Here is a 71,553-nt window from a genome sequence, read left to right as displayed (position 1 = left end):
GGGTGGGGGGAACAACACATTCCCAAAGGGCAGACATGCTCCAGCCTTAGGAGGGCACGGCTGGCCGAGGGATGGTCTGTGATCCACCTCATCCTGCCTTGACTGCAGGTGGAGAATAGGAAAGGGAAAATAATAATTACAATTACAACTAATAGAGTGAATGAAGCCAGTCCTAAAATACCCCATTTGTATGATTCCATTTATGTGATATGTCTAGAATAAGCAAATCTACAGAGACAAAATGTAGATTAGTGGATGCCGGGAGCTGGAGGGAAAGGAAATGGGGAGTTACTGCCAGTGGGTACAGGATTTCTTTTGTGGATGATGAAAACGTTCTGGAGTTAGTGGTGATGATTTCACAACTTGGTGAATATACTAAAAACCACTGAACTGTATACTTTAAAAGAGTAAATGTTATGATATGTGAATTATATCTCAATAAAGCCGTTAAATTTAAAAAAATAATTACAGCTAATAGTTACTGAGTGCTTTAGTATATATCCAGCCCTGTTCTAACCGCTTTATAGACAATAATGTGTTGAATCTGTAAAGAAAAAGACCCTATAAGGAAGATCTTATTATTGTCCTCATTTTAGGCGGGAGGCAACTGAGGCATAGAGAAGTTACACAGCTGGTAGGATAAGAACTGAGGTTTGAACCTAGACAATCTGCCTTCCAATCCCATGCTCCTAACCAGTATGCATACCGCCTGGCTAGTGTGCTTCTGTGTGGATGAGCCCTCTCCCCTGCTCTTTGCCTCCTAAGTTACACCCTCTCCTCTCAGACCGATTGCCTTTGCTTGGGGGCTTCATCTACTTCAGAGAAAATCCTAATGATTTGCCCTTGTAAGGCCCTGGGCCAGTGTGACCTTAGGGCACAGAGCAGGGAGCCCCTCGCAGTAAATCTGAGAAGGGCCAGGAAAGGAAAGGAGGGAGAGTAGCTAAATTCCATGTCTGGAGAAGGAGGCAGCTAGTGAAGTAACTGGAAAGCTGGAAAGCCAGAGAGAATCCCCTCCCCTCCTCCTGTCCCCAAGCAATACAACTGCTCCCCCAGCCCCTCCCCCCCCACACACACACACTCACATGCACAGACATCTGTGCTCAATTATTCCAGCAGAAGGGCAGAGCAGGGCTGCCAGAGAAGAGATTGCTTGTTAGTGAGGGAGCTTGGCAAACGTGCCCTCCAGCTCTGCTTTTGAAAGCAGCCTGAGTGTTGGGGGCTGGGTGACCCGCAGAACTCCTGGGGCTCAGAGAGCATCCCTAGCGAGGGCAGACGCTGAGAAGACACTCAGCTGTTGTGCAGGACTGGTTTATTCAAGACTCTGTGGCTAGCCTCCTGGACTCCAAATCAAGTCCTAAGGCTCCAATCTGGAACCTTCCTAAGGCAGACTCAATAGGGTTATGAAGAGGAAGCCTCGTTCCCTGTTGACTCTGCTTATCCTGCAGGACCCCCTCCGTCTTCTCAACCAGCGGGCTAGCTGAGGACGCGCTCAGGCCCCGTCAGCTCCCGAGACTTCGAGTCCTCTGCGTAAAAGTCCAGTCCTGGTGCCTGGCCCTTCAGTTCCCCGACAATAAGCCTGAAGACATGTAGCAAAGCTTCCCACGATGCTTCTCTCCCAACGGCAAACCACTCTGTGTCGTTAGAAGCCGTCCACTTCACATCATCACACATCTCTGCAGTTGCCACCTACTCTTCCTACTTTTCTACCTTCACAGGCATGTGGTCTCAGATGTACTTACATGACTCAGTTTACTCATCTGTCAAATGAAGGCGATACTGCCCAGCAATCTCCTAGAAGTTTTGAGAATCTGATGAGATACAGTTCCAAGTGCTCTCATAAAGTACACAAAAGGCTGCACGTGCTAGGAGACAACGTTCGTCTCACCCACCAGCCTGTGAGCTTCTCATCTACCTGATTGTTCCCTTCCTAGTGCCCAGCAGAGTATTCTGCACATAGTAAATTACCCAATAAAATGGTGTTTCACGAATTCAAGCTATGACTAGGAGCATAGCATTTTAGGGCTGCACATGACAAGCCTCTGTTCCCATGAGCTGCTTCCCAGACTAAGCCTGGGACCAAGACTTTCCCATATCCCCAACAGCAGCAACAGGTGACACCAAGTGAAGCCAATGTCACTCATTTTTCTTCAGAGGGGTCCAGTGGGAGTAGGGTTGTGCTGTGCTGTAAGGAGATTGGAGCAAGACACAGTCTTTCCGCCATTTCATGGCAAGGAGCAGGGGGAAGGCAACACCTGGGACCAGCGCTGTGGTGATAGACGGTGAAAAGGGGACAGCAGCAGACATGGAGACTGGGCTCTGGCTCTGTTTTCGTTTCAAACCATTTCAGACCCAGTCAATGTGAGCACAGTGAGGGAAGAAGACTGCATGGGACCATTTCACGCTAGCAGCAGGCAGATGGCCTAAGACTTGAGAGAGTAGAAATAATCACAGACCCACAGACCTGGAGGGGTGGGACCTTTGATACCACCTCCTTCATTTTACACTTGAAGCCCAGAAACCTGAAGTCATTCATCCAAGGTCACAGAACCAGAGAAGTTCACAGCCATGAGTGGAACCAGGCAGCTCGACTCACAGACCAGTGTTTGTTCTATTCCCCATCTTCCCACAAAGGGGAATAATAGTTCTTTATTCTTTCATATCCCTCAACCCATTTGATTTTCATGGCAATCCCAGGAGTCAGGCAGGACAAGGGCTGTCATTCCCATTTGGTAGCAGGGGAAACTGAGGCCCAGAGAGGTTTTTGCATTAATAGCCACAAATATTGGTGACATGGCCAGGAGCATAGCCTAGCACTCCTGACAAAGGCAGCTGAGTGATTAAGGGCACCGCAGCTAGAGTCAGACACACCTGGCTTTGAGTCTTAGCTCCACAGATTACTGTCCCTGAAACTTTGGAGTAGTTATCTATCCTTTTGGGGCCTCAGTTTTCTCAACTATAAACTGGGGCATGTTAATAGTACTAACCTCAGAGGCACAGGTAATTAATGCTCTATAACTCTTAGCAATTCTTCTTTTCTCTCTGTGCCATGCCCCCAGCCTCTGTGCCTCTCTCTTCAGAAGGAGTCCAGTGGGAGGAAGAGGAGGGACAGTTGATAACAAAAGCCGAGAAAGTGAGCTTTGGAACACATGACGACAGTGCTTCCCTATCACCTGGCCCCAGCCCCTCCTTCCTCCCTCCTCCCACCAAGGACGCGAGACAGAAGAATACTCTGAGTGCATTGGCACTCCCCATGCCATTTGTGCTCCTGGGCAGGCAGCCTGCAAAATCTTTAAATGCAAATTTAAAAAAATAAATCAGCAAATCCCAATTGCCTGACCTTGGAAGTAAAGAGACAGACAGGTAAACAACAGATGTAGAGGAATGAGCCAGGAGGATGGCGGGTCCCACAGCTTGGGGGTGGGGGAGGAGGTGAAGGCAAAGATAAAATGAAGGCAAGGAGATAAGTGGGCATAAATACAGATGCTCACCGCATGTCTGAGCCTCTTTTCTCCCAGACAGACAGCCAAGCAGCTTTGTGGCCTGGTAGGACCAGGCCTCCATCTCCCTTAGCACCACCAAAACCAAGGTCGTTGCCAAGTCCTGACACTGGCCCAGTGAGAATCCCAGGAAGCAGGACCTTGGTTCAGAAGAGAAGAAATAAACAATTGCTCTTTCCAGAAGCCCTTCCCCTTTATGCCCTCATGTATACTTGTCTGTTCCTTTCCCATCTATACCATTCGCCTGGTTCTTAGAACACTGGCCTGGTTCTGTCCTGGGCCCTCTACCAAGGAAAGTCATCCCTCAGCTACAAAATAAGTCAGAGCCAGACTGGGGACTTCAGGCTTTCCTGTCTGGTTGCTTCCACTGTCACGACTCGAGTTTCACAGATTGCTCTTCCTAAACCATACCCTTGGGAACAAGGGTTTTCCCATTCCTTCTCTTACTTCTCTTCTTTGGCAGCAGGTCCCTGAAGGTTACTATAGCCAGAACTGGCCCTGTTCAAGCTGAGCCAGGCTGGGCTAAACTGATATGCCTCCAGCAGAAATTTAGCCTGAGGCAAGTGAAAAGCAGGCTTTCCAAGTACCTCTCTGCTAGGGACCCTTCAGCTCAGCATGTGAGCTAAGTCTCGACAGTATCACTGCCTTTGGTTTTGTTTCCTGTGTCCCTATACAGGGAAGGCAGTATCCTCAAACCACCTGTCAGGTTGTCTCGGCCCTCAGGTTCCTGAGCTATGGAGCCCATTTCTCAGAGCAGCCAGGGGATCTCTGGACAGGTGTAATGTTGAATCAGTCAGGAGAAGAGCTAAAGCTTCTCCCCACCCTAGAGCAAACAGGGAGGCTAGTCTCAGTGGATCCAAGACTGCCAAGCTGGCAATGCAGTTGATTGGGCTCCTTGGGTCAAGTTCTCAATACAAAGATGGTGGGATTGTGGAAATGAAGAGCAAAGGGAGCTCACATCCCAATGAATAACATTCAGGATGTGGAGGCCTCTTGCTGGTTTCTAACCACATGTCCTCATTTCACTTTTGCTGTCCTCCAGCAGGGGCACCTCCTCCAGGTGGACCAAATGGCATCCATGGACAGATCCAAATGCCCGGGTGTTTGGCTTCTGGGTTCTTAGTACTCCCTACTCACAGCCACTTCTCTCTCAAAGAAGAAAAAAGAATCAGGAGAAAGGAAACTCACATTTACTGAGCAAGTATTGGTTGCCAGACACTGTCTTGGGTACTTTCCTATACCTTCTCCAATTTCTTTCTATTTTCTAATTTTTTTTTTGGTGGGGAGGGGGGTTTGTGCCTCAGATGCAAAGAATGGCATTGCTTGGAATTTTGTTAGAGTCACACTATCAGTTCATGCATGACCCACTTTGTTTTATTTTATTTCTATTTTTTATTCATCTTACTTTTTATTGAAGTATAGTTGATTTACAATGTTGTGTTAGTTTCAGGTGTACAGCAAAGTGATTCAGTATATACATATATATATACATATATATATCAGTATATATGTATATATACATATTCTTTTTCAGATTCTTTTCCATTATAGGTTATTACAAGATATTGAATATAGTTCCCTGTGCTACACAATAGGTCCTTGTTTATTTATTCATCTTATTTTATTTCTTTCCCTCTTTATCGCCTTTCCCAGTGCCATTTCTTTTCCTGATGGACACCTACTTTTTTTTTCTTATGTGTTTGATTTACATAAGTAATATTCTGTACATCTTTTTTCTGCTTCTTTATTTCACACAGTATCACAATTATGTTGATATCTATGGATCTAGTGTGTTCATTTTGACTACTGAATAGTATTCCAAGATTTGCATATTCTGCATTTTATTCATTTGTTCCCCTGTTGATGAACATTTAAGTTGTTTCTAATTCTGCAATATTGCAATGGACATTTTCAAACAAGCCACTTTGTGTACCTGTGAGAGCAGTTCTTGTGGGATATACATCCAGAAGTAGAACTGCTCTGTCATAGGGTATGTACAAATTTTCTAAATACTTGCAAATTCCTCTACAAAATGGCTGTATCCATTTACATAATTCCCTGTTTCCCTACATTGTTATTAACACTTGTTATTAGCTTACTCTTTTTAAATGTTTTGCCAGTCTGATGGGTATAAAAGAATATCTTGTTGCTGTTTTAATTTGCCTTTTCCTAATGATAATGAGGTTGAACATTTCTTCAAATGATTATGATCCACTTATTGGAGCTTCCCTTCTGTAAATTGCCTATTTGTACATTTGTTGTTTTCTCTATCAGATTTCCTATCTCTTTCTTGCCCTACATATTCTGGATATTAATCTGTTTTGCTCATATATATTACAAATATTTTCTCCAAATCTGTTACCTGTCTGTTCAATTTGCTCATTGTGTCCTCTGTAGAAAAGAAATCTTTACTCTTAATGGACTTTAATCAAATCCATCCACTTTTGCCTTTATGGTTTGTGCTCTCTACCCCTTAGGAAAACATTCCCACCCCCATGCTGCAAAGATATTCTCCTACATTTTCTACCAAGAGTTGTATAGTTGCCTTTTTTTTTTTTTTTTTTTTTTTTTTTTTAAATTTATTTATTTCTTTTTGGCTGTGTTGGGTCTTCGTTTCTGTGCGAAGGCTTTCTCTAGTTGCGGCAAGCGGAGGCCACTCCTCATCGCGCTGCGTGGGCCTCTCACTATCGCGGCCTCTCTTGTTGCGGAGCACAGGCTCCAGACGCGCAGGCTCAGTGATTGTGGCTCACGGGCCTAGTTGCTCCGCGGCATGTGGGATCTTCCCAGACCAGGGCTCGAACCCGTGTCCCCTGCATTGGCAGGCAGATTCTTAACCACTGCGCCACCAGGGAAGCCCCTGTATAGTTGCCTTTTATGTTTAAGTCTTCAATATCTCTAAGAGCTTATTTTGTATATGGCATGAGAAAAACATTTAATCTTATTTTTCTGTATAATAAGCCAATTTTCCCACTATTGCTACATTATGTCAGTTCTACATAGAATAGACCCTTCCTGTGGTCTTCAGTTTTGATCAGTAAGTCAAGATCCATTATCAAGCTCCTACTGTGTTCCAAAGCCCTGAAGAGGAAGTCTAGTGGAGCTTATGACACAGAACTTGCCTTTAGGAAACGTGCTATCTAGCTAGAAGAATAAAACATGGACACAAGGACCTGAGAATATGCACAAAGCAACACCTAGGTAAGGATAAATAAAGACCTTGGAAGCTGAGAATACAAGTTTAGAGGGTTAAAAAGGGAGCAGGTTCCCTATTCCCAGGCTAGGATGGATAAAAGTTTTGGACTAGGGGTACAGGGACAGCATTTGATGTCATCACTCTGAGATACTCATCCATTCAGGCTAGCTTAATGCAGTTGCCACAGGATGAAAGAGATAGGAGCCACTAAGACTTCACCATTTGCCATGATCTGGCCTTGCTGGTACACTCGGGATTTCTTTCCCATGCCCTTTTCCCTTTGTATAGCTCCCAAGCCCCAGGGTACCAATTAAGAAGGAAGCAAAGTCATTTTTGACTGAAGTCCAAGCTCCCAGTCCACAAAATCCCCCTGAATCAGCTTTTCAGAGAAATGGGCTGAATTGAAGGGAAACTATTTATAAAATAATAATAATAATAATACCCTCACAGCCCTTCTGGAACCCACATTTTTTCCACAAATATGTTCTACCTTGGTCACCACTGGGAAGGGAGGCAGCCGACAGAGGGAGATTTTTGTGGACTGAGTGCCTGGACTCCTGTCAAAGGACTTTGGGGTCAGGGAGACACCAGACAGGAGTTCCCAGACTGACAGGACTGAGCTGCCTCCATTTTTCCAGAGGCCTCCCTCTTTCCAGAGGCCTCCCTCCATCCAAACTCCTGGCATCTAAATAGTTTGTCTATGCGTTTCTTATTCTGTGGCCAGAAAACTATGGAGGCTTCAGAGAGAGTCAGCGAACCCTCCTCCCCCAGCAGTCCCCCTCTGCCTCAGGATGCCACATCATGCCACAAAGGTGTAACATCTTGCCTTCCAAACGTGGCCCTCCCAGGAGTCTGTACTGCAAAGCACACGCCAATTATGCTCAGCAGGGCAGCCTGTATTTAGTGTAGCCCGCATCAGGAGCTGATTTTGCTTCCAGTAATCTCCTTCTGCTTTAGTGCTTTGAGACTTTGGTGGGGTGGGCGGGAGGGGAACGGAGGGAAAGAGGGGTAGGGGAAGAAAAGCCAACAGAACTCATCAAAACCAACAAACAATAGAGCGCAAGCTCCTAACTCCTTAATCCTCTCAGGGACTAGTCCTCACCATAGCAACCAGGAAGTCTCCAGACCTCCTCAGTCCTCAGTCCAGTTGTTAGTGAAGAGTGGAGGCTGGCTGCTTCGGCTGGGATGATTTCAATACTGGGCAAATTAAACTGGTCCTGAGGAGAAGTGGAAGTTGAAGGAGGGGGCGGTGGCAGAGAGAGGAGAGGGAACACTGAGGTGAGGAATGGCAGGTCTCCATCAGGCAGCATCTCTCAGGAACTCTCTCGGGAAGGTGGAGAGGACCTCCAGTGCCAACTTGGATTAACCCTCAGAGGTCCTGGGTGAAGGCTGGCTCACCCCACTCTCTTCCCCCTTCCCCTCAGGCAAGCCTCTGCCGTCTGAGGGATCCTTCAGTGTGGGTGGATACCAGTCAGCTCTTTGTAGCCCAAAGTGATAACGCTCCTTCTTTGGCCAAAAGCAGAAAGAGGAGCTAGGAAGTAAAAGTTGTCAGTGTTCCCACTTTTACCTCGCCCAGGAGGTAGCTGGTCATTTGTGAGAGTCTCTCCCCCAGAGGAACAGGAGGCATGCTCCTCAGGAAAGATTCCCGGCAATTCAGCTCCTCTGACCAATAACTCTGCCTCCCCAGGCCTCCCAAGGGCACCATTGCTATAGCCTTCTTTTGGTTCAGTCTGTCCACTAAAGGGCACTGACCCCCATGGATAGACAGCCATCTGCCAAGAAGGGAGTCCTTCAAGTCTTATCAGAGTCTCTATAACTCCCTCTGGCAACTGTCTTGGCAACTACCTTTCCTAAGAAACTGAGGCTGGAGCTGGGTATGGGGCTGGAATAGAGTCACTGACACACATAATGAGCTGGGCCTGGACTCGGAAATCAGACCCAAGGCTAGTCCCCAGGCAGCTCACCCTGGCCCTACCCCACAGCAATATGGATGAATTCTTAGTTCTTTTCCTAAATGCATGCTTTGACAAGGGAAGGGGAGGCAGTAAGTTGGGGAGGAAAGACTCAGGGAAGGCCCTTGGGTGTTTTGCTCATGTCCACAACTAGTGAAGTGTTGCTTCCTCAATTTGTTCCTAGCGGGTTTGATTTCCCCTATGGCAAATGGAACTGGGTACTCTTTCCTCCTTAAAAACACTACTTTGGGGCTTCCCTCATAGCACAGTGGTTAAGAATCCACCTGTCAATGCAGGGGACATGGGTTCGAGCCCTGGTCCGGGAAGATCCCACATGCCGCGGAGCAACTAAGCCCACACACCACAACTACTGAGCCTGCGCTCTAGAGCCCGCGAGCCACAACTACTGAGCCTGCATGCCACAACTACTGAAGCCCGCGTGCCTAGAGCCCGTGCTCTGCAACAAGAAGCCACCGCAGTTAGAAGCCCGTGCACCGCAACGAAGAGTAGCCCCCGCTCGCCGCAACTAGAGAAAAAAAAAAGCCCACGCACAGCAAAGAAGACCCAACGCAGCCAAAAATAAATAAATTAATTAATTAATTTTTTAAAAAACCACTACCTTCCTTCCTCTCTATGTGCCCCTGTGCCTGATACCATCTGCACACTCTTTCCATTCCCTTAGTGAGGGGCTGAGTCCCAGAGTCTGAAAAAATAATCATCTTCCCTTTAGGCTCAACCTCCAAGACCTTAACACCTTAGACTTACTAATTTCTGAGTCAGGGTAGAGACTTGCTTCCACTCACTCGCTCACTCACCATTTACTGAAAGTCACTAGACTAATGTCCATAAGGGCAGAGGCCATGTCTGATTTTGCTCATCAGTGTGTCTCCAGTGGCTGCTTGGCATGCAGTGAAGATTTTTTTGAATGAAACCTACTACGTGTATAATCTCAGAGTTTCTTGATCACTTAAAACAACAGCAGCATCTAAAGCTTCCCTTTATTGAACAACTACTATGAGCCAGGTCCTGTGTTAAGTACTTCAGATGCACACTCTAATTTAAACCTTGTGACAACACTGAGGGGTAGAAACTATTATTTAATTCCATTCCATAGATGAGACTAATGAGGCTCAAGGACATTAATTAATTTTTTCCAACTCACATGGTTAGTAAGTGGCAGAGCCTGGTACCAAACCCAGGTCCCTTGGACTCCAAAGCCTGCCTCCCTATGCTGGTGTTAGGGAAGTGCCACTGAGATTAAAGTAACTATTTGGCTCCCCAAAATATCAGTTAACTTTTCATAGAGACAGTTCCTCAGCCACATACTTTATTCCCAACACTGGCAAATCAGTTTGTCTGAAGGGGCCGAGGTGAGACAGTGTGGGTTGCTAAGTGTGCCTTTCTACTTGTCAATACCCCTTACACAAGTACAAAGTTTTAGAGTTTACAAAGTTTTATCCCTCTTATAGTCCTCACAGCAATCAGAAGAGGGAGTTCAATTACTATTCCTCACTTTACAAATAAGGAACCTGAGGCTCAAAGGAGGTGATACAAATTGCCTAAGATCACAGAGCCAAGAAGTAGTCGAGCTGGGGCTAACATCCACTGTTTTCTGACTCTAAAATCCCTGAGCATAAGCCACTGGGTCTCCTTGGCACTCAAAGCATTGGAAATCTTGCTTTGTGGCATGTGCCAATTCCCACTAAAAGACTGCTGCCTTCTCTTCAGACAAAGATGATCTAGGGCACCAGTGCTGTGTCCCAAATTGCCAGCTGGGAAGAAGCTTGGCATCTCTCACACGCCGTCAGAAGTAGAAATGCCATCACCTGGCAGGAAAACCTTTTGATGCCTTCTCCTCAAAGGTGCTGTCTAAGAATTAGCCTCCCCCCACCCCGCTACCCCCCAAACTAGGCAGGGATATGTGCTCAGATGCAGTGCAAGCTGTCAAGGGCTTCTGCGAGGTTTGTTTGTTTTCCCCTGGCACCGAAATGAGGACCAGGAATGCATGTCACTTCTTCCCTCTATCAGTCCTCTTTCCCCTCTGAGAACTCTTAATCATTTCTAAAGTCCAATGAATAAAGAAAACAGGCCACCACCCCTAGAGATTACAGCACTGCTCTCTGGAAGTAGGCATTGGTCATAAAGAGATTACTGCTGGATGGGGCAAAAACCAACAGATTAGTGGGGATTTGCACTAGCCTAAGTAGGCTTAACTCCTAAGTGGCAAAGTGGCTTGGACAAGGATCCCTCAGAATTCAGTTAGTGACTTCTGTACAGCATTTTTCTCCTCCCCCTCCTCTCCCATAGGGCTGTCACCCCTCCCCCATCCCTCCCAGAATAAGATGCAGTCCTTTCTGTCTCTCCCACTGTCAAGGGACTGAAAGAATAACATTTCCTGAGCTCCCTTCGCTGAATTATTCATCTTTGCTGCCTGAGCATGACAAAACTTCTCATTAAAAGCCCTGGGTGGGGGTGACCCACCGGGTCCCAGGCCACACAGCTAGCCAGAGAGAAAGCCAAGGGGAGGAAGAGACACAGTGGCCGGCGTGGGAGGTTCGCCCAAAGGGCCTGTGAGACGGAGTCCTTGAGACCCGGGGACTCGAGAGGGTGATGGGGCACAGGCAGGCTCTTCACTGTGGGGTGACCAGCGTGGTGGTCTGGGGCGTCAGCCTTCTCAAAAGCTTTGGACAAACACAGAAGGCCTGACCCACCATGTTTCTCAGCCCTAGAACGTCCAAATGCTGAGCAGTCAAAAAATACTGTCACGGAATTGAAGAGAACTCGGTCTCTGCCGTTAGGACTCTGCTTGGCGGGGTAAAGTAGGACAAGTTGTCCATCCCTATTGTACCTAGAGGGACAGAGCCATGTGGGGTAGAGAGCCGGAGTGGGGAGACGAGACCTAATTTCTGGTTCCAGCTCTGCCATTAGCCAGCTGTGTGACCCTGGGCACACCGCTTGGCTTCTCTGTGCCTGAGTTTTCACTTGGACAAGGGAGGCAATACAGACGGTGCGGCGATTCAGGGCATGGGCTCTGGAACCAGGCTGCCCAGGTTCACATCTCAGCTCTGTCTCTTCCGAGGTACGTGACAGTAACATATCTGCTTAGCCCGACAAAGCCTCAGTCTTCTCATCTGTAAAACAGGAACAACAGTAGTGCCCACCTCAAAAGATCGCTGCAAACTGTACAGCAGTCAGCACACAGCCTTGAGAGACACTCAGTAGACGGTAGCTATGTGCATCTCATCAGAGGTCCTCGTTCTCCAGAGTTTGATCTGTTCAAGTCCCTGGGACCTGGCTTTTCATTCCAGAAGGAGCACGACATTCTAGTGATGAGAACATGTGGTTTGCAAGTTGCCTGGGCCAGCCCTTCAGAATACGCAGCATATGTCCCTATGGGTGCACTCCCCGTGTGATGTCCTGCAAACGCTCGTGGGGGCTCCTCACTTTCGAGGCATCCTGGGGAACACTGCCATGGAGACCAGTGCTCCCGGGCTTACAGGACGTTTGCCCACAACTCTGAATAGGACAGAGCAAGGGCTGTGGGGGAGGAAACATGATTTCCCTCTATCTTTCTGGGTTCTTGGCTGAGACCACCCCCACCCTGTAATAAAAGACAGATTAACAGGAGAAAAACAAACAGACGCTTAGAAACCTATATACCTCCTGTATTTATGAGAGAGACCCAGGAAAATTGAGCGACACCCCGAAATGGTCCAAGCCACCAACTTAAATACCATCTCCAGCTAAAAACAAAAGAAGATGATGAGGGGGCGGGGAAGAGCCAGTTATGGGAGATTTTCAGGAAAAGCTCATTGAACAAGGGTAAGAGTGTTATGCATATTTAAGTTGTTGCCTTCTCCATTGATAAGAGTTTCTAGACATTTGGTCATCCTTCTCTCTGTTCCTGGTACAGAAAGAGAGACTCCCTTCCAAATGGAGATTTCCCTTATAAATGTAAGTGTCTCTTACAAAAGAGTAACTTCTACTAGGTTTTCAGAGCTTTTTCTGGTCTGCTGTTTCTCAGATATAATCAGCCTAAGATAATCCTTAGGCCAAAGAGACGTATTTTGGGGTGGTAAATTCTGTCCCGCTCTGTGCCCACCCTGGGGGAGCCACAGCCAGGGAGGCCAGGGCCAGGGCAAGAGGGCAGCAAGTCCCAGGCCTCTCCTCCGCTGGCCTCCGGGTACCCAACCAACCAGCCAGAAATGGGCTGCTTCCCTTGGCCTCTTACCCCAGACCTGGCTGCCTTGGCTTCTGTTTGCTTTCCATTTGGGGAGTGACTGAGGATTCTGCCAAGAGCCAGGAACCTTCAGAGAAGGGCCCTGGGTCCTGTCACCTTCAAGCCCATTAAAGGTGTTGTAGGCAACCTCGCCAACAGAGCAGCCAGGACTGACTCCACGGAAGATTGCCACTCAGCACTGCCGTCCAAGCAGGGGCTGCCAGCAGTGCCTCCCCATCCACCCACCCACCCATCCATCCATCCATCCACTGATGCATGCATTCATCCCCAAATATTTAGCTGCCACGTATCTGTGCCTGGCCCTGCACTAGGTGCTGTGGGAGCTCAGCAATGAGAACAACACAGGCCTGGGCCTCAGGGAGCTTACAGTCTAGTGGTGGGGGGGACTTAGGAGGGGCCACACACATGGATGTGAGATTACAAATTGTGAGAAACACCAAGAAATAAATAGAGAGGTGTTGTGAACACGTGTAAGATGGAGTAGGAAGCCAGGAAAGAAGTCCAAGGAGGTGATGCTTAGGCCTGACCCCGAGGGAGAGAAGGTACCAGCCAGGCAATGAGTGAGGGGAGAGGGTGCAGGAGTGCCAGGTGTGTCCCTGCCCCGGGTCAGGGTGTTTCCTAGCATTCTGCCTTTGTGGGTCAGACTCTGGGGTCTGGATGCCTGTTGGCTTTCACTTGACAAACAGACTCTGACTGCTGCCGCCGAGGCTTTTCAACACCTAGCTCTCAGACCATGGGCATGAGAGTCCGAGAGAAAACTTGATAACAGGTAGATGCCTGGGCTGCACAGCCCCCCAGAGACTTGGATTTAGCAGATCAGGGCGGGCTCAAGAATTTGTATTTTTAACAAGGTCTCCAGGTGGTTCTAACGTTACTGGAACTTGGAGAATCTCTTTACATACAATAGCATGGGGAAAATGGTTTGGTGGCAAAAACCGAGCTATTAAGTTGTCTATGTTTATGAGCCTGGGTTAAATAGTGACTTTCTCTCAAGAGCCTTCTGTGGTCCCTGCATGTGATTGTTTAGTGTCAGGCTCTGAAGAGTGTGGGCTCCCTTCATCTTGGACTTCCTGAGTGGGCTTTTTCTTAGGGTTACCACCTGTCCCAGTTTGTCTGGGACTCTCCTTGTTGTATAATTGAAAGTTCCATGTCCCAGGAAACCCCTCAGTGTTGGCAGACCAAGGCGATTGGTCACCTTATTTCCTTAGAGAAGAGCCCACCTAGATTGACCTGGGAAGGAGTCACTAGGATAAGAGGTCCCTCCACATCTCTCTGACCAAAGTGCTCCCTAACGTGCTAAACTTGCCTTCTCATCTATCTGCAAAGAGCCACACAGAGTGCTTCTCCCTCTATTCCCCAGCATACACCCTCTCTTCTTTTTCTTTCTGGACAAGTATCATTTCAAAAAGAAGGCATGGGGCTTCCCTGGTGGCGCAGCCGTTGAGAATCCGCCTGCCAATGCAGGGGACACGGGTTCCAGCCCTGGTCCGGGAGGATCCCACATGCCGCAGAGCAGCTGGGCCCGTGTGCCACAACTACTGAGCCTGCACTCTAGAGCCCGTGAGCCACAACTGCTGAGCCCGCGTGCCACAACTGCTGAAGCCCACATGCCTAGAGCCTGTGCTCCGCAACAAGAGAAGCCACCGCAATGAGAAGAAGCCTGCACACCACAGCGAGGTGTGACTCCCGCTCACTGCAACTAGAGGAAGCCCGCATGCAGCAATGAAGACCCAATGCAGCCAAAAAATAAATAAATAAGTTAAAAAAAAAAAAAAAGAAGGCATGACAACAAGCCAGTAGGTCCCACAGCATATCCAGAGTGCTGGAGATGGAAACCAAAGATGCACTGAGGGCTAAGCCCTGTACTTAGAAACTAGAGCAGAAAGAAGCTACCAGCTGCCAGATTCACAGGGTAATAGAAAAAAAGACATATAACATCACCATGGCAGCCAGCCTCCAAAGTCCCCCAGCACCTGCTCCTTTCTACACAAGATTTCCCCAAACAGGAATATTTCTTACTTCCTTGTTTTTCTTTTCAATAAAGATGTTAATTTTATTTCCCCTCATTTGTGCTTAATGTTCTAGTAGAAAGTTAGCTTCTCCTCAGCTCTCCAGCCCCTCCCTGTCTCTCCCAAACTTTTTCTTCCCCCATCTCCCCAGCCTCCCTTTCCCTTCTGTCTATCTCCTCTGGTTTATTCTGTCTGTACTCACAACTTCCTGTCCCCCCACCCCCTAAGGAATATTTCTAACCATCTCTTCTCCCAGAGCTAAGCCCTCATCCAGGATATTTTCCAGCTGCAATTCTAACTGGCCTAGCAAGCACTGATCCTTGCTCTGGGTGAGGGATATATGGTACTCCCTCCAAAGCCCACATCCTCTGCTCTGGCACCCCCGACTGAGGGGCCACAATGCAGCAAAACCACTTCAGCCCACAGAGCAGATGAAGGGAAAGAAGTACTCCAGGGTCGAGAAGAATAATAATAGCTTATCAAGTGCTGACTGTGTGCCTGGCCCTAGGCTAGAGTCTATTATCACATTTAATCTTCATGACAACCCTGATGGCACAGGTCTAATTTATTATCTCATTTAGCAGATGCGGAAACAGAGGCTTAGACTGGTTAAGTCACTTGTAGAGGGTCACACAGCTAGCAAGTGACAGAGCAAGGATTTAAACCTAGGCAGCGGAAACAGAGGCTTAGACTGGTTAAGTCACTTGTAGAGGGTCACACAGCTAGCAAGTGACAGAGCAAGGATTTAAACCTAGGCAGTCTAACGCCAAAACCTGTCCCTTCCACGACGACCTTCGGAAGAGGTTTGGGGGAGGAAGATTCTGTCCTGACTCACTCAGTAGGAATGGTCCCAGGTATACCCTTTAATCAGCATTGTTTGGAAGGGTCCAGTCAGTGAAAAAGTCCTGGATAACAAACATATGTCTTTCTGCTTAGATCCAAGGGACTAGTGTGGCAGAAAGGAAAGCAAGGGAGTTGAGGAGTCCTTTTTTCATTTGTCCAATACACATTTAGCAAATATTTCCCGTGAGCCAGGCTCTATTCAGCCTATCCATAGGCATCTGTGTTGTTGTGGAAAGACTGTTGGGTGCTAGGAGCTCTGTTTATGAGGCCTGGCTCTCCACTTGTCATCTCTGAGCCTGTTTCTGGGAATAATGATACTTGTGAGTTAACGAAAATCATGGCTCTGGAAGTGCCTGACACGAGAGCGGTCAACTTTGTAGAGGCAGAATCACTTCTACATGGGAAAGTTCCACTGAAACAAAGGTGGGTGGTGCTGAATTCTCCCACAGACAGGATGGGTCTGGGGGCGCTGGGACCCTCACTAACTCTCTTAGGAATGGGCGCTCTCAAAGCAAGGGTACCCAAGGCTGTCCACGGCACCACCTGCTTGCCCCTTGGAGCACACAGCTTCCTCTTTCCAGATCGCTTACTTCTTGTGGTCAAAGAAGAGACCCAGTCCTCTGTGGAACACAGCATTTGGATCTGACACCAAACTTCTATGCTGACGAGGACTCCGGCTAAAGACGCTGCTGAGCAACATTATTTTTATCATTATCGTTATTAGAGTGGGACCTTGTGTGCCCAGGCTTGCAAGGGAAGTTGGCCCTGCAGAACAAGGACTAAAGAAACATTTTAGGTAAGGGGGAGAGCGGGATGCCAAGAAATTCTAAGGAAATCCACTCATTTCACTTCTCTCTCTTGCACTCTTTTCTTCTCTCATTTCTCATCTCAGCTTTGTTTTTGTTTTGTTTTGTTTTCTTTTTTGGAGGAGAATGAGTTACTGAGTAAACGGTGGAGGAAGCAGCTTACATGTGCATAATTTAGCGGACTTGTGGCTTAATTAAAGGGACTCCCTTGGCCCTGCTGCTGACTCTTTACAGCAAAATAGCAACTCGGGAAGACATTTGCCTGGGCCTGGGCCCAGCCAGGAAGAGCTCACGGCTACCAGGTGCAGGGCAAAGTGTAGGTGTGCACACGTGTGCCTTGTGGAGAGGGCCAGGGGAAATGTCACAGAGCGCAAAGTAGAGGACTGGTTTCGGCTTCCAGTGGAAGGCAGGAATGTGATGGGGAGCAGGTTGTTTGGGAGCCAAAGTTTCTGAGATCTACTCCAAGCTCCACACCAAATAGCTGGATCACCTTCAGCCCGTCATTTCACCCTTTCGGTACTTTCTTGGGCCTTCAAAAAAGGAGATTGGATTTGATCTATAATATCCTCTCCATTTCTAACATTCTATGACTTGGTGGCTTTGCATGAGATTTTGAGGGGAATTCTAGCGCTTCTTCATTTGCCCCATGCAAGACTCTGCTGTTGAATTTTAGTCGTTCCCCTCATTCCTCACCAAATAATATGTTTCAGGGGCCAAATGGAAGCCACAAGTCACTTCTAAACCACCTCTGAGGGCAAGTCAAGGCTGCCACCATCTCTGCTCATGACAGACTGAGCCAAGCTTCTGCACAAAGACATCAGAGGGAACCTGAGAGTCAACTGCACTTTCCTTCTTCTCAGCTCAAGTACAGAGAAGGGTTGAAGAGGATTGATGACAGGGGGCAGGAAGCGGCGGAGCAGAGCAGAGAAGAATCAAGCCCTTTAGGAAAAAAAAATGTCTGCTGCGTTAATTTCAGCCATGATTCATCTGGTAGCTGAAAAGATCCCCTTACCAGGGTGGAGATAACTTCACCACTAACCACAGCAAAGTTTGATTTGGAAGGAAGTATTAATTATGGACTACCTACTGTCCCTTAATGTTCTAAGGATCTAGTTTGTTCTGACTTGACTAGAGCAGCCAGTTGGGGAATAAGCCTGCCTGGCTTTGACTCCTGGCTTCATGGCCAATTTTATTGACCTCTGGGGGGAGAAAAAGCCTATTCCATGGCCAGGTTCTGTGGAATGTAGGCTGGAGAAAATGCAGTTTCTTCCTACAAAAGCCTCTAGAGCGGCCTTTGATTCGTAGGAAAGCAGGATGCTGTCCTTTCTCCAATCTGCACTCACCTCCTGAGACCAGGGAGATCTGCATGGCAGAACCAAGACCCATGATGAATCAATCATTCTTTACTTCTTATTCTCCTTTTCTTCAAATGAAGAGGCCTACCCTGATCCTACTGGGCATTGGTAGACTTCAGTTAATCTCTGAAAAATGACACACTGAACTCACAGGTAAGTAGAGGTCTGAGTAGATGCAGAGCAGTGGAGAGGCCAGAGTCTGAATATAGACTTGGACATGAGACAGACATCTAAACATTTCCTGGACACTAACTGCAAAAAGAAGCCTAGTTTCATCTCTGCTTTAGTCTATCTTATTGGTTGGCTTGAGTTTCACCAACTTGTAAACATAATATCTTTATGCTTGGGAAATTGGAGGTTGAATGAGAGTAGAGGTACAGAGAAGGCAGAGATGTGAGGCAGAGAAGACAGAAATAAACTGTGTTGTGGGTTTCATTTTCCCATCTGTAACATGGATCTAGGAAGAACCAATCATAGCAGATCAGATTGAAACAAAGAGTTAAAATACAGTGAAATGTATCTAATAATAATTATGAATCCCACCAACTTGGAACAAAGAATCTTCTCTGCCTCTGACAAGTTGGAAGCACTTGAATGCCAGAAATTTCTCTACCACAATAACTAGAACTCCTTTCTAGCCTCCATGGAGATCAGAGAATCCTCTCAGAGTAAGGGGATGAGGCTGGCCCTTTGGTATCATTAGAGTCTATGGTGGACTCAGTTCTACCCCAGGATTCAATCAATGCAATTAACATGAGCTAAGACTCCCCAGGCACTGGCCTTCTTAGCACTGATTAACAGCTTCTCCAGGACTTGGTCTGTGGTATGAGTATCTCTTCAGTTTCACTTTATGTGTTAATCTTCTGACTTCTGCTGGTGGCTGCTTGATCTTGAATGGAATCTGAGTCATTGAAAAAGAGCCACTTCAAATTCTCTCCCTCCAGTAGCTCAGGATGAGCTGAGCTCCCCTGTCCATGTTTCCAGTTTTCTCCTGGATGCTTCTCTGAAGAGTGAAAATATTCGTCCTTACTCAGTGAACCTTCTAAATGGTCCTCTTCTACTCCATTCTACCATATCATAGACCCGGTTCTGTACATGGAAAATAAGTTAGTCTCCTAAGTGTTTTTGCTTAAGGTGATGCAACTGAGTAGACTTCCCTGGCTCCATGCCACTGCTTGCCTGAAAATGTCAAGACCTCAGCATCCTATTTGTCTATCCTGAAACTGCACCGTAATTGAGGCTGGTTGTACTGGGCTTGCAGTTGTGAAACAGCACCTGCCTTTGACTCAGCAGTGGGCACACCGCTGTGGAAAGTGAGGGGATTATAGAACACGTGGGATGTAATGCACGGTAGAAAGGCAATGTGAAGGTTACAGAAAGAAACTGACAATGGGCAGGAAAGAGAAGTCAGAGTTCTCAAAGCAGCATTCTCTCGGTGTTGGACGATGATGTTGCTGACCGTGCAGGAGCGGGTGGCAGCAAAAGCTACTGTGTGTGACCTGCTGAGGTTTGTTGTCTGATCAGCAGCTCAGGAGTGCCTGTCATTGATTAGAATCTGTCGCTTTGGGCCATATGCCCCATAACTTTCACAAAATGAGTTAACCCACCCTATACACAGAGAAGTGGTTCAATTTGGCACCTTACCAAGGGATTCCAATTTTTCCCGTGTAAGTGACTGTGTCGAAAAGGGCTTCATTAGTGCAATATATGTAGAAACCACAGCCACAAATCAAAGAACAAGATCCACCTGCACTCAGGAAGAAAAGGACTACTCATCACACCCCAACTTCATCACACCCCACAGTCACACTCTGAGATGATAATTGCTAGTGGCAGGGGCATCATCTTCACACTATCAAGAGGTGTTCTGTGTGTGTGTCTGCATGCACACACCGTGTGTATATTCAGATGATGAACACTACAGAGGTGCAAGATTAAACTAACACATCTTTTCTAATGTTAAATTCTAGTTCCTGCCATATAAAAATTGCTAATCCAACTATAACTATATGATTGGTATCATTAGTGCAAATTCAGCTTTCTGCATATTTCTATGTACAGTCACCAACTAAATTCTTCCTTACTTCGGTGTCCAATATCCTATTGCAACAGACATTGAATTTATTCATGGGAAAAAAAAAAGACTTGAGGACAGACAGAAAGACAGACTGAAAGAAAGACAGAAAGGAAAAACAAAGACAAAAGAGAGAGAGGAAGAGAGGCAGAGAGAGAGAGAGAATGAATCCTAAATAATTGGAGACCACTTAGAGAAGCACCACAGCAAGAGTGCTAAGAGTGCCGTTAATCCCCCTAACTATCCTACTGAGGAAGGTGCTTATTATCAGTCACAGACAAATGTGTATGCACCACCAGAGATACTCAAGGGACTCGGACATGTATATTCTGTTTAGGGTTGGATTATTGGAGGATAAGCTTCTTGGGGGGTTGTCTAGCAGGTGATGACCTCTTGTGATGTGACTAGCAGACAGATTCTGGGATACATGGAAATGAAGTTCATTCCTGTCTGCTGAAAAGTCATCTCTCTTTTTTTTTTTAATTGAAGTATAGCTGATTTACAATATCGTGTTAGTTTCAGGTATGCAGCACAGTGATTCAGATATATGTATAGATATATATAGATATATATTCTTTTTCAGATTCTTTTCCCTTATAGGTTATTACAAAATATTGAGTATAGTTCCCTGCGCTATACAGTAGGTCCTTGTTGATTATCTATTTTATATATTGTAGCGTGCATATGCTAATTCCAACCTCCTAATTTATCTGTCCCCCAACCCCATTTCCCCTGCGGTAACCATAAATTTGTTCTCTGTGTCTGTTTCTGTTTTGTAAATAAGTTCATTTGCGTCTTTTTCATCTCTATTTTTTCTAGGCCATGTAATAAATGTCCAGATCAAATGCTTCAATAGGTACTCAGGCCCTGGGGCACTGCTGATGACCCATGCAGAACCTTCTTTGGGAGGCAATTACATCATTACCCCACTAGAAGGTAAGCTACATAAGGGCGTGGACTTCGTCTGCTTTGTTCACTGTTGTATCTACAGCACCTAAAACATCTGGCATATGATGTGCACTCAATAAATATTTGTTAAGTGCATGCATGAATCAGTGGGAACACAGTCCATTCCACACGGTAAATATTTATTCATCTTTCCAAGTCCTGTTACTTTTATGTTATGCAAGGGCTTCACAGCTCACACATCATGGATGATCACAGTCCCCAGGTGAGCGAAATAAGATATTCATGAGCATGATCACCAGCGAAAACCAATTTACTTTTGAGGAGAAGCGTGACATGGTCCTGTCATCCCCGAAAAAGAAGGTTTCAGAGTTATGAGAGCCAAGAGACAAGGAGAGTCAATGCAAACTCTGTGGAAACCTTAATGAAACTCTCCTGCATGCCTAGTGAATCACTCTCAAGTGGCTGCTGGGATGAGTAATGATGCTGAGGGTCCAGCAGGAGAGAAATGGTGCCTATCTGGGTGCTAGTCAATACACACACTCCCTGCCTGGAGCCCCACTTCTCTGTTGACCCCTAGACACTGAACAGAGAGCCAGCAACAGAGGGAGGACCATTGTTCACTGTGCTATCCTGGTGCTGATAGCTGGGTCATCTTTGAGGTCTGAGAGAAGCTCGGTCAACCTCTCCACGGGCTCCCCCAAATTCAGATACCCAAGGCTTGGTCTGCAAAACCCATGCCGGAAATATTCCATAAAAGAAGGAAAGGTAATCTTGGAAACATGGGACTTAAATCAATCACTCTCCAAAAGTCTTAGGAGAGCACTGAACATATCTAACGCATCTGCCATTTTGTTCTTTCTTCTTCCTTCCTCCAGCTGAATCGAGGACTGTGAAACTCCCACCACCACTATTACCTCACACACACTGTGCATACCTCCTTGAGTCTGAAGGGCATGAGGGCTTCCCGCCTCTGCCGGCAGCGCTCCCTCAGCACCAGAAGTTGAGCCCCCACTTTCAAGTAAACTGTCACATCCTTGGAGGTTGAAAATGACCCTGAAAAGAAAAACTCACACCCAGCAACAAGATGCAGGCTTGCTCCTTGGAGATCCAACCGAAACGCCCCTGTCCTTGTCAGCAGACATTTTAAAAGATGCCTGTCTTTTATTTCACACATGCCCCCCAACTTCTTACCCCAATTCTTCTGAAAAGTAGCTAATGCTTTGAGAGTTTCCTCAGCTTGGGAGCACAGTCGACTTTTGAGGTACCCCACAGACCACTTTATACTTAAATAAGTGGGATAAGTAGTATGGGGGAGTTGAGTCCAGGACGGGATGCCAAATGACTCTCCAACTCTGCCCCCCAAATTAAGCCCTAGAAGTCACTGAATTCACCAGATAATACTCGACCCTGCACAGACATGCTTCTCCTCAGACTGAGGTTGCAGAAGCCTGCTTGTCAGGAGGGCACAATTGTAATTTTCCTTGCATTGGGCTGAAATGTGACAGACTCTTTCCTGGAATGAAACATTTATGAAAATGATGTGCTTAATCCATTTTTAGCAGCTCAGTAGTTTTCTCATGATGAAATAATCTTTCATCCAGTAAAACATTTTGCTTATTGTAGCTTCTACGTGACCTCCTGCTGCAATCCAGCCACTTCTCATGGCCAAAGGGAAAGCCAATTTCAAAATAGGAAAAGGGTGCAATACATTTTGGATCATGGAGATTCACATACACCATAGTTTGATAATAAGAAGAGAAAAAGTTTGTGGGGCGAGGCTGGACACAAATTTGTGCCCCTCCCACACCAGAAAATGCTGAGGTCATCTTCAGAAAGCGTGGCTTCCTATTAGTAGAGGGAACTCTTGGATGGGCATCTCCCCTGCTTCTTGTCGCCTCCTAGGAGCAGCTTATCCAGTTGTTTGCCTCCCTGGCCTCCCTCCTTCTCCCAAAGCCTTTCAGCACCCTTGGGAAGCCGTATCCCTTCAACATGCCAGCCAGACCCTTGGTCATGGCTGCAGCATTTCATAAGAAGGGATCTTTCCTCCCAGGAAACTGATCCCGCTGTGTTCTCAGCACTCAGGGACCCCACGGGACACACAGGGGGCGAGACCTGAGACAATGGATCAGTCCCCAGGGGCCTGTGCCTTCCATTAGCCTAGAATCCCAGATGACTGAAGGTGACGCCTCAGGACTAAGGGGCAAGAGAATGAAAACTGTTTTCTCATTTCCCTTTATTACCATTCCTTCATGCCGGCTCTCTCTCTCTGTGTCAGACTCATCATTCTCATTTGACAGAGAAAGATGCAGAGGCACTGGCTTGGGGAAGTATCTCTGGGTGTCCAGAATGCATCTTAACAGATGTTCACTAGTTGCCTGGAATGTGCCAAGCTCTGGGCTGGGCCCTGGGGTTTGGGTGGTCACGTGTCTCTGCCCTCAGGAAGCTTGAGAGGTCTGTAGCCGGGAGAGAGTCAAGTAAGCGGGCGGTTTTAACGGAGTGTGATGGTGCTGTGAAGGGGAAGGCGAAGGTCCTGTAGGAACACATTGGAGGGTCTCCTAACCCAGATCTGAGGGGTGACAGGGGCAGTTCAAGAAGTCTTCCTTGAGAGGGGGACAACAAAACTTAGTCCAGAAGGATAAGAGTGGAGGGAAGAGTACTCTGGCAGAGGGAACAACTTGTGAAACAACGTGGAAGCTGGAGAGACAGGGATCTCAAGATGCATCAGCTGAGGAGCAGAGTGACCAGGTCATGCAGCGCCTTGAACTTCAGCTTGAAAGCAATAGGGAAGAGTTGAGGAAGGGGAAGTGACAAGATCAAGCTTGTCAGAGGGAGTGAGTTAAACAGGATCAAGTGCTTCTGCTGCCCGCCCCCCTTAGTGCCCTAGCCTGCAGCTCTGCCCTGAGAGGTGCTGTAAGGCTTGGTTCCTGCCCACGGAGTGGGGATTGTGATGCTTACAGAAAACACGGAGGGAGGGTAAGCAGGTGAAAGAGCTGCTAAAGATATTTTCAGGAAAATTAGTACTTTGTATTTTGTACTTACTGACCATATAAGCATGATTTCAGGCTTATAATGTTTCCAGTCCCAATTCCAAAAGCCCAGCTCCGCCATCAACATTTCAGTGCGTAATCTTTAAAATTATCTTCTTTCCCCTTCATTGGTGGTTTAAAAATTCCTCTTCTTTAATAATAACACAACCACAAGGGAGATGCAGCACAAGTTCTACCCATCATTGCCTCTAAGTGGGTCCCTTTGAAGAGCTGGCAATCCCCACACACCCTTCTCTGGTGGGGCTGAGGGGCCGCAGTCAGCGCTGGAATTGACTCCTATAAAGTGGCACCGACCCCTCCCCTGAGTACACACTCAAGAACTCAGACGAGCTGTTGTGAGAATTTCCACTGCAGAATAAATGAAAACATTTTGCTTCTCACGTCGTAATTTAAAAAGAGAGAGTGAGAAAATGGAGATGATGGGAAGTTGAGAGAGAAAACAGCAATGGAGAGAAAGTGAGGGTGAAAGAAGAGGGGGAGACAGACACAGAAGGTGAGATCCGGAAAAGAAACAGGAAGGGAGATTAGAGAAGAAGAGAGTAAAGATGAAGGAAAGCTTCAGGGAGAGAGGGAGGAAGAAAGTAGGGAAAAAGAGGGAGGGAGGGAGGGAGGCACTCGTGGAAGTCCCTGAGGGGTTCAGGTGGTGCTTGAGCAAGTTTGGGGAAAGGTCGACAGGAAAAGAGCTGCTCAAGCACCTGGATGCTATAAGCAAATGGACAGAAGCAAGGGGATGGGGACAGGCCCACCCTCCCTGCCTCTCTACTCCATCCTGGGCTTTGGGGTTGCTGGGTCATTGCTCTTGGCCCCCTTGACTCCTCTGAAGCTTGCAAAGCCTGCTGTGTGCCAGGCCTGCCCTGCCCCTGCCAGGGACACCTATTCCTCCTCACAGCCTAGCCAGGCTGGGGAAAGGGGGTTTCAGAGAGCCCCCCAAGCTCAGCAGAGATGAGCTAAGGGAGGTAAGCAGGCAGGAAAGAGGATGCACAACTACAAGGATGAAGATGGGTCATGCAGACAGACAGATGGACAGACTGATAGGCAGGCAGACATAGGAGAACTCTGAAGTTCCTCTGCCTTATCCATCCCTTGTGTCTCCACCCAGAGGGTTGAGGAAAAGCCACCCCTTCCCTCTGCCTCCTCCTCATCTCCTCTCAGCCCTGAAGCTGTCAGCTGGAGGAAACCCAGTGGCTCCGCCTAAACCCTCTCAGGTTTTTTTCCCCCTTACAAAAATCATTAAGCCTTTAGAGTTCGGCCACAGCTTGGCTCCAGGCTAAAAGGGGAACTGCTGGGGAGGTTGGGGAATCAGGGCAGCCTGCATGCACTCCTCCAGCTGGACAGTTAGAAGCTAGACAGAACACCTCCGGCCCTCTCCAGGCTGCAGCGGCAGCCCAAGCTCCTCCCCAGCACACAGGCTCGCTCGGAACCCCACTCCAGCTGCTGGCGATTGTGCCTTTAAATTGCTGCTTTCAGAGGGTGCATCTCAGGGGGAGGTGGGAGGGAGGGAAACATCTTCCTACAGTCTCCCTCTTCCCTCCCCTCCAAGACTCTCCAGGGTTTAGAGAGTGATTGCTGCCTAAAAAGAATCTCCTTCAGCACCCCAGCAGGCAGGGCTGAGGCCCTCCGGAGACCCAGGCGAGCCAGAGCAGGAGCAGGTTATCTGTGTCAGGATCACTTCCAGGGGAATAGTTCTGGCCCCTGACTGGTAAGGACGGGGCAGAGAAGAGAGAAGAGGAGAGAGCGTGCAACTCCTAGCCCGGCCCTCCTTGGGTTCCTTGCAAGTGGCCCAAGTAGGAAGAAGGCTCTGTACTTTCGGCATTCCCGCCCGGATACCCCCTCTCACCTCGGCAGCCAGGCTGAGAAAGGACTCCAGGGTCCCCGCAGAATGACAACTCTTGTTCCAGCAACCCTCTCCTTCCTTCTCCTCTGGACCCTGCCAGGGCAGGTCCTCCTCAGGTGAGCTGAGTGGGGGTGAGAAGGAGATGCATGCAAATACCGGCCGGGGGTAGCAGGGGCTCTGGCACAGTTTCCTTGAAGTTTACAAAAAGCCCACAGTCTGGAAGGCTGCAGGGCAGGACACACCCTCCCCCAATCAGATCCCAGGAGACTTTCATAAAGGCTGTCAAAGCTCCAGAGCAGGTGGGAAGGCTTCTGCATGGGTGAGACTTTCCTGGGCCAGGGTAGGGGCTAGGGAGTGAGCCCCGGGACAGAAGCCATCTGTCCTGCCATGCAACCCTATATCTCCCTACCAGCTTGGCCACACATTCCTCAGATCCTTAAAAATGACACCAACATCTGCCAGCTGCTCACCCAAGAGATTTCAAGGAGCAAGGATTTTCCCAAAACCATATCAGAATGATTTTGGCTGACCAAACCTGGCCCTCTGCAGTCACCTTACCCTGCCCGGGGGGAACCTGGCAGCTCACTGTCCCTGGAGGGGCACTAAGTGGCCATCATTTCCTGGGCTTGGGGGAAAGACATGCTTTGGGCTCCTTGTAAATGGCCTCCCACCCATTCTCACTTTCTCATTAGGCCAGGAGCCATTCTAGGTGGATAGGGTGAGCTGAGGAGGAAAGATGGCTGTGCCTTGGGCTGAAATGGTCAGAAGAATGCCTCCCAAGGTGGAGGCAGGTGAGTGCCACCGCAGTATCATCCTCCTCCTCTTCATTCAAGGAGCATGCCAAGATCTGCTTGCCTCTCAGGAGCCTCCTGCCTCACTGCTGGCGGACACATTAGGGGGCAATCAGGCAGGGATGCAGTGGCTGGGGGGGGGGCAGTGATAAACTTCTTCAGAGTGAAAAGCAGCCCGAAGTGCAATGGCAGCTCAGCTGGAGTTGATAGGAGGATGCAGGCAGAAGGGGGCACCCAGCTGATGCTTGCTGGCCCTGCTGGAGGGGAAGTTGCCTCAAGGCCCAAGCTTTGGTGGCAGCATTCCCACTTGAGTGATTAGAGCAAGGCAGGCCCTTAGGAAATCTTAAACACTTTTTTAAAAATTGTTTTATTTATTTATTTATGGCTGTGTTGGGTCTTCGTTTCTGTGCTAGGGCTTTCTCTAGTTGCAGCAAGTGGGGGCCACTCTTCATCGCGGTGCGCGGGCCTCTCACTATCGCGGCCTCTCTTGTTGAGGAGCACAGGCTCCAGACGCGCAGGCTCAGCAGTTGTGACTCACGGGCCCAGCCGCTCCGCGGTATGCGGGATCCTCCCAGACCAGGGCTCGAACCCGTGTCCCCTGCATTGGCAGGCAGATTCTCAACCACTGCGCCACCAGGGAAGCCCAGGAAACCTTGAGACCAAATCCTTCATTGTATTTACGGAAACTGAGGTCTAGAGAGGGCAAGTGACCTGGCCAAGGTCACTTAAGTACCCAGTAGCAGAATCAGCGTTCTCCCCTTACCCCACCCCAGGGCCTTCCATGAGAAAGATTTTCAGCTCTGGGACCTCCCTAGTCCTGCCAGTGTTTGGAACTTTCCAGGAATGAAAGGGAGCAAGGAGAGGCCGCACACGGTGACTCTGCTTTCAGGTCCGCAGACAAGGTAACCCTGGAAAAGCGGGGCTGTCACTGCAGTTGGGGCCCAAGACAGCTGAGCCCACAGCCAGTCCCAGGGTCCTGGGGCTGGAGTTAGAGGGAGAGGTGACATGAGAGTGAGGCTGAGGACGGTGGCAAGGGTCTGGCTGCTCCACCTGCAGGGCCACGTGGCCTTCCAGCAGGCAGGTGACAAGCGGCCAACAGCAGCACCTGGCCAGTGTGGACGCCCCGTGGTGAAGCCACGGACTTCTGCTTGCACCAGCACCAGCACCCGCCTCCTTGGGTTTTCAGAGCCTGCTTAGGCCACCTGCTCTGGCCACCCCCGCTCGGGGCCAAGGTGGCCTCTGTTCCCAGGGTAAGAACTTCCTCCTGCTCATGGGATTCAAGGAAGCAAGACTCTAAGGGTCAGGGTGCGGCTGCCACTGACCTTCCCCCACTCTGGTTCCTTGGCAGACCGCCCTGGGCTGCTTGCATCATGGTATTGCGGTAGATGGACTTAGTTTTGAAGTCAGTAGCTCTGGGTTGGAATCTCGGCTTTACCATTTAGGAACTGTATGATCATGAACAAGTCACTCCATTTTGCACTCCTCAACTATAGCTGGAGGATAATAAGAGTGATTATTGAGAGGACTGATGTGAGAACTATACTAGATAAAGCGTTTAGCATGGTGCCTCAGCTATTTGTATTATTCTATCAGTCACTGGCAGGTCCATAGATTTACTGGGAAAGAGGAGCTCGCTGGTTCAAAGGAGACTCAGACCCAGAAGGACAGCAGTCACCCCACCTCCCAGCCCCAGCATTGCAGCAGCAGTAGTGGCAGCAGGGGAGCTGGCCCTGGTGATGACGGCAGGATGGAGCAGGAGCCACAGGACCCAGCCAGGAGTCCAGCCTGAGCTCAGTGTGAGCCCCACGCCTGCCCTCAAGCCCTTGCTGAGCTCCTGGTCCCTGGTCTAGCTATTGGCTGGTAAGCGGACAAGCAGGCATATGGAAGGAACTTTGCTGCTCTTAGAGGGAAACTTGTCAGGGGAGAAGGGGGCTGGCCTCTAGGCTAGGCCAAAGCACACTGGCCCCCTCCTCAAAATGAAGCTCTTAGGAAGAAAGGATGGGAGTTGACCTTCACAGCATGGCCACTTTACTGGGAGGCTTTCCCATGCTCCTAGAGCCCTGCTTTCCTGCCTATTTTATTGCCAAGGTGAGATTACCTGCCTGCAGCTGCCACAACCCTGAACTGAGGTTCAGCTCAGAATATAGCTTCCTGCTGGGGCAAACACCAGAAGCCAAGCCGCCCTCTCCAGAAGCTGGGTCCTAGCCCCTGAGGAATCAGCATGAAGGCCAAGCAACTAAAACCAGCTCTCAGGGGTGTAAATTGCCCTTGAGCCCTTCCCACCCTTGGCTAGGCCAGATGTGCAAAGCAGTGCCACAGCCACATTATTTCTGTCACTCTTGTTTGAGTATGTTCAAGGCACCTTCAGAAAGAGAATACTGGATGAGGCCTCAGCCTTGGGTTCAAGTCCTTGTCCTGGGCCCTGTGTCACTCACCAGCTGTGAGACTTTGGGCAAGTCACTTTTCTTTTGGACGGTTGATCTATCTATCTATCTATCTATCTATCTATCCGTTTAATAGATTCCACATATGAGATCATATGGTATTTGTCTTTCTCTGTCTGATTTATTTCATTTAGCATAATACCCTCCAAGTCCATCCATGTTGCTGCAAATGGCATTATTTCATTCTTTTCTATAGCTGAGTAGTATTCCATTGTATATATACACCACATCTTCTTTATCTATTCATCCATTGATGGACACTTGGGTGATTTCCGTGTCTTGGCCATTGCAAATAATGCTGCTATGAACATGGGGGTGGGGTGCAGATATTTCTTCAACATAGTGATCTCGTTTCCTTTGGATAAATACCCAGAAGTAGAATTGCTAGATCATAAGGTAGTTCAACTTTTAATATTTTGAGGGAACTCCACATTGTTTTCCACAGTGGCTGCACCAATTTACAGTCTCACAGATTACTCCTTTGGAAGCCTCAGTTTTCTCACCTATAAGATGGAAATAACAGTTTTCACCCCCATCACGCTGAGAATTTTGAGGGCAAAAAGATCTAATGTATGTGAAAGCAATCTTCTAGGACTAACTATTGAGCTGCTGTGTTGGCTTATGGGTTTCTGTACTTCTCATTTTGCAAGTGGGCACCTAGAAACCCATCTCCTAATCCTCCTGCCTGATGGAGAGACCAGCCAAAGTGGGGAGGGAACAAGGAAGGAGAGGGTCTGTGATAAAGGCAGAATACAACTGATCTCAGTTATTAATTCTTTATCTCTCCTGTCCAGGGTGGCCTTGGCAAAAGAAGAAGTCAAATCTGGGACCAAGGTGTCCCAGCCCATGTCCCCCTCTGATTTCCTGGACAAGCTTATGGGGCGAACATCTGGATATGATGCCAGGATTCGGCCCAATTTTAAAGGTAAGAAGCATTCATCCTACAAAAAACCCCTCCCTCCCCACTTCTTTTGGGGACATACTGCAGAGCTAGCCCCCATTGCCTACCTCAGGGCCAGGAGGCTGGAGGTACAGGGCTGGCTCTCACAGCTCAGAAGGAGCGTCCCCTCCCCATCATCCATGGGCCTGTGTGCCAGGCACTGCCTTCTCCCAGCAGTACCCTGGCCTCAAGCTCAGGGAGGGAGTCTTGGAAACTTCTCCCAGATTCCGGGAATGCCCTGCCAATATGGCTGTGCTTTGCTACCCTTAGGCCCACCTGTGAACGTGACCTGCAACATCTTCATCAACAGTTTCAGCTCCATCACCGAGACTACCATGGTAAAGCATCGCCCTGCTCCCACTTCCACTCTAGTGTGAATGGGTGAAGCCCACCAGATAGCAAGACTTTCCTCCCTCTGCCATCCTCTCCCTGTTTCAGGGTCATGGCTAAAGCCATGGGATGTCCAAAGTCGGTCACTGGGAGTTCATCTTTCCCCAGCCCAGGGTTTTAGTGGCTAAAGGCAGACTAGCCTAAGCAGCAGACGGTCCAGTTTGGAAGGTAGCTTGATGCATAGCACAGGCTTGGAAATCAGATAAACCTGCGTTCAAACCCTGACTCTACCATCTCTTAAGCAGGTTACTCAAATCTCTCTTTGTCTCAGTTTCCTCATCTGTAAAATGGGGATCATAACAGTACCCTCCTCTCAGGGTTGACATGAGATTTAAGTGAGATGATGCATATGAAGAAAGCACTTAGCAGAGAGCCTGGCACATAGTAAGTACTTAATAAATGTCTTTTCCCTTCCCTTCTTTGCCATATCAGCCCAAAGCAGGTTCCTTCTCCAGTGGAAAATGCCCACTGCCCCTGAGATGTGCTCCCAGCATTTCCTCCTCATGGCCCTCCTGCCCAGGTAGGCTTGCCAGGCCCCTGCAATAGCACTGCCTCTGATGGGCCCATCTCTGTTCAGGACTACCGGGTGAACGTCTTCTTGCGGCAGCAGTGGAACGACCCACGCCTGGCCTACCGAGAATATCCTGATGACTCGCTGGACCTCGATCCCTCCATGCTGGACTTGATTTGGAAGCCAGACCTGTTCTTTGCCAATGAGAAAGGGGCCAATTTCCACGAGGTGACCACAGACAACAAGTTGCTGCGCATCTTCAAGAATGGAAACGTGCTCTACAGCATCAGGTGCAGCTGGCGTACAGCCAGGAGAGCTTGGGGCAAGGGGTAGAGGCTGAGGGGTGGGCGGAGGGTTCCCTGTGCTGTACTGAGCCCCAGTAAGCCGGCCTAACTTCTTTCTTACTGTCCCTGCCAGGCTGACTCTCATTTTATCCTGCCCAATGGACCTGAAGAACTTCCCCATGGATATCCAGACCTGCACGATGCAGTTGGAGAGCTGTAAGTGTCCCTAGAGAGTCACAGAGTGAGGCCTGAGATACCAGCTAGTTAACCCCATGCCATGATATTCCAGACAGGAGAAGGGCAGCCCAGAGTGGGGATGGACTTCCCCAAGCACACACAGTGAGCTCTTGGCACAGGTGAGATTAGAAGCCAGGGCTTGCTAACACTCAGCCCAGTGTGCTTTTCCATCCCCTCGCTATTGGCAGGTCTGGCTGCCCCACAGGGCCGGGGAATGGGAAGGCTCCAGCCTTACATACAAATGTGCTTATGCTGGATGTGGAGGGTCATTTGAGGGGTACCTCCTCTGTCCAGATATAATTTCCCTCTCACAGTGCCTGAAGTAATTCTACCTTTACTTCCCCTGAGTTAAGACATTCAAGATGCCTATAAAAATCCAGAGTTGGCAGGGAAGGGGGGAGTCTTTGAACCCTGATTCCTTGTGAACACATAATTTTTTTTAACTGAAGTATAGTTACAATGTTGTGTTAATTTCAGGTGTACAGCCAAATAATTTGGATATATATATATATATATATATATATATATATATATATATATATATGTTCTTTTTCAGATCATTTTCCATTATAGGTTATTACAAGATACTGAATATAGTTCCCTGTGCTATACAGTAGGTCCTTGTTGTTTATCTATTTTACATATAGTAGTGTGTACAGATAGCTTTTGTAGAGAGGTGGGAGAGGACAGTTCTAGGCATAGGACAGTACCCAGGAGAGCAAGGTCAGCCAAGGGCTACCAGGGGCAGGGGTGCCAGCCTGCAGAGGCTGCCCCAAGTGCAGAGAAGCTAAAGGATAACAAGGCTGGACCATCGCCCATGTCCATTCCTTTGCTATCTCCTGGGCAAGTGAGACTGTGGCATCAGGAGATATCCATTTGATCCTCAAAGAAGAAGTCTTGTCAGGCTGTTTCCAACATATAATAACAGTAATGGATAGAATATGTCTTATGTGGTCAGCTTTTTAGAGTTCATAAACCACCTTCACATCCAGGTCCTCATTACCCCCTCTGAAAAGTACGTGGAGCATTTTACAGAAGGGGAAGTGACTTCCCCAAAGTCACAAAGCTACTCTGGGCCAAGGCCCTACACTGGACATCCGTGATCCTTGGTGTTTCTGCTCCCATTTCTACCCGACGTGTGAGTATAGTCATCTATGTGGCAAGAGCCTTCGCGAACTGCTAGCTATCTGTGAGCAACTTGGCATTTTCAATGTTAGCTCTCAATTTGCCCCAGGTCAGGACTCTGGCTGGGAGTCTGTGGTATGCACATTGTCCCATGCATGACTGGCAAGGTATAAATAGCTCTTTCCTCCCTGGAGTGAGGTGGCAGAAGCCCCAGCTCTGAGGCTGGCTCAGCTCAAGACATGTGGTCGGTACACGTGCTTACTCCCCTGGGTTTGAGATGGGGCAGGAGGTTCCCAGCTGGTTTCCTTGACATCTTTCCAAGCCTTTTGACGTGCTTTCTAGGTCTGCCAGAATAATTTCTCTTTGGGCCTTTCTAAAGCTTGAGAACTAGGTAGGAGAGGAATCTGGAATCTTTCTGATTTACCCACTTAGGCTGGGCCCATGAGGCAATTGACCCTCTTCCGAATGGTTTTCCTTTCCAAGATGAGCATGAAACTCCTAAAACCCAGGCCTTATTCCTCATTTGTTCTTTCCTGCCAGTTCTAACCCTCTCCCTACCCCTGTCCAACCACCACACTCTGCAGTCCTCTGCCATCTCTGTCACTTTCAGTTGGCTACACCATGAATGACCTCGTGTTTGAGTGGCTGGAAGATGCTCCTGCTGTCCAAGTGGCTGAGGGGTTGACTCTGTCCCAGTTTGTCTTGCGGGATGAGAAGGATCTAGGCTATTGTACCAAGCGCTACAACACAGGTAAAAACCCAAGATCTTTACTGGCTGTGGGCCACAAGAGGGCCTCCAGATGGGAGGGAAAGGGGCAAGGCAGCTGGCCTCTAGTGAAGGTCCAATCTGTACCAGATGTGGTGCTAAGTGCTTCATATGTCTTATCTCATTATGGTAGGGGTGATCAGCCCCATTTCTCAGAAAGAGAAAACTGAGGTGCTAAGAAGTTGAATCAGTTGTCCAAGTCACACAGCTAGTAAATGGCTGATTTACAATTCAAATCCAGATCTGTCTAATGCCAAAGCCCTTGTTCTTGTCCCTAACACACGCTGCAGAACAAATGGTCCTGTGCCAGTGAGTGGCAGGAGTGTTCCACCTGTCCTGGGGCCAACTTCATGTGGAAAGTGGGGAATCTACATCTGGGAGTAGTCAATGAGTACACTGAACCAAGAGAGAACAGAATTCAGGTCACCAGCTGGCTTACCGTCCACACCTCCTACCACTGTCCCCACTGCCCAACTCTCATGAACTGGCTTGGTTTCCCAGGTGTGAAAAGCGTGCCAGGAAATGGAGAGGAGCTGGTTTTCCAGCCTGAGCGTCTGCCCCCTGCAGCTTCCCTAATCGCTGCTGGCTCCTCATTTCCCCCGGCAATTTGGCTGTGAAGAGCTATGACCCTGAGATAGAGGCCACAAGCTGAAGAGGGGAGATCTTTAGTCTGGAAGCTAAATTTGTTTCCCAACCTGTTGATCCAGGAATTCCACTGCCTGGAATTTATTATAAGGAAATATTCCAAAATATCATATTGACTTTAGACCCCAAGAGGCTTCCTGGGTCACGGTTTATACTAGCAAAATCTTGGAACTGCTCTAAATAGCCACCAATAGGGTGGAAGTTAAGTAAATTACATAGCGCATCTGCTTAGTGGGATATTATCCAGACGTTTAAAAGAACGCTTGCAAGGTGCTTATATTAACATGGGAAACTTCAAGTGGAAAAGGCTAAGATTCAAAGTTGTATACACAGAATGATTCTATTGTGATGAAAGAAACAAACCAAAAGCATGTGTTTAAAAACTCTGGAAGGAAATAGCACTAAGCGTTTCTAAAGCAGTATGATACAACAGATAAGAGCAAGAACTCGAGTCAGATAGAGCTGAGTTTGAATTCTGGCTGCACCATTTACTAGTTGGGTGCCCTTGAGCAACATAACTTAATCTCTTTGAGCCTCAGTATCCCTGTCTGTAAAATGGGAAATAATAATTTTACCTGCCCCAAAGAGTTGCTATGCGATTTAAATGAGATAAACTATATAAAGTCAGGGCACTTAGTAGGGGCTTGACAAATGTCAGCTTATGAATATTATTATTCTTTCTCTACTTCGCACTTTTGTTCTGTGCTAAACAAGTGTTAATTTTGTCATTGAAAACAAAACTGCTATCACCAAAAAAAAAAAAAAAAAAAAAAAGGAAGGAAGGAAGGAAAGAAAGGAAAGAAAATATGGATACCTAGCCAAAACATGTCATGGCAAGAAGCCCAGGGTGGGTGGACTCAGGGAAGAGTAGGAGATCACAGCATCACACGGCATGTCAAAGCCACAATCAGTCATTGATGAAATCACTAATCTTGAGGAATCAGACATAAAATAATAATATACACATCCTCTGCTTTTTGCTTTGGTTATCCTAAGCGTCTGCTGCCAGAAGCTCTGAGCTTGTGTTTTCTTAGCCTTGGGGAGTGGAAAGCAGGGTAAAGTGAAGATGGCTGGCAGAGGAGGCGAGCATTGGTACATGTGCCTGGGGCCAATGCACTTTTTGTGGGTGGAATAGAATGCTGCTGCCAGATGCTTTCTGGGAACCCGCTGCTTGCTGTCCAGAGCTGGTCTCTGTTAGACATTGTTTCCAGATGTTTGCTATCCTGCTCTTCTGACTTGCTTAAGACCCAGGCAGTGTTTATCTCAGTGAATCGTTGCCGGAGAGGTTCAAGGGTCCCAGCACACACAAGCTAGGCTGCTGAGATTTGAGTGGAGTCTAAGCTCGTTTTGTTAATCATGATAATAGTACCAGCTACCTAGTGCTCAACACCTCAAATACATTATCTCATTTAATTCCTACAACTGCCCAATGATGGAATTGATATTGTTGTTACTCTATTTTACAGGCAAGGAAACTGAAGCTTTAAACGCTTAGGTGTTTTGCCTGAGGTCACACAGCTAGTGAGTGGAAGGTTCAGGATTCAAAGCCATACAGTCTGGCTCTGGAGCCCTCCCACCCTTAATCCTCTTGCAGTGCTGTCACGGGGAAGGCCTTCTGCTGGCAACTAAAGTGCTAGGAGCAAGAGGTCAAGTCCCCAATGGCTTCTCTGAGAGTTTCCTCAAAACATGCATCTGGTGCTCCCTGGCGCCATTTCGAAAGGCTCATTTTTTGGCCCAGGTTAGGTGCCCACAGAAATAGGGCTGCCCTAGTCCTGCCTCTCAGGCTCAGCTGCAGGCTGGGGACCTGGGGCCTGATACCTCACCTCTTTCCTTGCAGGGAAATTCACCTGCATCGAGGTAAAGTTTCACCTGGAACGACAGATGGGCTACTATCTGATTCAGATGTATATCCCCAGCCTACTCATCGTCATCCTGTCCTGGGTCTCCTTCTGGATCAACATGGATGCTGCCCCTGCCCGGGTGGGCCTAGGCATCACCACTGTGCTCACCATGACAACTCAGAGCTCCGGCTCCCGGGCCTCTTTGCCTAAGGTGAAGAGACATGCAAGGGAACTTGCTTGCCATAGAGCTCCCCATTTCCCATTCATCCCCTGTTCCCTCCTGCTGACTATTTTCCTTGGATTTAAGGTAGGGAAGAGCCATCGAGCAAGAGCAGGTGGCCTGCATTCTCGTCCCCCAGAACATACCGCTAACAACATTGCTAACAGTGTGGAGGCTTGGGTTGCAGATGCTGTCTGGCTGGGGAACGAGTCGAGACAGTGCTGACTTACTTTGACTTTCATCAGGAAATACTAGCATGTCCAAGATTAAAAGACCCTTAGCAAGTAGAAAGTCCCACTCCCTCACGGTACAGATGAGGGCATTACAGCCCAGAGAGATAGAATGACTTTCTCAAGGTCATGCTTCACAAGAAACAATCAAACAATCTGACATCTGTTTCTTGCTATGTCGGAAATCGGATACTATTACAAAGAACTCTAGAGACAATGTCCCTTCTTTTGGGGTGAGAAAACTTTGAGGTAGCAAATAGCAATTAAAGTCAGTAGACTTTGATCACCTAAGGCCTGATGATATTTTGATTACACAGAGAGATTTGTGCTGATGGAACTAGGCCTAGGTTCTCCCTGCCTCATGTCTTCACGTGCAGAATTTAGAGGTTGTCACCTCAATGTCCTTACAGTCAGCAAGGCTCTGAGAAAATCAGGGAGCAAACTCATTCATTCATTCAATAAATATTTACTGAGCATGTACTATGTACCAGGCACTGTACTAGGCCACGGAGAAATAATGGGAAACCAAAACAACACAGCTTTTGCAGATCTTCCAGTGAATATATTCCCTCTTGCTCTGTATTGATGGAAACCAGGCCCTGTGATCGCCCATCTCCCAGTGTTTATTTTTAAGAAGATTTTTACTGGGGACTTAAACAGGGGGTAATCCAGACACCCAGAGTGAATTTACAAATTTGCTATATGGTGGGGAGGTGGGGGTGGGGGTAATAGTGGTTAAGAGTAAGAGAATAGAGTCAGGTAGATTTTGATTTAAGTCCCTGCCTTGTCATTTACTAATGGTGATCTCAGGTAAATTCCTTAACATCTCAGTCTCCTCACCTGTAACATGGAAATATTACCTCTTCCATAGGGTTATTGCAAGTAATAAATAAGATAATGTATTAACACAGAGAACAGTGTTTGGTACATAATAACCGCTCAATAAATGTTAACTATTGTTATAATTATTAGGGGTCTAGGTAGAAAGAACTGGGTGGTAGACCTAGGCCTAAAGCAGCTGGTGATGTTTCCAATTATTTTTGAGTCACCAGGAAACCTTTGAGGTGGTCCTAAGCCCTCTAGGGATAAATAGTGACAAAACTCAGATTAGGATCTAATGTCCTAGGGGACATTGTCAGAGATCACTTCCTATACAAGCATACTTCGTTTTATTGCACTTCGCTTTATTGCACTTCGCAGATACTGCATTTTTTAACGACTTGAAGGTTTGTGGCAACCTTGCGTTGTCAGATGATGGTTAGCATTTTTTTAGCAAAAAGTATTTTTTAATTAAGGTATACACATTTTTTTTTAGACATAATGCTATTACACACTTACTAGAGACTACAGTGTAGTGTAAACATAGCTTTTATATGCACTGGGAAACCAAAAGATTTATGTGATTCGCTTTATTGCAATATCTGCTTTATTGCAGTGATCTGGAACCGAACCCACAATATCTCCGAGGTAGGCCTGTAAATGTATTTTCTAAATGGACACGGATATTGAAGAGGCTCTGAGAGGCAGACTGGGCTTAGGCGAGGGCTTCAGGGCCAGGTGGGGCTTCGGTAGTGGCCTTGTATGAAAGCCAGAGGCAGAAAAGTAGTTCAGACCTAAGAACCCTGCCCTTGTTTATTGCCACTGCCACACAAGAAGGAGATTCTCCTCTATCTCAGGGAAGTGCTGCAATTTATGCCTTATTCTTGCTGAGAGAACTTCTTCCTCCAATCCCCTCCTGTGAGCAAACACAATCCACCTGCTCCCAGGAATCACTTTGTTTTCTCTTATGGAAAAAATGGACTTTGTTGGAGGATTGTTTGATTTGGTTTGATTTGGGGTGGGGGTTGCAGTATTTGATGCCTTATCAGATTTTTTTTTTTAAAGAAGGCAGCACTTCATATTTTTTTTTTTAGAAGGAGGGAGCTAGTATTTTTTTTTTAATAAAGTCTTTTTATTCTTTTTTTTTAATTAATTAATTTATTTATGCTTGTGTTGGGTCTTCGTTTCTGTGCGAGGGCTTCCTCTAGTTGTGGCAAGTGGGGTCCACTCTTCATCGCGGTGCGCGGGCCTTTCACTATCGTGGCCTCTCTTGTTGGGGAGCACAGGCTCCAGACGCGCAGGCTCAGCAATTGTGGCTCACGGGCCCAGTCGCTCCACGGCATGTGGGATCTTCCCAGACCAGGGCTCGAACCCGTGTCCCCTGCATTGGCAGGCAGATTCTCAACCACTGCGCCACCAGGGAAGCCCGCCTTATCAGATTTTGATGACCTTTTCTTTTTACGTATATATATTTTTATTGAAGTATAGTTGATTTACAATGTTGTGTCAATCTCTGCTGTACAGCAAAGTGACTCAGTTATACACATAGAGGCATCCTTTTTTCATATTCTTTTCCATTATGGTTTATCACAGGATATTGAATGTAGTTCCCTGTGCTATACAGTATGACCTTGTTGTTTATCCATTCTATATATACCAGTTTGCATCTGCTAATCCCAAACTCCCAGTCCTTCCCCACCCCCTCCCCTTTGGCAACCACAAGTCTGTTCTCTATGTTAGGGACCGTTTCTTGGCCTCATTGGCCAATAAGCAAAATACGTAGGCATGCACCCCGAACTAAATAGCTTCATTGGCCAGCCCCACAGAGCAAGGGACTAAGTCAGGGAACTTCCGCTCACTCTTGAGTTTGTGCAACATTAGATTTTATAGGAGCCCCAAGGAAAAAGGTGGGGCCAGGTCAGGGGCTTCTGAAAGCCACAGCAATTCCACCCCCCAGTACAACTCTAGTGTCCAGGATAAGAGCAGCAGAGGCTCGCTTTGTAAGGGGACTCAGCTGGGATGGCCATTCCCCATGCTCCCGGAAGCCACTCCTTCTTTGCGTTTATGAGGGCTAGGGCTCTCAAAGACACCCATGGCTGTCTCTTTGCCAGGTTCTTGATCTACACAACTGCAGGTGGCTCAGTGCATAATGGAAGGGTTAAATGGAAGTTTCTACCAGAGACTGACAGATTAGACCTAAAGTTGCAGTGGGGAGGAGGGACCCAATTCTTTCAAAATCTTGTAATCTAAATGGCTCACAGCTCTTGGGGCAAGTAGTAACAAGGAGGGCCAAGAGAGCAAACAGAAGCCAGCAGAGACGAATACAAACCATCCATCCACTCATTAATTCAAAATATACTTACTATGTGCCAGGCACTCAGCTAGGAACAGTGAACACGATGGAAACAGTCCCTGCCACTGAAGAGCTCACAGTCTAGTGAAGGAAATAGCCAGATATATTTGATGGATGCTAAGAAGGTGTAGGTAACCTGAGCACATACAGTAGGGGCAACCAACCCAGACTAGGATGAATAGGGAAGACTTCTCAGAGGATATGGTATCTGAAGTGAACGTTTAAGTAAAAGTTATCAAGGTAAAGGAGAGATACAGAGAGAGATTATCTCCTTGGGAGACAACTGAAATTGATCATCATGGCAGGGTCATAGATTGCAAGGGGCGAGACAAGGCTGAAGTAGTAGGCAGGGGCTAGATGTCATGCTAAGGGGAGCATTGACTGTATCGGAAGGATAATGGAGAACCACTGAAGAGTTGTAAGCAGAGGAGTGATATGATCAGACTTACATTTTCAAAACAAAATTCTGGCTGCTATTTGGAGAACAGATTGGAGGTGGCAAGTGTAGATGCAGGGAGACCGTTTAGGGAAACTGTTGCACTCCTTCAGATGAGCCAGGATAGCAAGTGGATGGATTCCACAGATATTTAAGGCGTATTGTTGACACATGTATTGTTAACAAGACTTTCTTCCTGCTGCTTAAGGTGTCCTTTTCTTTTGATGGTCCAAAGTCCTTCGTGGACCTCCCTTGTCATTATCTCACTACGGATTTCTGTAGCACTTAACATCCCTGGGGGCACAGTGGGACTGGGAGATGGTGAATGAAATAGGATGACCTTTTAGTATGTGGCAAAGTGGAAACACCAAGGGATGCTTAATCAGGGTTGCCTAGCAACCCACCACTACCATCTCAGTGGAACTGACTTAAAAGGAAAAGAGCAGGGTTTCTCAATCTTTTTTTTTTAACACATACACACTGTATTTTATTTTTACAAGAGATAAACTGACACCAAGCATTGTAAATGGATGACCACAACAAAAGCAACAATGATTGCAATTACCAAACACGAAACACACTCATACTATGTCATAATATTGACATACAGTCCAGTAATCCTCCACTGTAACAGCTGCTTTACTTTGCAGTGAAAATTGATTTGTATATTTTTTGCCTCTGAGTCCTTGTGGGATTTTTTTTTTTATTCAAAAAGAAAGTCACAAAAAATATAATCATCCTCATCAGTTCACTCAGTCCCATGTAATTAATTTTTTTTTATCTTGATCTTTTGCTAGCACCTTTATGAATTCATCAGTTTTCCATTAGAGTTCTGAAAATGCTTATTCATTCAGTTCAGCAGTACAGTCAGTTACCAGAAACCTGTACTTGTCAGAGTCTTTTCCATGAATTTCTTGAAGATGAAACCCTTTTATAGGAACATATTTGCAAAAGCATCAGCGTACACCCAGAACTGTCTGTAAATGACAAAAGACTTAAAAATGACCACGGTTAAAGATTTGATGAAACTTCATAATAATGCAATTGACAAGGAAATTTAGTTATTTCTGAGATATACATTTTAAAGTAATAACTAGGATTATGACTTATAACATTATACCAGAACATATAAGATTTTTAGAAATTTCATGTAATGTCTGAAACATTTATATTAACATATTTCCATACAAATAACCGAAAGAAAGTTTAGTATTGGTTGTTTTTTGTTTGTTTGTTTGTTTTTCTATACTGTAGGTTCTTATTAGTAATCAATTTTATACACATCAGTGTATACATGTCAATCTCAATCGCCCAATTCAGCACACCACCATCCCCACCCCACCGCGGTTTTCCCCCCTTGGTGTCCATACGTTTGTTCTCTACATCTGTGTCTCAAATTCTGCCCTGCAAACCGGTTCATCTGTACCATTTTTCTAGGTTCCACATACATGCATTAATATATGATATTTGTTTTTCTCTTGCTGACTTACTTCACTCTGTATGACAGTCTCTAGGTCCATCCACGTCTCAACAAATGACTCAATTTCATTCCTTTTTATGGCTGAGTAATATTCCATTGTATATATGTACCACATCTTCTTTATCCATTCGTCTGTCGATGGGCATTTAGGTTGCTTCCATGACCTGGCTATTGTAAATAGTGCTACAATGAACATTGGGGTGCATGTGTCTTTTTGAATTATGGTTTTCTCTGGGTATATGCCCAGTAGTGGGATTGCTGGATCATATGGTAATTCTATTTTTAGTTTTTTAAGGAACCTCCATACTTTTCTCCATAGCGGCTGTATCAATTTACATTCCCACCAACAGTGCAAGACGGTTCCCTTTTCTCCACACCCTCTCCAGCATTTGTTGTTTGTAGATTTTCTGATGATGCCCATTCTAACTGGTGTCAGGTGGTACCTCATTGTAGTTTTGATTTGCAATTCTCTAATAATTAGTGATGTTGAGCAGCTATTCATGTGCTTCTTGGCCATCTGTATGTCTTCTTTGGAGAAATGTCTATTTAGGTCTTCTGCCCATTTTTGGATTGGGTTGTTTGTTTCTTTAATATTGAGCTGCATGAGCTGTTTATATATTTTGGAGATTAATCCTTTGTCCGTTGATTCGTTTGCAAATATTTTCTACCATTCTGAAGGTTGTCTTTTCGTCTTGTTTATGGTTTCCTTTGCTGTGCAAAAGCTTTGAAGTTTCATTAGGTCCCATTTGTTTATTTTTGTTTTTATTTCCATTGCTCTAGGAGGTGGATCAAAAAAGATCTTGGTGTGATTTATGTCAAAAAGTGTTCTTCCTATGTTTTCCTCTAAGAGTTTTATAGTGTCCGGTCTTACATTTAGGTCTTGAATCCATTTTGAGGTTACTTTTGTGTATGGTGTTAGGGAGTGTTCTAATTTCATTCTTTTACATGTAGCTGTCCAGTTTTCCCAGCACCACTTATTGAAGAGACTGTCTTTTCTCCATTGTATATCTTTGCCTCCTTTGTCATAGATTAGTTGACCATAGGTGTGTGGGTTTACCTCTGGGCTTTCTATCTTGTTCCATTGATCTATGTTTCTGTTTTTGTGCCAGTACCAAATTGTCTTGATTACTGTAGTTTTGTAGTATAGTCTGAAGTCAGGGAGTCTGATTCCTCCAGCTCCGTTTTTTTCCCTCAAGACTGCTTTGGCTATTCGGGGTCTTTTGTGTCTCCATACAAATTTTAAGATGATTTCTTCTAGTTCCGTAAAAAATGCCATTGGTAATTTGATAGGGATTGTGTTGAATCTGTAGATTGCTTTGGGTAGTATAGTCATTATCACAATATTGATTCTTCCAATCCAATAACATGGTATATCTCTCCATCTGTTGGTATCATCTTTAATTTCTTTCATAAGTGTCTTATAGTTTTCTGCATACAGGTCTTTTGTCTCCCTAGGTACGTTTACTCCTAGGTATTTTATTCTTTTTGTTGCAATGGTAAATGGGAGTGTTTCCATAATCTCACTTTCAGATTTTTCATCATTAGTGTATAGGAATGCAAGAGATTTCTGTGCATTAATTTTGTATCCTGCAACTTTACCAAATTCATTGATTAGCTCTAGTAGTTTTCTGGTGGCATTTTTAGGATTCTCTATGTATAGTATCATGTCATCTGCAAACAGAGACAGCTTTACTTATTCTTTTCCAATTTGTATTCCTTTTATTTCTTTTTCTTCTCTGATTGCCATGGCTAGGACTTCCAAAACTATGTTGAATAATAGTGGAGAGAGTGGACATCCTTGTCTCATTCCTGATCTTAGAGGAAATGCTTTCAGTTTTTCACCATTGAGAATGATGTTTGCTGTGGGTTTGTTGTATATGGCCTTTATTATGTTGAGGTAGGTTCCCTCTATGCCCACTTTCTGGAGAGTTTTTATCATAAATGGGTGTTGAATTTTGTCAAAAGCTTTTTCTGCATCTATTGAGATGATCATATGGTTTTTGTTTTTTTTTTAACATCTTTATTGGAGTATAATTGGATCATATGGTTTTTATTCTTCAATTTGTTAATATGGTGTATCACATCGATTGATTTGCGTATACTGAAGAATCCTTGCATACCTGGGATAAATCCCACTTGATCATGGTAAATGATCCGTTTAATGTGTTGTTGGATTCTGTTTGCTAGTATTTTGTTGAGGATTTTTGCATCTATATTCATCAGTGATATTGGTCTGTAATTATCTTTTTTTGTAGTATCTTTGTCTGGTTTTGGTATCAGGGTGATGATGGCCTCATAGAATGAGTTTTGGAGTGTTCCTTCCTCTGCAATTTTTGGAAGAGTTTGAGAAGGATGGGTGTTAGCTCTTCTCTAAATGTTTGATAGAATTCACCTGTGAAGCCATCTGGTCCTGGACTTTTGTTTGTTGGAAGATTTTCAATCACAGTTTCAACTTCATTACTTGTGATTGGTCTGTTCATATTTTCTGTTTCTTCCTGGTTCAGTCTTGGAAGGTTATACCTTTCTAAGAATTTGTCCATTTCTTCCAGGTTTTCCATTTTATTGGCATAAAGTTGCTTGTAGTAGTCTCTTAGGATGCTTTGTATTTCTGCAGTGTCTGTTGTAACTTCTCCTTTTTCATTTCTAATTTTATTGATTTGAGTCCTCTCCTTCTTTTTCTTGATGAGTCTGGCTAATGGTTATCCATTTTGTTTATCTTCTCCAAGAACAAGCTTTTAGTTTTATTGATCTTTGCTACTGTTTTCTTTGTTTCTATTTCATTTATTTCTGATCTGATCTTTATAATTTCTTTCCTTCTGCTAACTTTGGGTTTTGTTTGTTCTTCTTTCTCTAGTTCCTTTAGGTGTAAGGTTAGATTGTTTACTTGAGATTTTTCTTGTTTCTTGAGGTAGGCTTGTATAGCTATAAACTTCCCTCTTAGAACTGCTTTTGCTGCATCCCGTAGGTTTTGGATCATTGTGTTTTCATTGTCATTTGGCTCTAGGTATTTTTTGCTTTCCTCTTTGATTTCTTCAGTGATCTCTTGGTTGTTTAGTAACATACTGTTTAGCCTCCATGTGTTTGTGTTTTTTAGGTTTTTTTCCCTGTTAATTCATTTCTAATCTCATAGTGTTGTGGTCAGAAAAGATGCTTGATATGATTTCAATTTTCTAAAATTTACTGAGGCTTGATTTGTGACCGAAGATGTGATCTATCCTGGAGAATGTTCTGTGTGCACTTGAGAAGAAAGTGTAATCTGCTGGTTTTGGATGGAATGTCTTATAAATATCAATTAAATCAATCTGGTCTATTGTGTCATTTAAAGCTTCTGTTTCCTTATTTATTTTCACTTTGGATGATCTGTCCATTGGTGTAAGTGAGGTGTTAAAGTCCCCCACTATTATTGTGTTACTGTCGATTTCCTCTTTTAGAGCTGTTAGCAGTTTCCTTATGTATTGAGGTGTTCCTATGTTGGGTGCATATATATTTATACTTGTTATGTCTTCTTCTTGGATTGATCCCTTGATCATTATGTAGTGTCCTTCCTTGTCTCTTGTAACATTCTTTATTTTAAAGTCTATTTTATCTGATATGAGTACAGCTACTCCAGCTTTCTTTTGATTTCCATTTGCATGGAATATCTTTTCCCATCCCCTCACTTTCAGTCTGTATGTGTCCCTAGGTCTGAAGTGGGTCTCTTGTAGACAGCATATATATGGGTCTTGTTTTTGTATGCATTCAGCAAGCCTGTGTCTTTTGGTTGGAGCATTTAATCCATTCACGTTTAAGGTAATTATCGATATGTATGTTCCTATGACCATTTTCTTAATTGTTTTGGGTTTGTTTTTGTAGGTCCTTTTCTTCTCTTGTGTTTCCCACTTAGAGAAGTTCCTTTAGCATTTGTTGTAGAGCTGGTTTGGTGGTGCTGAATTCTCTTAGCTTTTGCTTGTCTGTAAAGCTTTTGATTTCTCCATCAAATCTGAATGAGATCCTTGCCGGGTAGAGTAATCTTGGTTGTAAGTTCTTCCCTTTCATCACTTTAAGTATATCATGCCACTCCCTTCTGGCTTGTAGAGTTTCTGCTGAGAAATCAGCTGTTAACTTTATGGGAGTTCCCTTGTATGTTATTTGTCGTTTTTCCCTTGCTGCTTTCAATAATTTTTCTTTGTCTTTAATTTTTGCCAATTTGATTACTATGTGTCTCAGCATGTTTCTCCTTGGGTTTATCCTGTATGGGACTCGTTGCACTTCCTGGACTTGGGTGGCTATTTCCTTTCCCATGTTAGGGAAGTTTTCGACTATAATCTCTTCAAGTATTTTCTCTGGCCCTTTCTCTCTCTCTTCTCCTTCTGGGACCCCTATAATGTGAATGTTGTTGTGTTTAATGTTGTCCCAGAGGTCTCTTAGGCTGTCTTCATTTCTTTTCATTCTTTTTTCTTTAGCCTGTTCCGCAGCAGTGAATTCCACCATTCTGTCTTCCAGGTCACTTATCCGTTCTTCTGCCTCAGTTATTCTGCTATTGATTCCTTCTAGTGTAGTTTTCATTTCAGTTATTGTACTGTTCATCCCTGTTTGTTTGTTCTTTAATTCTTCTAGGTCTTTGTTAAACATTTCTTGCATCTTCTTGATCTTTGTCTCCATTCTTTTCCCGAGGTCCTGGATCATCTTCACTATCATTATTCTGAATTCTTTTTCTGGAAGGTCGCCTATCTCCACTTCAGTTAGTTGTTTTTCTGGGGTTTTATCTTGTTCCTTCATCTGGTACGTAGCCCTCTGCCTTTTCATCTTGTCTATCTTTCTATGAATGTGGTTTTTGTTCCACAGGCTGCAGGATTGTAGTTCTTGCTTCTGCTGTCTGCCCTCTGGTGGATGAGGCTATCTAAGGCTTGTTTAAGTTTCCTGATGGGAAGGACTGGTGGTGGGTAGAGCTGACTGTTGCTCCGGTGGGCAGAGCTCAGTAAAACTTTAATCCGCTTGACTGTTGATGGGTGGGGCTGGGTTCCCTCCCTGTTGGTTGTTTTGCCTGAGGCAACCCAACACTGGAGCCTACCTGGGCTCTTTGGTGGGACTAATGACAGACTCTGGGAGGGCTCACGCCAAGGAGTACCTCCCAGAACCTCTGCTGCCAGTGTCCTTGTCCCCACAGTGAGCCACAGTGCCCCTCACCCCCGCCTCTGCAGGAGACCCTCCAACACTAGCAGGTAGGTCTGGTTCAGTCTCCCCTGGGGTCACTGCTCCTTCCCCTGGGTCCTGATGCACACACTACTTTGTGTGTGCCCTCCAAGAGTGGAGTCTCTGTTTTCCCCAGTCCTGTCGAAGTCCTGCAATCAATTCCCACTAGGCTTCAAAGTCTGATTCTCTAGGAATTCCTTCTCCCATTGCCAGACCCCCAGGTTGGGAAGCCTGACGTGGGGCTCAGAACCTTCACTCCAGTAGGTGGACTTCTGTGGTATAAGTGTTCTCCAGTCTGTGAGTCACCCACCCAGCACTTATGGGATTTGATTTTACTGTGGTTGCTCCCCTCCTACCATCTCATTGTGGCTTCTCCTTTGTCTTTGGATGTGGAGTATCTTTTTTGGTGAGTTCCAGTGTCTTCCTAGGGTTTCTCAATCTTAGCACTATCATCATTTTGGGTGAGATAATTTTTCTTTGATGTGTGGGTTGAGGGGGGTGTCCTGTGCACTGTAGGATATTTAGCAGTTTTCCTGGCCTTTACCCACTAGATGCCAGTTGCCAGCACTACCCCAAAGTTGTGCAACCAAAAATGTCTCCAAACATTTTGAAAGGCCCCTGGTGGGGTGGGGGTGGGGAGAGTCAGCCCTGGTTAAGAACCACAGAGGTGGAAGATTTCTCTAGTGAGGCCTGCTCCTTACCTGGAGCCTGCAGCAAACTCACTGTCCAACATAGCAGAGGTTGGTGAAAAAAGTTGCCTGTCATTAATCCTACTCCTGCTGGGGAGCCCCATAAGGTGAGCTCAGCTGCTCAAAACTATGTAGGGAGGTGATCTGATTGAGGAAGTGAAAGGCCTTCATAAACCTGAGCTCTGGCCTCCCTTCTGGTCCCACCCAGCCACAACCCTGTTTCAGGAGAAGTGAGCATTCACTCTTCACAAGGGAAATGGGAGAGAAAAGTACAGTCATCCCTCAGTACCAGTGGGGGATTGCTTCCAGGACCCCCTGCAGATACCAAAATCAGCAGATGCTCAAGTCCCTTACATTTGGCCCTCCATATCCTCAAATGCAGAACCCATGAATACAGAGGGCTGACTGTACTTAAAGGCTACCAAGGCAGGTAGTAGAGGAGAGCACTAAGGAATGGATAGGTGGAAGCCAGCAGTGCCTTGAAATGAGAGAAGCATCCATAGCAGGTGGTGGATTGTACACTCCATTGGGATCCCTGCCGTGTTCTGCTCTTCATTTTAAGACATGAGGCCCTCACTCACCACTCAGTTCAAATCCCCACCAGGGTCTCTCAAGAAGAACAGCAGGAAAAAGTCACAAGGTCAAAGAAGAATAGAGTTGGAGGAAGGAAAGGAAGGACCTCTAGCCTGATATTGAGACTACAGCCTAGGTAAAGGGCAGCATCACTGAATTGAAAGCCCAGGATCCCCAAGCCCTACTGCTATCTTATCATTGGGTAATCTTGGCTAAGACTTTTCCCCTCTAGGCCTCCAATGTCCTCATGTGTCTCACATGGGAATAACGCACCCCACCCAATTACCACCACAGCTGTGATGACCCTAGGAAAGAACAGAAGGCAAACAAACACAGCATTCATGTTCATTGCTTTTTATTGAAATAAAAGAATCAGAAGAAGACAAGAATGAAAAGAATAATAAGAATCAGAAGCAGAAGTACGGAAAGAAGAAAGAAAGAAAGGAAAAGAAGTGTAGGGAGGAAAGGCAGATGGAAGTGGAGGGTGGAGAGGGCAGTGAAGTGAAGGATGATGGGTAGCCCGATCTCTTTGACATGGGCCTTCAGATAATGGGACATATCATGGGAAGCTTCTTTAAAAACCAGAAGAAATTCAGGATAAAACTGAAGAACAGCAGGCAGTTGATATGGGTTGGCAACTCACTGGATAGGCCATGGAAGGACTCCTGGAAAGTTGACTGCTCCATTGGTGGATGTTGCAGGTGTCCTATGTGAAGGCAATCGACATCTGGATGGCTGTGTGCCTCCTCTTTGTGTTCGCTGCCCTGTTGGAGTACGCTGCTGTCAATTTTGTCTCCCGTCAGCATAAGGAATTCATGCGAATTCGAAGAAGGCAGAGGCGCCAACGCATGGTGAGTATAACTAGGGAGGGGTCCACTTCCTTTCTCCTTTGGACTCCTTCCTCCCTACTACTCCTCCCACAAACCAAGACTCGACCTAGGCTGCAAGGACTAGACAGGCAATCAGGACCCTGGATTCTAGTCCCAAGCTGGTCACAAATAAGCTAAGTACTTTAACCTCTTTGATTCCATTTCTTTTTCTGTCCAGTGGGACATTAATTCCTGTGGGGCAGTCTAGCAGACTGATTAAGAGCATGGGCATAGTAAGCCCTGAAAAAATGAGCCAGTATTAGAACCTTGTCAAGTTAGTTAACATGAGATTGCTTTGAGAATAAGTAGTGGTTGCTCCTGACTCTCCTCCCACCCAGGAGGAAGGTACCCCAAGTTGTCATATACTGTTTGGTGGTTAAGAATTCAGATCAGGCATTGTTGCCTTTCTAGGGGAGCATTATAAAAGGGTCCCCATAACTAAACTGGAATTGAAAAACCACCACTTGCCTCTTCTGGCTGTTGGATTTCTTCACCTTGATCTTCATTGGGCACATCAGAGTTGTTGGGCATGAGCTGTTGTTCTCCCTCGCTCTTGTTTGTTAACCCCATTTCTTCTACAGTAGAGTGATCACCTGGGGAAATAGAGTAGGGGTCTTGTCATCATGACAACAGAGGCAGTTCTTCCTCCCCACCATTGCCCAGACCATAGGTGCTAGGTACGTTGCCATGACAAGAGAGGTGCCTGGGCCACTCTCAAAGAAGCCAGTGCCCAATTATGAGCAAAGCTAAAAGCCTTTGCTGAGCTACATACTGGCCACTTAATCATCAGACACACAGAGCTCTGGCCTGTCTTGAGCTCTGACTCCTTGTTTTCTGCCTTATCTGGAGGCTCCAAAGCCAAGGGGCAGGCACATATGACCTCTGGGGGGAGAGGAAACGATGTTCTATCTAAGCCCACTGGCTCTAGCCTGTCAGGGCCACTCTAGCACTAAGGTTCTTCTCTCTTCCTAACATCCCACCTCCCACTTCAGCTGCTCCTGGAGTACCCTTACCACATGTCTGCACTAAAATTATCCTCCGGGATTTCATGTTCCTTGCTAAGGTCCCTTTCTGCTGAGGGCAGGGCTCCTGCCTCATCTAGTGGTTTGTCGGAATTTATCAATTCTTGCCTGGCTTCAGTCCTTGAGCTGTGTCCTGGGAAACACGCCCTCTAGTGGATTGATCCATAACTACATCTCCTTGAGTAGGACCGATTCTTCAAGAGACCTAAAAGCCTTCGTATCCGATGCTGAGACTTAGAAAAACTATATGGACTTGGCAGAAGGGCAAGAAAAGTAGATGCACCCTTTTCTAAGCTAACTGTCCCCACCTCCTTTTTAGCTGTGTCAAGCCTGCCCGCAGGTACCAAAATCTTATCTTTATAGGGGTTTTGATCTTGATGCCTTCTCAATGCCTACCTTGGGAAAGAAGAGCAGGCTGCCAACCAGTCCCAGAGTCCTTTTGCCAGCTAGATTGCCTGTGTGGGCGTCCCAGCAACAGAAGACTGCTGCAGTTACTGTAGAGCTACTCCAGGTTGACACTAGTCCCGCCCCCTTCCCTGCACCTCTCCAACCTCCAACTGCCCACAGCCTCTCCCCTCCTGGTCATGTACAGGGTGATCCTGATCTCATAATGAAATCTGTCATAACCAGTGCTCAATAATTTTAAAGTTATAACATCAGCCTGGGCCCTGCTTAGGCACCTGGATCCTGCCTCAAAGTGGACTGGGCTTATGATTAATGTAAATAAAACCTGAAAACCAAAACCTGTGCCATTAGTCCTGCCCCTTTTTGAGTTTCCTAAAGCCACTGCCATCCTAGAAGAAATGTAGCAGAATCCTAGAGGTCACTGAGCAGGCTGAAAAAGTTGATGCAGGGTTAATGCATTTCTAGAACCTCTCTCTGGGCCCTGCTGTTCCAGCTAGAGGGGCAGTTTTTAGTCTTGAGAGGAGCCCTCTTAAGGGAGAGAGAGAATCCATATGATCTTCAGGGATCCCTTAGTCAAGAGCAAGTTAGGAGTATTCTAGAAGCCAGCCAGCTGTTCATCCAGCTCCAGACTTCATTCTGTTCTTCTCGAATCTCTCCTCAACCACCCATCTCCACAGCATGGTGATCTCCTTCCATGTCATGGTCTAAAATATTGGGCTGGCCAAAAAGTTCGTTCGGGTTTTTGGGCAACCCAATAGCTCAATTTTTTTCCCCAGGCATTTCCACTTTGTCTTCCCAGCTAGTCTAGAAACCCCACAGGGAAGAGTCTGTCTCTCCTTTTTTATAATCTCAACAGGCCCTGGAACCAGGTTCTAGACACAGCAGCCACAGAATCTACTCCACCAACCTTTGCAGGCTGATTGGCAAGGGCTCTCTTTCAAGATGGAGAGAGAAAAAGCCTTACCATTATCAATAGAATAACTTGAAAAATGGAAGAAATTTCAAAATACTGCCAAATCCTCTCAGGCGCTTGATCCCAGAACCCTGCTTGCCTCTTTCCATCCCCCAGAACCCTCCCCCATTCTCCAATTTCCTCTCTCACTTCAATATATATCACTCAATATCTATCCCTCCTTCCCATCTCCACACCTCATCTCCCACACCGTGCATTCCCGCCCCAGCTTGGTTTTGGAATATCTTTCCTCTCTAGCTCCCCAGCCCTCCTCCCCTATATATATCTGCCACAGAAATGTTCTATTTCAACAGACATGGAAGCCACAAAGTGGAGTTTAAGCCTCCGTTGCCCCTTCCAAACACACACACACACACACACACACACACACACACCCTTCAGAATTTGGCCTAAATAGGTAATACCCAAATCCAGGACCCCCACCCTTGAATTTTAGGCCACTCATGTTTGCTCCCCCAACTACAAGTGGTACAACATGTTAAAATTAAAAAGAGCCAAGGGTGACATTCCATTGGCCATATTTTCTCTCCTGTGTGAAATAGCTTTTTCCAGCCGAGGAATATTTCCCAATAATTCCCTTTAGATTTACTGTGATTGGAGAAAAGGGGAAATAATTAGATCTATAGAAACAGAAAGAGCAGTTGGATTCAACTTTCTCTTTCAGAGCTTTTTGCAAACAGATATATTCCATGCTTATATCCTCTGGCTGGAGAGCTGAGAGGATCAGGATGAGCAGCACAGAACAGGGAGTCTGAGGCACTCTGAACTGGAAAGCAAAAATCATTTTATTTACCCCCTCATTTTTCACTTATGTGGGAGATATTTTGTTTGCCTCTGGTTCTTCATCTGTAAAATGGGTCCAGCACAACCTCTCTGGTAGAAACAGTGTGAAAATGAATTACAGAATACAGATGAGGTGAGCCAAGGCCTATGGTGACAGGTTATATAAAGAACTTTGAGGAGAGAACTGAGGCTGCCTCACCACAACTCAGGGTCAAAGCACCACCACAGGAGTGAATTGCCTCTGGCCTACACATGTACAACTCTCTCCACAGAGACTGGCAAAATCGAGGATTGAATAGCAAGGCTCTCTGGTGGGCAGACTTAGAGAGACCCTTCCCTATGCCAAAGGTGCCACTCTTTCTAAAGGCCGAAGGGCATCACGCCCTTGTGCAGGGGTGGGGCAAGGAGTAATTGCTTTTTCTGCCAAGTACTCTGTAGCTAAGATTCTCTTCTGAGTAGACTCTTCAGTATGAGATCCTGAGAGGAGGCTGGCTTCATGAGAACAAAGCCATTCCTTGTCCTGTACTCTGAGGCATGTGGTTCATCAGTCCATTCATTCATTCAACTAATGTCTACTGGGTGCCTATTGGATGCCAGCTCTGTGCTAGGTACTGGGGACACAGCAGTGAGCAAGACCGATGCCCTTTCCCACGTCTGTACTATGAGCCCACAGGAAGCAGAGAAAGAGGTGGGATCTGTTGATAAATCTCTGACCTGAGCTTGTCTGCCTCTGATGCCCAGTGACAGGCTAGGCCTTCTAGTGCTGTCATAATCAAGGCTCACTGGGACCCACCACACCAACGTCTCATCAATGAAACCACTTTTCAGTGGGTTACTATAGCTACAGAGATCTCGTTATAAACATCCTATGATGTCCTTCTAACTGCATAGCATGTGTAAAATCTACTTTTATCTACATTTTATGTATATCGGTCACATCCATTCAACATACATGTGCCTTATTCTGTTTTAGTACTGAAAGTCCCTAGTCTCAGGAAGCCCTCAGCCCTGGACAAACTGAGAAGATAGTTGGCACCATCCCACAAGGGGGCACTTCACTTCAGGTTATTTCTTACATAGCTGAAGCTTTTACTCCTGTAAACATCAATACTTTACAAAATTATAACCATCTTTGAATGAAGTATTTCTAGGTTTTGGTATATACTTACCTGTCCTCTGTGTAATTTCCAGGCTGTGAACCACCACTTCTGATGGTGGTATGTCCTTTAGAAGTAGCCAAAATTGGGCAGGTTTGGGTTATATAGAAACCAAGAGTAAATAGGCTCTGAGTGGGGCCCTGAAAGGCTCTTATATGAGTAAAGTTCTCTCTGTTGATCACTCAGGGGCTTTGGTTCTCTCTCTCTCTTTCTCTCACTCTCTCTCTCTCTCTCCTTTTCCCTCTCCTTCTCCCTCTCCATCCCTCTCTAGATCTCTATCTATCTATCTTTGTGGCCTTACCTTCTGGCTCTCAGCTGTGTTATAGCTACTTAAGGTTGTCAGCTGTCATTTATTAGACAAACTTTGTGTAGTCTGCTACATTGCTTAATGCTTATATAAAAATTTACCTCTTCAGTGTTAATGTGTTCATCAGAATGCATATATTGTTCATGAATGGAATGTGTATTGGGTAATAAATGTTACCCTAGTAGCACACGTATCTGCAAGAGCATGATCAGCTTTACAGTAATTCAGATAGCCCACTAGGTTATTTGAAACTTTTGGAATTTTCAGCTTTAAGTCGAGATAAACATTTTTTTAAAGATACTATGTGCAAGCAGAATTAATTTTGCAGCTTTTGGAAGTCATTAAAGTCAAGTTTCCAAGTCTAAATATCTCAGCTGTGCTTTCTAAAGGTTTCATTGTTCTGTTTATTCTGTTTATTACCAGTCAGAGATAACTTGACATTGAGATGTCCTTCTCGCTGTGAGGTGGCACTTCACTGGGTTTTAGATGGCTCTAAATGATGTTATGCATTTTAAAAAGGCTGCTCGGGGCTTATCTGTGAATGGAATCATAACATATACCATCCATACCACGTATAGCTGCTTAACATACATCTACCTCGTGAGTAGTTTTGTGGCCATAAAAAAACATGCAATGGGCCTGTGTACCCAGCCACCCTGTCTGCACAGCACCACCTGAGATATTTGGGTGGCCTGGTCTCTATTCCTCTGCCTTAGAGCTGTGACCTCAAATTCTGCCTTTTCTGCCACGTAATTCCAGGAGGAAGATATCACCCGAGAAAGTCGCCTTTATTTCCGTGGCTATGGCCTGGGCCACTGCCTGCAGGCAAGGGATGGAGGTCCAATGGAAGGTTCTGGCATTTATAGCCCCCAACCTCCAGCCCCTCTTCTAAGAGAAGGAGAAAACATGCGGAAACTCTACGTGGACCAGGCCAAGAGGATTGACACCATCTCCCGGGCTGTCTTCCCTTTCACTTTCCTCATCTTCAACATCTTCTACTGGGTTGTCTATAAAGTGCTATGGTCAGAAGATATCCACCAGGCACTGTGAATAGGAGCTAAAGAGTCCAGCTGTTGGCTTCCTGCTTCCTCCTGGGTGGGCTTTCCCCCTGCATTAGATTCCATCAAGGGCTTGAACAGTTCCTTCCTGATCTCCCACTCAGAACTTCAACAGCCAATCCCCAAGCTATGTGGGTCTACAATGCAGGAGGCCAATGGTGGCTTTACTTAGAAAGATGGCTTACCTACCCTAATTCATATTTTCTCCATACTATCCCATTTCTCATGAGAGTAAGGTTTGGCCATGTTCTTGGGGCCAGGATGACCTTCTTCCCTGACTGGAGCTTCTCTGTTTTTCAGTTCTCTGGTGGAGACTATTCAGACCACTGCTACTAGATTCTGACATTTGTCATCTTAATCTGCACGAATCTTTGCCCTGCCACCTCCCACCCAGAGCCTGACCTTTACTGTGCCCTCTGTACCTTCTACCACAGGCTCAAATAGGGAGTCTTTCCCATCCACAAGTGCTGCCCTGTGTGACCCAGTCAGGTTTCCTTGACTGTGGGAGGAAGGCCAGGGGATAGATTCCCCACCGCTCAGCAAGGTTGGAACAGTCATCGGCTGCACTGGGGTAGGGCATTGCTATATGACCCAACAGAGAGGTCTTCAAGCTTCCTTGGAAGCTCAACACTGTCAGAATGAGGTCAGAAATCTTGGACTCTCAGAGAGACCACCCTTCCACATCTACCTGAATTTCCTGGTCTCAGAAATATTTGTTTTATTCCCTAACTAACTAACACGGTGGCAGGGTGTGTTTGACTGCTATGGAGTGTAAAAAGAGAAAAATGCTTAGTCTTCAAGAAAGTTACTCAGCGATGCTAGAAACCTTTTAAGAAAAGTGAGATCCAAAGCAGTAGGACCTAGGAGGAGTACAATACAGAAACTATCCTCAGAGAGTCTTCTGTTAGCTGTGCTTTTATTTGTTTCTTCTTTTTCTCCAAAGTCTCTTTATTTCCCAGGACCCCTCATTTCCAACTTGCTCCTTTTAGTAAGCAAATAATAGTGCCATGTAACCTTGTCTGGGATAAAGTGGGCTTCAAGGTTCCTAAAGGAGGGAGGAACTAGGTATATAGAGGGCCCCTATTCTGGACAAATATTGACTTGGCCAATCTCAGGATGGAGTTGTAGAAGTTAGAAAAACATAAGTTGGAGTTATTTCTTAATCCTTCTCTTGCTTCCTTTCTGCTTCCACAGTGAGGAGGGGAAGCAGTCAGTTGAAGCTACAAGAAATGTCAGAATAGAGAGGGTGTGAAGGGCTCATCTCAGGCCTGACATACCACTGGGACATGGGGAAGCATGGGCCTGGTACTCTGAGTCCTTTGAAATGACCCACTGTGAAGAACTGAAAAAGGGAAGGTTAAAGTGCTGAGCTAAACAACTGGAAGACAGACGTGATCAAATGATCTCTAACATCTTGACTTTTTCTCTGGACCTACAATAATTAACTATGTGAGTCTAATCTCTCTCTCTCTCTCTCTTTCTCTCTCTCATCTTCCTCCTTTCCCCTCCCTCCTTTACTCCCTTTCTCAAAATGGTGTTCAAAATGGAAAGTCAATAAATCCAATGACCAAAGCAAATCCTATAGTCAAACCAAGAGCTCAGCTTCTTTCCCCTTTTTTTCCTGTTGAGCTTGGCTGCTCTTTCCTGTTCACTAAGATACTCTTCTTGTCTCTTGGCTTTGAGGAGAGCATTCTGGGCTGATCAGGGTAGCTGGACCAGAAATTAATCTTATTGAAAATATTAATTATGACTCTGGTGGCCAAGGAGATTCAAAACTAAAGGACTGGCTAAAGAAAGGAGATTAAATTGAGAGGGCAAAGAATCCCTGTTTTCCCATTTCTGCCCAGGTAGTGCCAATCAATGAGAGGCCACAAGCAATACCCCTTTGAAAGGAGCAGAGAGTATCTCTTTGATACTCTCTATGGTGGGGCTGGGGTGTCAGGCTGCTGCAGCCCGAAGGCGGGGGTAGCGGGGGGGGGTGGACTATGGAGATGAGCTTATTGCACAGAGCTCTACTTGTTATAGATCTTGTCCAGATGGGCCAACTGCACAAATCTGCCCTGTTGGAAGTCTCAAGAACAATGCTTTGGAGACAGCTACAGCACTGAGCAATAGAGCCTGCCCAACTGGGACTCAGCTCAGGGCATCAGCTGGTGCTGGGAGCCAAAGAAGCCAAAGTACCAGCCAACATAATAGCCCAAAGGAGTTCACAAAGCTACTCAGAAGCAATGCCAGGTGGAACGTACTCTCCCTCCCCATCGGAGCTGGCAAGTGGAGAAGGGAGACACAGGGTGTCAGAATTCGGTGCAAATAGCTTTCATTTTCCTCACCCTTCCCACACAAGTTTGGGGGCGGGGAGGGATGCGGGTCTCACTAGAAGTGTCTGACACCTAGCAATCCATTCCAATCATGGAATTCTTGAACTTGGACCCTTCTTACAGTGAGTTGGCAGGAGGCGATATAAGAGACTCATTTGGAGGTCATTTCCATCTACCGTCATTCTGATAGTACCCACCGCTAGAGATCCACACTGCTTTCTCCCTGGATCACGTATGAAATGATTTTAAGTTTTAAAACAGCATATTTTCTAAAGGGGAAAAAACTTCCTACATAAATAAAGTGTTTTGGTGTTTTCATTAATTCTTAATATTTAATGTCAGTTAAATATTTTATACATATGTTTTTCCAGAGAAAGGGCTTTATTTCTTCAGTTGTTGAGGCTATCAGCGCCTTCATCTTCTCTTCAGTTTGCTCTGCTCTTTGGAGAGCCAGTGGTCTGTCTTCCTCTTTCCTCTCAATCCACTAGCAGGGCCACTTGCTCTCCCAAATTTCACAGTCATACTTTTTAAAATTTTCTATGTTGAAGAAAGGTAGTGAATAAAATTTATTCCTTTTACTTTCTACCATAAGCCTCTTTCCCCACCTGTCACCAAAGAATTGACACTCTTCTAGCTGAAATGTTGACTGTTAACATTATTTTTCCTTTTCACTGAGCCATGCAAATATCCCAACTTAGTCCACAACATATCACCTCCCAGGAATCTTTATATGTGTCCCCACTTGCCTCTCTCCATTCTCAGTTTACTATTATCAATGTTGTAATTATTATTAATATCTTGTCATTTCGGGCTGTCAAAATCTTAAATTCAAATTCACTATGTTGGGATTAAAGATCTTTCTAGGCTGCTTTGCTGGTGAAAAACAAATCAGCCAAACATGGGAACCACCAAGGGGTTAGGAACCCAGCTAGTATTATCCCTTGCTCAATGGAAGAAATGTAGAACAAGCTCTTTGAGGGCAGGGACTGCATCTTACACAACTTTCTAACCCACACAGATCCTGGTACATAGCAATGCTCAGTATGTATATGTAGAACGAAAGCATGACTTTTCATATGACCTATTATATACCACATTTCTATTCATTTGCTTTCCATTAACCTGTTGACCACAGAAAAATAGACTTGGAAGGGAACTTATAAAATCAAATAAAATTTACACACACGTGTGTATGCACACACACATAACCAAGCTGGTCCTTGGGTATAACAGAACCAAAGTTCAGAAGACATCAAAACCTGGTAAATTGCATTACTGAATAAAGAATGATGGTGATCTGAATAAACATTAATAATATTCTAAATAGGAAGACCAGTATCAAGCTATATTTCAAAACCAATCACCAAATGAAAACTCTGGTAGTGACAAGAGAGTACAGGAGCAGGGATTCTGGCAGTACAACCATCTGCCTCTCCCTGATCCATATGCTGTCCCACCAGAGAGCCAGTCATCCCTGAAGGGATAGCAATTAGGCTGTTCTTTCCCACCTCACATTCCTTGCTTCATTATACTTCACATCTAGGATAGCGTTTATTTACAGTCTACAAACTTGGACTGGTGGCATCAGAACAGCTTGTTATCAAATCTTAGGCCAGGAGGAGGAAGGACGTCTGAGCCAGGGGCTTTCTTGCTCACAGAGCATTCTCTTCATGGAAGAACAAAGTACTTCTGCTGTCATAAAGCCACCTGAAAAAGTCACATGAGAACTCAGCTATTGCTGCCCCACCTGAGTAGCTCTGTTTTTCTCAGTCTCTCCTTTCACCATGACGCTTTCTACAAATGCCCTGGCTGCATTATACCGTGTACATTACCCAGGAAGTACATGCTCTCGCTATCAGCTCCCTGGAATAAGGGCAATTTTTACTATTACTTAAGTTCAGGGAACATTTTGCCTTACAGAGCTGGATCTAGAAAAATGTGCACATATTGTCTATTTTAATAGCTACCATTCATGACAGTGTAGTGATTAAGAGTGTGGCTTTGGTACCAGACAGAGCCTGGGCTTACATTACAACTCACTAGATATGGGTTCTTGGACAAATGGCTTCATCTCCTTCAGCACCAGTTTCCTCCTCTAAGGGGTCATTTGAAGGCTCTGAAAGATCCAGCACACAACAACTATGTGGCCTTGAGTAAATCATTGAACGTTTCTCTGATTCAATTTTCACGTCTGTTCAATGAAGGCGATAACAGTACCTACCTCATAGGGTTGTTGTGGGAATTATATGTGTTAATGTAGATAAAGTGCTTAACTCAGTGCCTGGCACGTAGTAACTGCTCAACGAAGATTAGCTATTATATGACCAGACCAATCATCGTAGTCTGTCAGACTTTTAGCACATGGACCTGGTTGGAACTTCAGATTGCCATTTTGTGTGTCTCATCTTGCTGGGTCCACACTCACAAAAAAGGTCAAGTGAAAATCACCTCTCTTTTATATTTTCAGTCTCTCTGCTGTAACTGGGTCCTTCCTGCTGGCATATAACATGCTTATAAACTATGTAACCATGGCAAGTGGCTGAATCTCTCGGAACCTCAGCTTTTTCAGAGAGAGAGAAGGAAAAGAAGAAGGAGGAGGAGGAGGAGGAAGAGGAGAAGGAGGAGAGGGGGAGAGGGAGGAACAAAAGGGGAGGAGAGGGGAGAGAGGGAAAGTCTCTCCCATTCAAAATGAAAAATAAAGTAAAAACTACCCTCTATTTGACCCTGAAGTTCTCTCTAGCTGTTGATTTATTGCCCTCCTTCCATTCATCATCAAGTTTCTTAAAGGGATGTCCTTATTAGACATTTACACACCTCACAGCTACCATTTACTCCTTAACACACTGCAGTCTACCCTCTGCCTTCTGCCCCCTCATTCCATCTCATGTTCCTCACACCGCCTTCCTATTTGCTGTATCAGGTCAACATTTTTCTGTCCTAATCTTTCATAACTTCCTGTAACATCTGTCGGAGCTGTCACACCTTCTTTGAAATTTTCTTCTCCCTTGGCTTTAATTCTCCAGTTTCCTCTCTCAGCCCTCTGGTCATTGCTTCTTGCTGTTCTCATTCTCCAGTATTTCATCTTTGGCTGTTTGCGTGCCTACTGCTTGGCTGTTCTCAGCTATTTCCGTGGCTGTGATAACCTGCATGCTGATGATTCTCAAATTTCTATCTTCAGTTCCGAATCTCCACAGCTCTAGTCCTATTTTCCAATTCTCTGTTGAACATTCCGACCTGGGTGCCCACAAGGACCTCAAACTCAACATGTCAAGAGCCAAGCAGCTCACAATCTCCTTCAAACTTCCTCCTCCATTCTTCCCAATCTTCGTGAGTGGCACTTCCACCTACCCAGTCACCTAAGCCAGAAACCTGGGAGTCAGCCTTGACAAGTCCTTCTTCCACGACCCTCAGATCAAATCAATCACCAAGTCCTGCTGAGTCTACCTTTCAAATATTTCTGAAATCTGTCCCTCCTTTTCTATCCTCCCGGATCTCATTTTGGCTCAGCTTTTGATTCCAGTATGATTTCCTATCCTCCACACTAGTCCCAATTTGACCTTTCTAAAACAGAAATCTTTGGGAAACTCTTCCTTGCTTTTCATCCTTCAATAGCTCCCTATTATCTTCAGGAAAGAGGCCACATTCCTTAAACTGACCTCCAAGAGATTTTCTGCTCTGGCCCCAGCCAGCGCCTCCAGCCTCTTCTCTCGTCACTCCCTCACTCGCCTAAATGCAAGCTGCATTTGACCAAGCTGATCCACCCACAGATCCCTGAACCCAATGACTCATGCTGTCTAATGCTCTGTGCCTTTGCACATGCTGTTCCATAGTCTTTAAATGCCCTCTTCTGACCTCTTCCACCTGAGGTACCCCTACTCATCCATCAAGACTCTAACCAGATATCACACTTTCACTCAAACTCTGGTGACAACTCCAACATCCAGACAGATTTGGGTTCTCCAATAATGCCTTGTACATAGCTCTATATTTGTACTTGAGAGATTATATAGAGTTTTTTTTGTTTCCCTCACACACAAATATGAGTTTTAAGTAAAGAATTATAATGTATTTATCTTTCAATTCCTCATACCAAGCTCACAGCATGAAATGAATTAGTTTTTGCTAGATAATTTTTTAAGTAGTGAGCACTTAAATTTTTTAAATTAAAAACATTTTTAAAATTTTTCAACCACTCAATTGCAGCATTAGTTCTCACCAACTATACTTACTTTGCAAGGGTTGTGTCATGAAGGACTATACTATCAAGGTAAAAAGCATCCTTGTAATATTTTCCTTTTCAAAGCACTTAAGTGGTATGTCATCCTCAGAGCAAAGCTTTTAGGTAAAATAACTATGTATTCATGCAAGAGATGAGGAAATGAGGCTCAAAGATACCAAGTGACTTACCCAAGTCTCTCAACGAGTTAGTGACAAAGCCAAAACCCTATTTCTCAGTTTTCCTGTTTCTCAGTTTAATGTCTTATTTACTGGGCCAGGAATTTTAAAAGTCAGCTTCAAGGAGTCCTAGAACAGGTAACCACCTCCTCTCCTCCCCTCACATACACACTGTTTGCACATTCAGTCAGAGTAACTCTACTTTCAGCTGATATACCTACTTCACCATAATACTTCATCTGGGGTAGGAGTGGGGGGAAAGAGAGTTTACTGCTGCTTTTATAATTTGGAGGGAAAAAACTGCATTATCTAAATACAAATTTCAGAGGTAATCCATTTAACAAGTCAATGGGTGTTACAACTGTATTATTTGGATACTAATATAGAAAGACCTTGTGTTTTAAAAATAAGCCAAAATGAAGGGCAGTCATGACAAAGGAATCTAACATTTGGGCATCTTTCTGACTCTAAGCTCCTCCTCAAATTATCAACTTACAGAAGTCCTGAATTCTTATCAGCCTCTCTCCGCTTATACTTACTAACAATGCCTTGTTGACTGATCTGTCTTATCAGTCCTCAATTTAACACTAATCGTTAACTACTTCAGGCAGTGAGAATCATTGTTATAAATACAGCCTTGACTATCAGGAGGGCAAGAATGCTTGGGAACTTTGGTCACAGCAGCACATTTGCTATCTTGACTGCATTTACCACTATTCCCACACAGAGAAACAAACAATTGGCTCTTTCAGAAAACTAATCTCTCATGGGATTTTCCCATAAGGCAACTGGGTCAATGGATTACAATGTCTTAGAATTCTAGATGCCGGCACAATAGAGCTGGAAGGGCCTTCCCAGATCATTTTGTCTTGTCTGCTCATCAGACAACATGGGGACACTGAGGGCCTGATAGGATAAAGTCCAGGCCCTAAGTGTAACTAACTCCCCTTTTTTTTTTTTTCAAATTAGCTGAAGCTGTTAAGGGAAAGGATGGAATAGAAAGTGAGGGACCAAAGTGTATCATAATTTATTAGCTCCAGAGACTCATTTCTGAGACTGCTCTGACAAGTTGACTACAGCAGATTCAAGGCCAAATGGAATCTGTAGCTGAGAAAACTGTCCCTGTGATACCATTCAGTCCCCAACCTCTGCCATGTTAATCCATTTGCTGATACCCACATTAGATGTCCGAAGTCCCCATAGAAAGAGGATAGCACAAATCTTGCCAACACTTAGGATGGTACAGGTGTAAAATGGTGATGCCAAGCTCCAAATTCTACAAACTCAGGGTATCCTTGTCCAGGGTTCTTTTGTGAATTTATTTGTGAAGCCCTTAGTCTTACACTTCTTTTACCCTTTCCCTAATGGAAACATACCTATTATCACCCATTTGATTAGCCTAAGCTTCAAGCTGTCCTTTAAGGAAGGAAATAATGTGACTTTTCACTAACACATCATTATCCTTCTTTGAAAAATACTCCATTGACTTTGGAGTTAACCTTTCCTGTCCCATCTCTTAGAATTTCAAATTTCAGATGTATGAACCCCATTCACATAAGGCCACCTAACAGAGTAATGAGTCATGGAAATTAATCTCATTCATGTCTATCTGCTACTTATATATTCCTCTCTCTCTGATACCCTGGTGGTGGATTCATTTTCAGGGTAAAGGATTCAAGGGAGAGAGAAAGGGTAAAAACTAATGAATATATCTTCAAAACTTCATTGGCACTATGTTTGATGTTATCCCTCAAGCAAGAGATAACCAGTTAGGCTTGTAGCTACAAAACAGTATCCATTGCTTCCCTTTACTCTCCCTTGGGGTGGGGTCAGGGGCAGGAGTGCACTGCCTCTCTGACATCCCCATTTGTTATGTTCCTAACCACCTGGGAACCAAATCTAAGATGAAAAGGAACCATCCCCTGGCATTAACCTCTACCCCAGGCTGAAGGTGGGTGCTTTATGATGAACTTTGGAAGGTTTCTTGGAGCCACATTTTTGTTTCAGCTCACTTCAGGGGGCAGGCCAGCTCCTCAATTTTTATTGGGAAATCTAATTACTTTTCCTGTGATTCCTTGAGTTCCTTCACTCTGTTTCACTCAAGGGGTGTACACTGTAGGCCCGTTTGCCTTATTAGGTACAACCTCATAAGGCTGAAGAATGGCTACTACCTGACTGCCCTTCCAGACATTCTTCACCCTGCTACTTAGCCTCCTCCTGGAAGGGTGAAAAGCTAGTGCGGATTGGCATCCATTCTTTGTGTCTCACTGAGTCCCCAGTTTCGCAGAGGACTAACCCCTGAGATTCAGCTCCTTTGCAGGCTCTTAGTGCCCTAAAAAATCTCCCAAATTGAGCCCAGGTAAGGCAAAGTTCTTCACTCAACAATTTGAGCGTATCAACTGAGTGATCAGTATGAGAGGTTCACTCAACTGTGAACCCCATTAAGGTAGGAATAAGGCCTTCTTCACCTGTAGCTAAGAGCACAGTGTTTGAAACAACCGAGATGGGCAATAAATGCCAGCCCAATGAACAACCGCACCTGTGAAAGTAAGTGCATTTGGCCCTGCTGCTAACTCTCTCCGGTTGGAAGGACCAAAGAGTAAGTTTTCTTGTGTTTTTGGAGGAGGGAGTGGTGTAGGGGAGCAGGTAAGGAGGGAATATGAGTCCACAAGATAATTGGGAGGATAGGGTTCAGGGTAAGCTGAGGTTGGAGTTGGGTATTGTTAGTTTGAACTGGCTTTTTGTTTTGTTTTCTTCAAGTCAGTGTTGGACTTCCCTGGTGGTCCAGTGTTAAGACTCCATGCTCCCAACGCAGGGGGCAAAGGTTCAATCCCTGGCTGGGGAACTAAGACTCCACATGCTGCATGGCACGGCCTTAAAAAAAAAAAAAAGTCAGTGTTGTCTAATGATTTCTTCATCCCATAATCAAAAGCACTGAAAGTTTTTTAAACTTTGCCCATAGATGTGAGAACAATCTCTTCAGCTGGCTTTCATCTATGAATATTGCCTCATCCCCCTTGGATTCATTCATAAATTTTTGTGGAGCACCCACCACAATATGCCAGGCACTGTACTAACTACGAGGGCAACACAGTGAAGAAGAAACTTAGCCCCTGCCCTCAGAGGGCTTATATTCTGGTGCAGGAGACAAACTGTAGTAAGTTAGTGGAGAATAGTAAAAGGGAAAAAGTATTATGAAAATATATAAGAGGGAGAATTGACCTGATTATGGTAGAAGCTGGGGAAGAGGTGTCATGGAATGCTTCCCTGAGACAGAGACATTTAAGATATGACCTGAGGGGAAAGTGAGAGGGAGGGAAGCAGGAAGGACATAAGAGGAGGGAAAAGAGAACAAAGGGAGTTTTTAAAAGGAAAAAAATGAAACAGATTTGCATTTTGCCAAGAACGTTCTGAGTCACAGTGTGGGAAACAAATTGTAGGGAGACAAGAGTAGGACATGACATGAAGATGGCAAAGGAAAAAGGGGAATGTAGTGGGTCCAAGGGGAACGTAAAGCAAGGGCACTTCACCTGGTCCTGAAGGTCAAAGAAGGCCTCTGTGAAGAAGTGACATTTCAGGTGAGACCTGAAGGCTGGGTTAGGCATGGTGAGGAGCTGGAGGGGGTGAGGAGTTGAAGAGAATCTCCATCACAATAATCTTCTGCTTTAGCCAAAGCAGTCCTTTTTGCTAATGCTTTGGTCTCAACCTGGAATGCCAAGTGCCTTTTCTTTCTAGTCAAATCATGTCTATCTTTCTAGGCCCTCTCAAATCCCACCTTTTCTGATCACACCCAGATATGGCTTCTCTTGCTTCTAAACTCCTATTCCATGTTTGTCACTTAGCGTTTAAAGATACACTATTTAGTGTTGTTATTTAACTTTACACATAACCACAAACTCTTTGTAAGCTCCTTAAACTTATGAACTGCCTTCGATTACTTTGGCATCACCCAGGGTACCTAGCTCAGTGATGAGCACATAAAGTACTCACTGAATGAATGAATGAATGAATGAGGCACTAGAGCCCCTGCAGGCCTCCTTTAGTAATTCACTATTATCTGTGAAGCTGACAAGGAAAAGGTTTTCTTTCCCTACAAGATTTCTGCTACTTGCATCCAAAGACCTAAGATTCGAAATCAACAGCTCCTTCCCACTGGTCACTGCTTCTCACCCCCCTTCCAATCCTGCCCCCTCTCCCACCACCACCTTCTATTGTTTCTTCTGTCTTCTGGTTGTCAGCCAGGATGAGAAAATGGTCTAGCTGTCCTCAGAGACTTACACCAGCCTGGACTGCTCTGCAGTGCCATGAAGGGCCAGGACTTTTGTTTACAGCTGGGACCATGGTGAGGCGGTGAGCACAGCTGACAGCCCCACGCTGGAGCAAACATCAATCTTCTTCTGTCCTCTCAGCCAAGTTTCACAGACCAGCTCTATTGAAAACTGGCTGCACCCGCCTGGGTCTCACTGACATCCCACCCACAACTCTGGCCTGGGAGCTGCTGGGTGAATCTTGGCTTTGTACCTTTTAGGCACTGCCCTTGCTCTCTTCTCTGGCCCCAGCCTCTAATCATGCTACCTCAACTTTAGGGCTTTGAAAGAACTTGTCCTCCTAGGTCCCCACACTCCACAGTGCCCCACCTCTCCAACCATATCTTCTGACTCCCACCAGTGCACCAACACCCTTGCTTGCTCAGTCGAAGTAAAAACACAACAACAACAAAAAAGAACCAAACCACCCAGTTTTCAAAGTGTACTTTTATTGAGCCTGCCTTTCCAAGCTGAGCAGACAAGGTTCCAGGCCCTTGGAGGCTCGCATGCGTATGTAATCTTTGCCTTCAGACGGCTTTCCCACTTGTTTTAAAACCTGCAAATCAGATGGGGCCTGGAGCCTTCAAAGACTATCCTTTGAGATCCCAAGTGAGGGCCTCTTTGTAACATATTCTGCTCCCTGGTCTCCTCCTTCCCTAGCACCTTTGCCCTCTCCAGCACTCACCTGGGGTGAGAATGAAGCACCTTCTCTTGCCCCCAGGTTCTCTTTGCCTGTGTTTCTCTGCCTACTGGCTAACAGTTTTCACCAATTATCTGAGGCCTGTTTCCTGGTTTTCACCCTCTCCCCACTCCCAAAGGCCCGAGGGAGATGATTCACTTCTCTCACTTGCAGTAGCTCATTATAGCAACACTTCTTCAGGGATCCGGTAGAGAGGGACTGCAGACCAGAGGAGTCTCCCCTTCTAGGAGACCTTCTCAGGATTTCCAGCACAGAGGCTTTTTCAATCTAAAATACCCCCCCTCCCCATATTTTTACATGGTACCTTCCTACTAAATGTTATCACCCAAGCCCTTGGTTAACAGAAGAGAATCCCATGTGTGTTCTCCTTCCCAGGACTGACGAAGCACTTTTAATTTTTCTTTTTTTTTTTGTCTTTTTTAACTGTTTTATTATGGAAACCTTCAAAAAAAAAAAAACACAAAAGTAGGAAGACTAGTATAATGAACCCCCATGTGCCCATCATTAAACTTCGACAATTTAAAGACACAGCACTTTAAGTGCTACTGGCTTGTCCTCTTTAATACGACAGCTGAAATTTTCAAAAGGCATAGCTTTTATCATTCCCAGTAAAATGGGGACTGTGAGTGCAGGTTATAAGCACGAACACAGTTATCTCTGAAAAAGGGCTCAAGGCATCCTCTCGAGGCAATGCTCAGATTGTAGGAGTCAGTATACACTGGGGGAAATCAGTCCTCATCTCTGTTGGTCGATGTGTACTACGGATGAGTTGACATGATGATTCCAAGTGAGGTGTGTGGTTCACAAAGCCACACATTTTGGTGAATCGCATGCTAAACTACTGACTCAGGAAGGGGAAACCAAGGGATTGTGTGCAAGTCTGGCATCCCAAGGCCACTCGAGGACTACACTGATTAGATTCAGGTTCTCAGTCATTTGAAGTAACCTCTTTCTGCCACATGGATGGGTCAGTTGGAGCAGGGCGGCGGTTGATTACAGAAGAGGAGAGGAGCTAGAAGAGAATAGATACCCCTAAAAGGATAAAACTTTCCCATGACTAGTTCCATCATTGGCCCTGTCTATCATGGGCTAGCAAACTAGACTGATCCAGACTAATTTGCTGAACTTGTTTTATGAAATCCCTATAGAACAAGGCAGGTACAAATAGATAGAAAAAACATTGTTATTAAAGAAATACCATTTTGCTTAGCCTTGAAATATTAGGTTTTTAAAAAACTTTTAAATTAACCAAGCATTCTTTTAAAAATCATCCAATAAGCTAGTCAGAACCAAATGAAAAAATATCAAATTAACCTTAAAATGGAGCAATTTCATCTACTACCCAGAAGCCATGGGAAGATACTGGTGTCCCTCTCCACCCTCCAGAAGACACTGACCACTACCTTCCAGACCTAGCCACGAGGTAAGACAAGCAAGGCCAGCAGATACTGTTGGGCAGGGCAGGTTGTACCCTGCACAAGGGTACCCAACTGAGAGGGAACAAGTGGAGGCTGAAATTCATTCTTCAACTGCCCTGGTGGAGCTCCAATACCCCTGAGAAAGAAAACATTTTTCTCATTGTTCCACTAGAGTGGACACATCTCTGCAATTTGTCTGCCCCCAGGTGGCACATGTTTCTAATTAGCACAAAGGCATCATATGAGCAAATGGTGGCCTTGAAAATTAACTTAGAGATCTTAGAGCCATCAGGTGTTCTGTGAAGGCTGCGACCATAAATAGCCTGTTTGGCCTTGGGCCTTGAAACCAAACATTGACCAAAGCTATATTTCCCTTCCAGTTGACACAGATTGTGAAGACACTGATTCAGCTGTAAAATAAAATGGAAGAAGAGTAACTCACATTTTCTGAGGATCTAATAAGAGTCAGGAGTCTGCTGAAGCTTCATCCCACTAGTAAGTGGAAGGGGCAGGAGAGTATTCACATTTGAGAGGGTTCCATGGCATAATGGGAAAAAACATGGGCTCTGAAGTCACAGAGAAGTCTGAATCTTTGGTCTGCTGTTTACTAGTTGGCAACTTGAGTAAATATTTAACTTCTCTGGGCTTCAGTGAGGAGTCACTAAGATAACTGATGTAAAGAGCTGAGCATAGTGCTGCCTGGCACATAGGAGGCATTCAGTTCCTATGTCTTTTTCTGCTACTACCCTGACTCCAAATTTAATTCACATTATTCACACCCGTGGCCTTAGGACCTCACTCAGTAGAGCATAAGGACAGGTCTACCAGACAGAATATTGGAGGGAGAGTCAGGAGACGTGGGTCCCAATGCCAGATATATCCGCTGTTATATAGTATATTGGGTAAGTTACTCCCCTCTCCGGACCCCATCAATAAAACAGGAGAATATACCTAGCTCTGATGCTGAAAGGCAAGAGCAGAGGAAATTACTTTTCTTGGGCACCTGCCATGAAATATACACTAAGCTAGGCCCTTTTACATACCTTATATACACTAAATCAGCACTGTCCCATAAAACTTTCTGATGGTGGGAATGTTCTATATTTGTTGATATCTAATTTGATACTAACACTAGCCATAAGTAGCTACTGAGCCCTTGAAATGAGGTTAGTGCAACTGAGGAACTAAATTTTTAATTTTACTTAAATTTAACTAATTCAAATTTAAATACCTATGTGTCTAGTGGTTACTGTATTGGATACTGCAGCTCTAAGATTATGAAGCAGGAATATTTGTTCCCATTTACTATATGTTGAAACTGAGGCTCAGAAAAATTAAAGAACTTGCTGAAAGTCACATAAATAGTAAATAACTAAATCAGATTCAAAACAAGGAGTAGAAAGTTTAGCAGGGTAGTACTGTCAGATACACCAGGAATTACCTAGGCTCTACTACTTACAAGTTACATAACCAAAGAGAAATAATTATAGTCTCTAGAACTCACTTTCATCATCTATAAAATAAGGATAATTATCACCTAATTTATAGGCTTACTGTTGAGATTAATGGGTTAGAGCTATATATAGAGTGTCGCTTTCAACAACTGTCTTTCCTCACCGTCCTTTTTCCTCCCCCACACATAGAAGAGGTTTAGACATAAACTAAAAAAGATAACTGTAGGGTAGAGAGCATGTGGGAAATATAAAAGCAAGAAAGGAAACACGAGCTTTCATGTGATATTTTATTATAGAATGGAGATGAGAGAAGGTATGAAATCATCAAAATACTTCCATTTATTTGGTTTGCTTCCCTGCCCTCTTCTTGATGCTCTAGTCAACGTTAGCCAAGGCAGGGAACAAGGTGTCTGTGATGCATTTTGAGGCCCAGAAAGACAAGCTACTGTGGCTGAACAACACAGTACTGTCAAAGGCTTGGGCTCGAAGGACAGGTAAAGTCCAATTCTGGTTCCCAAACTTTTGTATGCACTGAGAAAATATTAGGTACCTCTTCACAATAGTTTTTAATCTGTGAAATGGGACAGATAACACGCAGGGGGTCTCCATAAAACATATACAGCATTTATTATTTTGCTTTACATTCTGTAGTACCCTCTAGTGGAGTGTACAAAAATAAGCATTGTATTTCTGCCCTCCAAAGCAGTGCTTTTAACTTCAGTGTGCATTGGGATCACCAGAACAGTTTGTTATAACAGACAGCCAAACCCTACCTACTCCTAGAATTTCTGATTAATTAGGTTGGAGGTGAGAATCTAAATTTCTGACAACTTCCCAAAAGGTGATAACGATGCTATTGGTGTGTCTGGGAAACACTCTGAGAACTTCTGCTCTAAATCCTGCCCTTTCCGGGTGTGTGCTTGTGTGTGTTCATGAGCACACACGTGCATGCATGCACACATGTATAAGATCTATAACTGAAAAAGGTATAACTTTTGTTGTTTGATGTTCATTTATTAGTATGCATCTAATAAGGATTTTGTGAAGAATAAAAGAATATCCATGTGAATGATATGACACAGCATCTAAAATATAGAGAGCATGAAAAAAACTGAGGATCACAGAACATTAATCCCAGGTTCTCAGAACTAGTAAGTGTGGAATGGGGTTTAAAATTAGGCCTCTGACTCCAAAAACATAATAGTTTAACAGTACCACTACAGAAAATAGGGTGAAAACACACATATCTAATCATAATTTCAAAAGTAAAGAGATCAGTTTTCAATACCAGGGTCCAAGTCCATTAAAGAGAAACGTCTTTACTGACAAAACAGCCATCTATATTTTCCCTTTGGGGAGGGGGGCGGCATTTGAAGAGAAGATCTTAACCCCACAGAAAGGGTGAGAATCTCATCAGCATTAGTGCCTGGGGTCACTTATCATTTCTGACCGCCCCCCACTCGCAAAAGGCAAGTAGGAAAGAAGAGAGAGATGGGGGGAGGATTTTTTTAAGGAGGAAAGAAGGAAAGAAATGAGGTAAAACATTTGAATCAAGGGCCATAGTCCCCTGCCTTGTGGGGCTAGTAACAGAAGTTAATTTGATTTTTCCCTAGCAATGAAAGATATATATGATCTCTATAGATTGGAGAGTTCAACAAATCAGAAAAGGGGGGGATCCCATAATTCCAGGGACCAAACAGCCAATCCTTTGCTGGAATTTGGCGGCATCTAGTGGCAAACTCAATAGGTATAAACCTCACCCAGAGAACTTTCTGGAAAATTAAGAGTGCGTACTTGCCTGAAGAGCACTCTGCCTGGAGATCAGGACAAAAAGGTAAGAGAGCCTCAGCCCCCACAGAAATTCGGAGTCCCTAGTGGAGGGGAAGTCTGTCGTATATAGATATTCTCAGCAGAAAATTGTTTGTGCCAGGAGAATTGGAAGCAACTTGAGGAGGGGAGGGCGGAGGGAGCGGGGGTTGGGGGGGAAGGCTATTAGGGAACACCAATAAGCTGCTTCTTGGAGTTGCTAATATGAGAATGGGAGGGTTTGGCTCTTCACCGCTGGAGGGCTACGGTTTAGAACAGGATTTTGACGTGGAGAAAGACGTGGGAAGAAAGTGTATTTTTAGGCTCTAAAATTAAATCGATAGGGGACACTGAAATATTTCTAGCTAAGACCTTTTATCTCAATTACGGTCGCCTTGCCTTAATTAATTTTCCTTTTCCTGAGAATAATTTTCAAACATACACAAAAGTAGAAAACTATCCGTAGAGCGCGCGCACCTACACGCGCACACACGCACATGCACCCGCTTCGGGACACACACCGGCCCCAACGCTAGGGGCGCACGCCTGCGCACACCAGCTACCTCCAGCGCCACGAGGCCTGGCGTTCACGCACACGCCAACCCCAAGGCCACGTGGGCTCGCCTGCGCGCAGACGCCGTGACACTGCGCGCCCGCAGCGCTCCCCCGCACCCCAACTCGCACACACATCAAAACCCCCACTCTACCTTATTTTTTTTTCCTCCAAGAGTTGTGCAACAGGTTCGGGGGCGTGGCCCCAGATTTGACCTAGCGCTTCCCCACTCGCGGGAACCTTAGCTCATTTCCGCCCATCCTGTTTCCGCAGGCCACGTAGACACTTCCTTTCCCAGTGGAAAAAAAAACCCATAATGCCTC

At 45.5% G+C, this 71,553-nt stretch overlaps 2 protein-coding genes across 2 annotated transcripts in view; both read left to right on the top strand.

Annotated features, from left to right (window-relative positions):
- The first annotated feature begins 25,693 nt into the window (after nucleotides 1-25,693).
- On the top strand, nucleotides 25,694-57,485 carry LOC309653267 (glycine receptor subunit alpha-4). The gene is made up of 9 exons (XM_082447840.1): nucleotides 25,694-25,875; nucleotides 29,789-29,919; nucleotides 30,205-30,272; nucleotides 30,902-31,125; nucleotides 31,253-31,335; nucleotides 33,092-33,232; nucleotides 35,730-35,944; nucleotides 48,407-48,556; nucleotides 56,305-57,485. Exons 1-9 carry the CDS (start codon nucleotides 25,805-25,807, stop codon nucleotides 56,392-56,394), a joined length of 1,173 nt encoding a protein of 390 aa, XP_082303966.1. The 5' UTR covers nucleotides 25,694-25,804; the 3' UTR covers nucleotides 56,395-57,485.
- A 13,112-nt stretch (nucleotides 57,486-70,597) lies between these two features.
- The window catches only part of MORF4L2 (mortality factor 4 like 2), a 12,781-nt gene continuing 11,825 nt past the window's right edge, over nucleotides 70,598-71,553 (top strand). The window contains exon 1 of the mRNA XM_082447737.1: nucleotides 70,598-70,705. The gene's annotated coding sequence lies outside the window, so the exon portion shown is untranslated. The remainder of the gene's footprint in view (nucleotides 70,706-71,553) is intronic.

This window comes from Balaenoptera physalus (genome assembly GCF_965194825.1).
Source record: "Balaenoptera physalus genome assembly, chromosome: X".
NCBI lineage: Eukaryota > Metazoa > Chordata > Mammalia > Artiodactyla > Balaenopteridae > Balaenoptera > Balaenoptera physalus.
Note: the sequence above shows the minus strand (reverse complement) of the source record. Positions and strands in the feature narration are given on the sequence as shown.

Bases quoted from the DNA above. Each gene is read 5' to 3' on its own strand.
- LOC309653267 (XM_082447840.1), top strand. From the start codon at position 25,805: ATGACAACTCTTGTTCCAGCAACCCTCTCCTTCCTTCTCCTCTGGACC. The intron at 30,273-30,901 runs GTAAAGCATCGC...ATCTCTGTTCAG, and splicing joins CCATCACCGAGACTACCATG to GACTACCGGGTGAACGTCTT. The intron at 35,945-48,406 runs GTGAAGAGACAT...TGGATGTTGCAG, and splicing joins CCCGGGCCTCTTTGCCTAAG to GTGTCCTATGTGAAGGCAAT.